At 44.0% G+C, this 60,948-nt stretch overlaps 3 protein-coding genes and 1 long non-coding RNA gene across 5 annotated transcripts in view; 2 read left to right on the top strand and 2 right to left on the bottom strand.

Moving 5' to 3' along the window:
- Positions 1–1,193: 1,193 nt before the first annotated feature.
- LOC109903007 (cancer-related regulator of actin dynamics homolog) lies at positions 1,194–42,804 on the top strand. Of its 2 annotated transcripts, none has more exons than XM_031785804.1 (9): positions 1,194–1,304; positions 35,671–35,839; positions 36,440–36,572; positions 36,873–37,028; positions 37,121–37,360; positions 37,495–40,192; positions 40,368–40,561; positions 40,699–40,858; positions 41,061–42,804. In XM_031785804.1, the coding sequence occupies exons 3-9, from the start codon at positions 36,531–36,533 to the stop codon at positions 41,219–41,221; spliced, it is 3,651 nt and encodes a 1,216-aa protein (XP_031641664.1). In that variant the 5' UTR covers positions 1,194–1,304; positions 35,671–35,839; positions 36,440–36,530; the 3' UTR covers positions 41,222–42,804. The 2 variants fall into 2 exon arrangements, with proteins under 2 accessions (XP_031641664.1, XP_031641665.1); XM_031785805.1 differs by lacking the exon at positions 1,194–1,304 and adding an exon at positions 28,538–28,641.
- A 662-nt stretch (positions 42,805–43,466) lies between these two features.
- On the bottom strand, positions 43,467–45,734 carry LOC109901618 (uncharacterized). The gene is made up of 4 exons (XR_004202353.1): positions 44,884–45,734; positions 44,350–44,473; positions 44,130–44,253; positions 43,467–44,044 (listed from the first exon to the last, which is right to left on the bottom strand). It is a non-coding gene; the product is annotated as an uncharacterized LOC109901618 (long non-coding RNA).
- Positions 45,735–45,914: 180 nt separating this feature from the next.
- LOC109901594 (serine/arginine repetitive matrix protein 2) lies at positions 45,915–51,739 on the top strand. The gene is made up of 9 exons (XM_020497594.2): positions 45,915–46,602; positions 46,846–46,904; positions 47,026–47,059; positions 47,286–47,313; positions 48,629–48,733; positions 49,370–49,686; positions 49,756–51,074; positions 51,303–51,348; positions 51,458–51,739. The coding sequence occupies exons 7-9, from the start codon at positions 49,776–49,778 to the stop codon at positions 51,550–51,552; spliced, it is 1,440 nt and encodes a 479-aa protein (XP_020353183.1). The 5' UTR covers positions 45,915–46,602; positions 46,846–46,904; positions 47,026–47,059; positions 47,286–47,313; positions 48,629–48,733; positions 49,370–49,686; positions 49,756–49,775; the 3' UTR covers positions 51,553–51,739.
- Positions 51,740–54,718: 2,979 nt separating this feature from the next.
- LOC109902725 (amidophosphoribosyltransferase-like) overlaps positions 54,719–60,948 on the bottom strand; it is an 11,044-nt gene continuing 4,814 nt past the window's right edge. The window contains exons 2-11 of the mRNA XM_020499325.2: positions 60,734–60,800; positions 60,167–60,373; positions 59,954–60,066; positions 59,707–59,852; positions 58,012–58,084; positions 57,767–57,918; positions 57,469–57,596; positions 57,134–57,355; positions 56,748–56,868; positions 54,719–56,661 (exon numbers count right to left, since the gene is read on the bottom strand). Of these exons, the coding sequence (XP_020354914.1) occupies positions 56,489–56,661; positions 56,748–56,868; positions 57,134–57,355; positions 57,469–57,596; positions 57,767–57,918; positions 58,012–58,084; positions 59,707–59,852; positions 59,954–60,066; positions 60,167–60,373; positions 60,734–60,800 (1,402 nt within the window). The 3' untranslated portion in view covers positions 54,719–56,488. The remainder of the gene's footprint in view (positions 56,662–56,747; positions 56,869–57,133; positions 57,356–57,468; positions 57,597–57,766; positions 57,919–58,011; positions 58,085–59,706; positions 59,853–59,953; positions 60,067–60,166; positions 60,374–60,733; positions 60,801–60,948) is intronic.

Raw genomic sequence — 60,948 nt, 5'->3', positions numbered from 1 at the left:
GGGAGTGAAGTGTGAAGTCAATGAGACAATAATGCAAATTATAATAATATACACATTTACAACTGTAACAATGTCCATTAGGGGGTGTGGGCAGGGTAAATGTTTGTTGGGTGGTAGGAAGTCACGGGGGCAGGAGGGAGAAAGGGGGAGCAGATAGCTGCCTAGTGGCTATTCAGCAGCTTGATGGCCTGGGGATAGAAGCTATTAGCCAGTCTGACAGTTTTTGCCATGATACTCCTGTACTGTACAGGTCTGAGTGATGGAAGCAGGGAGAACAGGCCGTGGCTACCTGCCACAGAGGGAGGGCCCTCTGACCTTCTCATCCAATGGTTTTTGAGAAGAAGGCAAGGAGAGAGGACATGAGGAATCAAGGGAATGTATTGATATTCTCCCTGAGTCTGGGAGCTGACAGAGGAAGTGAAGGACTTGTGTATATATAAATGATTGATCCTATACCGACTCCTACTGGAAGACCAGCCTACCTACAGCTGCAAGCAGCTGTTTTCAGTTTCTGACCGCATTAGTTTCCAGCAGCATTTTTGCACATTGATCTGATAAAAGGTTGCCTACATTTTTTTCATGACTTTAAGCCTAGAACTATCAGGGTGGTGTTAAATCACTGAAATGGTCCCAAACTCTTTAGGCCTTTATGCTTTAGGAATTATTAAAGCACCCACTCCCATTGCAAGTAAAAAAATAGTAATTCATCTGGTTCCTTTTGCCAGGGTTGGCTCAAGATGCACAGTACAAAGAAGTCAGTCATGCCAGTCTTGATCAGAGAACAATAACGATGTGAATATGTTATGCGCACATTCTTCACATATCATTTTTTTCATAATATTTTGAGATCCATTGCACAACGGCTGACGGAAGGGAAATTTTGATTAGTGCAATACTAATTATACAAGACAGAAATATGATAACATATTGTAACAGACTGAGACAAACAAGCACCTCCACTCCGAATAAAATATTAGGCCTATACAAGATCAATAGCCAAAGCTATTTGTGTGAATATATGCTATATACAGGCAACCATTTTCGACCAACAGATCGCAGCGGAGATCGGTTGTGGACGTTAGGTGATTTTTGTGCCAAGCACAGCCTCCGCCAGCCCCACCCTCCCGCCTCATGTGCTTGCAGGTTTCTGTTCGATTGTCTGTGCGCGTTGCCGTGCGTGCGCGTCGGTGCGAGCACCCGCAGCATCAGTAACACAAAGAGGGTCGAAGAGCTGTGGATGGGAGATACAAGGCGCGGTGGGCAACTTCAAGACCGATTTGCGGGCAAACAAGATCACTTATAAGGTGGTGGGAGCTTGTCCTTTATTCTTGCATATTTTCTTAGTCATAAATGGTGTCTTTATTTTCAATAAGATGCTGACCTTGTCACAGCCTTTCATTTTCATTGACCTGCTGACGATTGCTCCATCGTTCAGAGATGTGTGTGCACTGGAAAAGGACAGTGTCGTTTAATTTGATTATAAATGCGTAAATATATTTGGCATGGCTAGAATTGTGGAGATCGTTTATGTTGGCTACTGTCTCAATTTACAGAAAGCATATTTGTGATAAAATATGAAATAAACGATAGATGCTTTGTTCTCCATATGCTTAAGACAGCCTTTTTATATCAATGTATAACCAGGATTGCAGCTCCTACGTTATATTATAAACCCTTATGTTTTATCCCTGCATCTCTTTGTTGGCTACCTGTGCTGTGCCATACCCTATTGTGTCATGGACCAGAGAGATGGCATTATGCTTTTCACGCAATATTGTTTCTACTCGTATCCCCAGATATCAGATGGAATGTCTAAAAACAGAAATCATTGTCTCAAACCTTGTAACACGGAAGGCGCTTAAACGCGGGTTTGTTGAGTTTCAGCCAATGGGTTTGGCCTCGTTTTCTTCAATGCAGCATGTACCGTTATAAATTGCAATTTTTCCTTTGATCTTAATATAGAGAACATGAATAATTGAATTTAGCCAGAAATTGACATTCAGAGCTGTTATCTGCAGTAAATACACTGTATCTCGGTTGGGTGATGCTGAGTTGTGTTCCTATCAGTTATGGTTGGCTTCTTTTGAGTAACTCATTAGCTTACACATTGTAGAGTAAGCAATATGATGATCCAGTAAGGCCCCATACCTTTATGTGTGATGTAGCCTGTAGAAAAACATCATTTTAAATGGCCAGCCATGTTTATGTCTCCAAGCCAGGGAGGGGAGCATTGTTGACATTAGGCCTCTGAGAGAGTTTCATATCTCATAGCACATATACTACCTTTCAAAAGTTTGGGGTCACTTAGAAATGTCCTTGTTTTTTAAATAAAAGCAAAAAAAATTGTCCATTAAAATAACATACAATTGATCAGAAATGCAGTGTAGACATTGTTAATGTTAATGTTGTAAATTACTATTGTAGCTGGAAACAGCTGTTTTTTTAATGGAATGTCTACATACAGTTGAAGTCAGAAGTTTACATAAACTTAGGTTGGAGTCATTAAAACACGTTTCTCAACCACTCCACAAAGTTCTTGTTAACAAACTATCGTTTTGGCAAGTTGGTTAGGACATCTACTTTGTGCATGACACAAGTAATTTTTCGAACAATTGTTTACAGACAGATTATTTCATACACTAAGTTGACTGTGCGTTTAAACAGCTTGGAAAATTCCAGAAAATTATGTCATGGCTTTAGGAGCTTCTGATAGGCCAACTGACACCATTTGAGTCAATTGGAGGTGTATCTGTGGATCAATTTCAAGGCCAACCTTCAAACTCAGTGCCTCTTTGCTTGACATCATGGGAAAATCAAAATAAATCAACCAAGACCTCAGAAAAACAATTGTAGACCTCCACAAGTTTGGTTCATCCTTGGGAGCAATTTCCAAACGCCTGAAGGTACCACGTTCATCTGTACAAACAATAGTACGCAAGTAAAAAACACCATGGTACCACACAGCCATCATAACGCTCAGGAACGAGACGCGTTCTGTCTCCTAGAGATGAATGTACTTTGGTGCGAAAAGTGCAAATCAATTCCAGAACAACAGCAAAGGACCTTGTGAAGATGCTGGAGGAAACAGGTACAAAAGTATCTATATCCACAGTAAAACGAGTCCTATATCGACATAACCTGAAATGCCACTCAGCAAGGAAGAAGCCATTGCTCCAAAACCGCCATAAAAAGACAGACTATGGTTTGCAACTGCACATGGGGACAAAGATCGTACTTTTTGGATAAATGTCCTCTGATCTGATGAAACAAAAATAGAACTCTTTGGCCATAATGACCATTGTTATTTTTGGAGGAAAAAGGGGGAGGCTTGCAAGCTGAAAAACATTATCCAAACCGTGAAGCACGGGGGTGGCAGCATTATGTTGTGGTGGTGCTTTGGTGCAGGAGGGACTGGTGCACTTCACAAAATAAATGGCATCATGAGGATGGAAAATTATGTGGATATATTGAAGCAACATCTCAAGACATTAGTCAGGAAGTTAAAGCTTGGTCGCAAATGGGTCTTCCAAATGGATAATTCCAAAGTTGTGCCAAAATGGCTTAAGGACAACAAAGTCAAGGTATTGGAGTGGCCATCACAAAGCCCTGACCTAAATCCTATAGAAAATTTGTGGGCAGAACTGAAAAAGCATGTGTGAGCAAGGAGGCCTACAAACCTGACCCAGTTACACCAGCTCTGTCAGGAGGAATTGGCCAAAATTCACCAAACTTATTGTGGGAATGTTGTGGAAGGCTACCCGAAACGTTTGACCCAAGTTAAACAATTTAAAGGCAATGCTACCAAATACTAATTGAGTGTATGTAAACTTCTGACCCACTGGGAATGTGATGAAAGATATTAAATCTGAAATAAATCATTCTCTCTACTATTATTCTGACATTTCACATTCTTAAAATAAAGTGGTGATCCTAACTGACCTAAGACAGGGAATTTTTACTCGGATTAAATGTCAGGAATTGTGAAAAACTGAGTTTAAATGTATTTGACTAAGGTGTATGTAAACTTCCGACTTCAACATTAGGTCTACAGAGGTCCATTATCAGCAAACATCACTCCTACTCCAATGGCACGTTGTGTTAGCTAATCCAAGTTTATAATTATAAAAGGCTACGATCATTAGGAAACCCTTTTGCAATCATGTTAGCACAGCTGAAAACCGTTGTGCTGATTGAAGAAGCAATAAACCTGGCCTTCTTTATACTAGTTGAGTATCTGGAGCATCAGCACTTATGGGTTCGATTACAGGCTCAAAATGGCCAGAAACAAATAACTTTCTTCTGAAACTTGTTTGTCTATTCTTGCTAACACAATGTGCCATTGGAACACAGGAGTGATGGTTGCTGATAATGGGCCTCTGTACGCCTATGTAGATATTCCATTAAAAATCTGCCGTTTCCAGCTACAATAGTCATTTACAACATTAACATTGTTTACTCTATATTTTTGATCAATTTAATGTTATTTTAATGGACAAAAAAAGTAGCTTTTCTTTCAAAAACCAAGACATTTCTAAGTGACCCCAAACTTTTGAACGGTAGTGTACATCGAACCCTAAATGACCTTAGAATGCCTAGGTCCATGTCTTAAATAAGACCAAAGTGCTTTGGCGAGAATAATTATATCCCTGCTTGGATGGATGGTTGGGTAGGTAGTTGATAAATTGTATTTGTATTTATTATGGATCCCCAGCAGCTACTCTTCCTGGGGTCCAGCAAAATTAAGGCAGTTTATACCATTTTAAAACATTATAATACATTCACAGATTTCACAACAGACTATGTGCCATCAGGCCCCTACTCCACCACTACCACATATCTACAGTGCTAAATTCATGTGTATGTATAGTGCGTGTGTGTGTGTGTGTGTGTGTGTGTGTGTGTGTGTGTGTGTGTGTGTGTGTGTGTGTGTGTGTATGCATGTGTCTGTGCTAATGTTTGTGTTGCTTCACAGTCCCCGCTGTTCCATAAGGTGTTTTTTAAAATCTGTTTTTAAATCAAATTTTACTGCTTGCGTCAGATACTTAATGTGCAATAGAGTTCCATGTAGTCATGGCTCTATGTAGTACTGTGTGCCTCCCATAAGAGACCTCTTGTGACATGTCTTGTGGGGTATGCATGGGTGTCCGAGCTGTGTGCCAGTAGTTTAGACAGACAACTCTCATTAATAAAAGTAGTAATGAAGTCAATCTCTCCTCCACTTTGAGCCAGGAGAGATTGACATGCATATTATTAATATTAGCTCTTTGTGTACATCCATGCAATTTTCCTAAGTCCTTTTTTTGTGGCACCTGACCACATGACTGAACAGTAGTCAAGGTGCGACAAAACTAGGGCCTGTACGACCTGCCCTGTTGATAGTGTTGTTAAGAAGGCAGAGCATCGCTTTATTATAGACAGACTTCTCCCCATCTTAACTACTACTGCATCAATATGTTTTGACCATGACAGTTAACAATCTAGAGTTACTCCAAGCAGTTTAGTCATCTCATCTTGCTCAATTTCCACATTATTTATTACAAGATTTAGTTGAAGTTTAGGGTTTAGTGAGTGTTCCGTTCCAAATACAATGCGTTTAGTTTTAGAAATATTTAGGGCTAACTTATTCCTTGCCACCCACTCTGAAACTAACTGCAGCTCTTTGTTGAGTCTTGCAGTCATTTCAGTCGCTGTAGTAATTGACGTGTATAGTGTTGAGTCATCCCCATAGATAGACACTCTGGCTTTACTAAAAGTGAGTGGCATGAAAGTTAGTAAAAATTGAAAAGAGCAAGGAGCCTAAACAGCTACCCTGGGGAATTCCTGATTCTAAATTGATTATATTTGATAGGCTTCCATTAAAGAACACCCTATGTGTTCTGTTAGACAATTAACTCTTTATCCACATTGTAGCACAGGGTGTAAAGCTATAACACATACATTTTTCCAGCAGCAGACTATGATCAATAATGTCAAAAGCTGCACTGAAGTCTAACAAGACAGCCCCCACAAACATTTTATCATCAATTTATCTCAGCCAATCATCAGTAATTTGTGTAAGTCTGTGCTTGTTGAGTGTCCTTTCCTATAAGCATGTTGAAAATCTGTTTTCAATTTGTTTACTGTAAAATAGCATTGTATCTGGTCAAACACATTTTTTCCCCAGAAGTTTACTAAGGGTTGGTAACAGGCTGATTGGTCGGCTAGTTGAGCCAGTAAAGGGGGCTTTACTATTCTTGGGTAGCGGAATGACTTTAGCTTCCCTCCAGGCCTGAGAGCACACGCTCCCTAGTAGGCTTAAATTGAAGATGTGGCAAATAGGTTTGGCAATATCGTCTGCTATTATCCTCAGTCATTTTCCATCTAGATTGTCATTGTTGATAGACAACAATAATTATTTCACCTCTTCCACACTGACTTTACAGAATTCAAAAGTACAATTCTTGTCTTTCATAATTTGGTCCGATATACTTGGATGTGTAGTGTCAGCGTTTGTTGCTGGCATGTCATCCCTAAGTTTGCTTATCTTGCCAATGGAAAAAGTAATTAAAGTAGTTTGCAATATCAGTGGGCTTTGTGATGAATGAGCCATCTGATTCAATAAATGAAGGAGCTGAGTTGGCCCCAAAGCTTTTTACTATCATTCTTTGTATAATTTATCTTTGTTTCATAGTGTAGTTTATTTTTATTTAGTCACATGATTTCTTAATTTGCAGTACGTTTGCCAATCAGTTGGGCTGCCAGACTTATTTGCCATTCCTTTTGCCTCATCCCTCTCAACCATACCATTTTAAAATTCCTCATCAATCCAAGGGGATTTAACAGTTTTTACAGTCATTTTCTTAATGGGTGCGTGCTTATTAGTAACTGGAATAAGTAGTTTCATAAACTTCTTGTATGACCTCTTATACACTATATATTCCCAGTCTTTGGAACATAGTTTTTTTTGGTAATCACTACATCCTATGGATTTGGATACTGCTTTAAAGCAAATATCAAGAAAAACCAAAGTTTCAGTAACTACCTTGCGAAGGTGTAAGGTCCTCTGCCTTTGACCAAAGTGCTTGTTGTTTCTCAGATTGTACAGTCAAGTCGTCTCTTGCTAGACAGAAACGTAATTTGTCAAAGACATACAGTATTGCTATGTTGTTTGTTTATACATTTGGGTCTGTAACCCTTGGCATCTATGGTGAGGCAGGCTACATGTAGCAAATAGTGTTATTGATATACTGTAAGAAAATACAAATGGAAATGAGCTCGGTATATTTAAAATAGCATATCGAGGGTATGTCAGAAAACTATATCTCTGTGGCACACAGTGTAATTACATCACTTGATTCCTTCCCAGGTCTGTCCTAATTGTTATCTGGCCCTCTGTGCTGTAAGTTTTGGACTCCTTAGTGGAGTGGCCCTCTGTGCTGCGGTCTAAGGCACTGCATCTCAATGCAAGAGGTGTCACTACAGTCTCTGGTTCAAATCCAGGCTGTATCACATCTGGCCGTGATTGGGAGTCCCATAGGGCGGTACACAATTGGCCCAGCGTCACTGGGGTAGGCTTTCATTGTAATTAAGAATTTGTTCATAACTGACTTGCCTAGTTAAATAAAACTATAATATTACGTTTTGACCGATTTGGTGAATTGACATGCATCCTGTTTTCCCAGCATTGCCTACAAACTACTCTATGGAGTTTTTAAAATATATATACATTCAGTACTGGCTCCCTCTTCCATAAGTGGATCTAAGCCCTTCCTATGAAGTATGATCCATGAGCCTCTTGCAATGGCATCTGATCCAATCACACTATTCAAACACGACAAAATCCCTGTAGTACCACAGACTTAAATCCATCAGGACATTCCTGAATTGGACCAGCTTATCATAATGCATCATCGGACAGGCCAATCACACTGGAGGAATTCCAATAATTTGCGTTCAAATTAAAAGCCACACTTATGATCCCTGAATGAATGAATGCCTTACGATATAAGAAAAAAAGGCTGCAACTGTATGACTGAGAATCATCGCTGCAGGCTGTTGATCTTGGCCTGTAAACCTCCCAGCTCATGTAATGTTGAATGATTTAGACTTATTCTCCTCTCCATTCCCCTTCTGTGTTTTGTGGGAGTTTCTATGAATTAAGCCAGTCAGAGAGCAGTGAGTCTATGATGTGTTATACTTTTGTAATGTCAGACAGCCTCCAGGCTGGTAAAGCCCCATCATTACTACTGTACTTTATATCACTATGAGGCTGTAGTGTGATACTACTGCCAATTCCCTCCTGTAACACAACACCGTTCCAACCCCATTATGATGCTGGAGGAGACCGTTACAACTGTGAAATGATTATGGATGACTTGTAGCTAAATAAGATTATTTGTTATCTGTTGAGGTTACTGTAAATGATCTCAGATTACAATAAAACATATTACTCGATGGAACTCGTATAGCTTTACCCTATAATGGAATTTGGTGTTAAGTCCAATAAAGCATTGTCAGTCTATGATCATCCTGTGACATCTCTTTAGATCTAATGAGTTCTAACCCGCTCAGAATTGTATATTCCTATGAAATATCATGTTACTGTTAGAACCCTTTGACAACATAATGATTCCACCAGCATATTCTCAGTGAAGGTGTCCACAAAGGCTCTGAATTCCTCAAGACTGCAATGCAGGTCTCTTGACATTAGAGAAGTTCTATGGGAGACTGCAATAACATTATGAAGCATGAGGACTATAATGGGTACAGATACAGTTACACACACATTTACAGTTAATTCACAATGATTGGCTGTGTGTGCGTGCGTCAGCCAGTTGAAATGATGAATGCCACTTTGTTCTCACCCTGCACTGGCTGATCTGGCTAAGAAACAAAGTATCACTTTGTGCCTCTTCAGCAACAGACATAGCAGAACACACGGCATCTAGCCTATCACAGGCCAAAAGACGACCCCTCCCTCTCCTCAGAGACACTTTCTCCTGCCCACTCACACATTTACAGTGCCTTCAGAAAGTATTCATACCCCTTGACTTATTCCACATTTTGTTGTGTTACAACCTGAATTCAATCATTTTTTTCTCTCTCACATGTCTACACATAATGACAAAGTGAAAACATGTTTTTAGAAATGTTAGCAAATTTATTGAAAATGAAACTCAGAAATATCTAATTTACATAACTATTCAACCCCCTGAGTCAATACTTTGTATATACAGCTTTGGATCCGATTACAGCTTTGAGTCGTCTTAGGTATGACTGTATCAGATTTGCACATCTGGATTTGGGGATTTTCTCCCATTCTTCCTTGCAGATATTCTCAAGCAGCTGTTAAGTTAGATGGGACGCTGCAGTGAGCAGCAATCTTCAAGTCTTTCCACAGATTTGTAATGGGATTCAAGTCTGGGCTTTGGCTGTGCCACTCAAGGACTTTCACATTCTTGTTCTGAAGTCATTCCAGCATTGCTTTGGCTGTATGCTCTGGGGTCATTTTTACTGTTGGAATGTAAATCTTCACCCCAGTCTAAGTTTTTTTGCACTCTGAAGCTAGTTTTCATCAATGATTTGCCTGTATTTGGCCCCATTCATTGTTCCCTCTATCCTTACCTGTCTCCCAGTCCCTGTTGCTGAAAAGCATACCAATAGCATGGTGTGTATGTGTGGAACAGCCACACATACACACCACTCACATAGAGATATCTTTGCACACAGATACGACAGCAGCAAGGTAAGACTGCATTCTTATGCACAGAAACTGACATTATTGCTCTTTAAACATCATTCAAGATCATCTAACATTAATTAACATTAATGTATGAACAGTACACAATGATAGAAGCACTGTTAGTTTGCTCTTGACTCTAATCAACAAATAGCAGGATCGTATAATGCTCTCAACACAACACATTAAATCATATTTGAACAAAACTGCATTTTACATTTCTTCCTGGTAAATAGATAATGTAATACTGTATACTGTATCCTCCAAGTTCATAGGATGAAAATAATTTACCAGGTAAATTGACAGAGAACACATTCTCATTTACAGCAACGACCTGGGGAATAGTTACAGGGGATGAATGAGCCAATTAGAAGCTGGGGATGATTAGGTGGCCATGATGGTATGACGCCAGCTGGGGAATTTAGCCAGAACACCGGGGTTAACACTCCTACTCTTACTATAAGCGCCACGGGATCTTTAGTGACCACAGAGAATCAGAACACCCTTTTAATGTCCCATCCGATCGACAGCACCCGACACAGGGCAACATCCCCAATCACTGCCCTGGGGCATTGGGATATTTTTTAGACCAGAGCAAAGAGTGCCTACTACTGGTCCTCCAACACCATGTTCTGCATCATCTGGTGTCCCATCCAGGGACCAACTGGCCTTAACTTCAGAGGCAAGCCAGCAGTAGAATGCAGGGTGGTATGCTGCAGTAGGTAACATGAAAACCGGTTTGCACATGAAGTGTCAGCCTCACATCACTGTGCCATTGTGAGATGTCCAGTGAGAGAAAAAAAGCCTATTTGTTTGTTTTTGTTGTCATTGCATGGCACACGATGGAAGCCTATTACCTCACTAGTGGTCAGTAGGGTAATGATAACCCTGCTGGTCATGTGACTGCTACGTTGTGTGTCTCACGCTCTCTCCCACAATCCAACCATCTCTCTTCTGCTACTCTTCACATCTAGACTTCAACTTCATGTTGTTTTTTCATCCCTTCTATCTTTCTTTCTCTAGCCTATCCTTTTATCTTTTTCACTCCAACTGTTATATTAAAGCTGATGTTGTCGCTCTCGGTTTTATAGATCATATATACTTGCATATGGTAAGACTTGCTCAATATTAAGCTGATCCACCCCTTAACATTAAACATTTTAAATACTTGCAGTATGGTGACAGACCGCATCATTTGGCCATCATACTTCTGTGTATGTACACTACCGTTCAAACGTTTGGGGTCACTTAGAAATGTCCTTGTTTTTGAAAGAAAAGCACATTTTTTGTCCATTAAAATAACATAAATCGATCAGAAATACAGTGTAGACATTGTTAATGTTGTCAATGACTATTGCAGTTGGAAACGGCTGGCTTTTAATGGAATATCGACATAAGCCTACATAGGCCCATTATCAGAAACCATCACTCCTATGTTCCAATGGCACGTTGTGTTAGCTAATCGAAGTTTATAATTTTATCATCATTAGAAAACCCTTTTACAATTATGTTAGCACATCTGAAAACTGTTGTTCTGATTAAAGAAGCAATAAAGCTGGTCTTCTTTAGACTAGTTGAGTATCTGGAGCATCAGCATTTGTGGGTTCGATTACAGGCTCAAAATGGCCAGAAACAAAGAACTTTCTTCTGAAACTCGTCTGGACAAGCCTCTTGATCTCTTTGGTGTCTCCTTCATTACTGATTTGCCAAGAGGATTTTGCCATGGAAACCGGAGGTTGCTAAACTTCAGATATTTTTCATCAGTGTATGGAGAGAAGAGAGAGGGCAGCAAAGAGAGGGATAAATGTTACACTAACAACCCTGTTGTCATGTATTGTGAAGCATTGCAGACATTATTAGCACTTTAGTCAATAACAACTGATATTCTGTAACCAAGAAGAGGCCCTTACCTGAATCTATGGATTATATGTCCCTCTTGTTCCCCGCTCCCACCATGCTACAGTACATGTAGTACTACTGACTCAGACTTCTTCCTCATCCATAACTTCAATTACTTTAGTTGCCTTGATGTCATACCTTATCTCCATCCTATATCCCTAACTCTCGATAGAGTGCCTTAAGCAACCCTAATAACTTTAATAACAACCCCAAGGCTGCTGTTTACCTTTCTGTTTGTATTTCCCTTTGTTTCTCCCAAAGCCCCAGAGAGAGGAGGCAACAGCAGCAGCGCCGCTGGCCTGGTCTGGGTAAAAGAGACAGACATTGTGAAGAAGGGCAGATCGATGTTCCCTAAGATTTTACTGCAGTGGTGCGCAGCCCTGTCGAGTTGTGCCGTTGAAATAGGTAAAGGGTTACACTGCTGCATCGCATCCATGCGCTTCGACAATGACAACAAGCTGTTTACGCAGAAAAGCTATACGGCACTTTAGCCGACCCATTGCGCTATCATGGCACTGACTTATGCTATTGAGCTATGGCTGTTAGCTGTCCGACTATGCTTATGGCTATAACCAGTGCTATGAAGCCATGGTGTAGGGCTGTGTCACAGAGGAGGGATGTGGAGCTGTTGGGTGGCTACACAGCAGTGTGATGCTATACTACTGCCACTCTGTGTTGCAGCTGTACCCTTGTCAAAGGCATCTCTCTCTCTCTCTGCTTCTGCAGAGCACATAGCCGCTCCTCGTGCTTCTCTCATCCTATCTGCAGCTCTGCTCTCAAGTCTGTCTACTGCGTGCCAACGCACGCACACACGCACACAGACACCCACACGCATGTACACACTCACATACACGCACGCACGCACACACAGACACCCACGCGCATGTACACACTCACATACACGCACGCACTCACGCACACAGACACCCACGCGCATGTACACACTCACATACACGCACGCACACACACACAGACACACACATGCAGACAAATGCACGCACGCACACACACACAGACACACACACTGTCTCATTGCCACGCAGACACCTGCTCAACATACACTCTCATGTGGTCAGTTCAGCTAAAGCTATTATACTCACACACCGCATATATACGTCCATATCCACACACATACTGTACACACACATACTGTACACAAACATACTGAACACACACATACTGTACACAAACATACTGTACACACATACTGTACACGCTTTCACACCATTCACATAAATATACAGTACACTAACACACGTCATTACAATAAATAACACAATCTCTCTCTCACACATCAATACACACAGTATACTCCAACACATTCCCTCTCTTACATCTCCACATACATCTCCTTGTTCTGTGCTAACTAGAGTCAGTCAGTAGAAAGAGCCATTCTGAGTGAGGCATTTCTGAGAGGCTCTGTCACCCTCAGGAAGGAGAAGCATTGAGCAGAGGGAGTACAGCACGTTACTGATCCTTCTGGGGATGGGATCATTTTCTCTGTCTGTCTCTCTCTCTCTTTCTCCATGTCTCTATCCCTCTCTTTATCTCTCTCTATCCATCTTTCCCTCTACTCCCCTCTCTCTCTGTCTTTCCCTCTACCCCCCCTCTGTCTTTCCCTCTACCCCCTCTCTCTCGGTCTTTCCCTCTACCCCCCCCCTCTCTCTCTTTCCCTCTACCCCCTCTCTCTCTCTGTCTTTCCCTCTACCCTCTCTCTCTCTGTCTTTCCCTCTACCCCCCCTCTCTCTGTCTTTCCCTCTACCCCCTCTCTCTCTCTGTCTTTCCCTCTACCCCCCTCTCTCTGTCTTTCCCTCTACCCCCTCTCTCTCGGTCTTTCCCTCTACCCCCCTCTCTCTCTCTTTCCCTCTACCCCCTCTCTCTCTCTGTCTTCTCTCTACCCCCCCTCTCTCTGTCTTTCCCTCTACCCCTCTCTCTCTCTCTGTCTTTCCCTCTACCCCCTCTCTCTCTGTCTTTCCCTCTACCCCCCTCTGTCTTTCCCTCTACCCCCTCTCTCTCGGTCTTTCCCTCTACCCCCCTCTCTCTCTCTGTCTTTCCCTCTACCCCCCCTCTCTCTGTCTTTCCCTCTACCCCCTCTCTCTTTCTCTGTCTTTCCCTCTACCCCCCCTCTCTCTGTCTTTCTCTCTACCCCCTCTCTCTATCTCTGTCTTTCCCCCCTCTCTTTCTCAATACTGTCTCACACATGCCAGGCTTCTGGCCCAAGGGATTGGGATTTACACAACATGTGTTTCCACTGTACATGTGAAAGCCGGAGGCTCAACAAAGTGCAGAGACTGATGAGAGGTGTTGCAGCCAACAAAGTGCAGAGACTGATAAGAGGTGTTGCAGCCAACAAAGTGCAGAGACTGATGAGAGGTGTTGCAGCCTACAAAGTGCAGAGACTGATGAGAGGTGTTGCAGCCTACAAAGTGCAGAGACTGATGAGAGGTGTTGCATCCAACAAAGTGCAGAGACTGATGAGAGGTGTTGCAGCCAACAAAGTGCAGAGACTGATGAGAGGTGTTGCAGCCAACAAAGTGCAGAGACTGATGAGAGGTGTTGCAGCCAACAAAGTGCAGAGACTGATGAGAGGTGTTGCAGCCAACAAAGTGCAGAGACTGATGAGAGGTGTTGCAGCCTACAAAGTGCAGAGACTGATGAGAGGTGTTGCAGCCAACAAAGTGCAGAGACTGATGAGAGGTGTTGCAGCCAACAAAGTGCAGCGACTGATGAGAGGTGTTGCAGCCAACAAAGTGCAGCGACTGATGAGAGGTGTTGCAGCCAGAGGGCTGTGTGTGTGATTGAGGTGTTGAGACAATTGGTTGGTGAGATAAAAACAGCATCTTTCATTTGAATCTATTTTTTACAACATTATGTTTCTTAAATTGTCTCTGTTAGTGGTGAACATGGTGAACCATGTGGTTTTGTTCAGAAGTTGCACTGCTGTCATGTGTGATGGGTGTTATTCACATTGTGATTAGGTGGAGGATCTCTAATCGAATGCAGGTCTGGAGGAACAAAGGACTTCCCTGCTGGGCTAACACGTTATCCACAGCTTCAGTGAGAGAAGGAGATAGTTGAGAGAGGGAAGTAGAGAGAGAGTACTGTGAGTATTCTGTGATTTGCTCAGTTAGGATTATCTTGATTTGAAAGATGTGTAATTTTCATGAACACTTTAATTTAATTGCATCCCTTTTCTGAGCTATGTAAGGTGTTTGTTTGGCTATCTAAGCAATCGTTATATATATATATATATTCTTTTTTGTTACCTTTATTTAACTAGACAAGTCAGTTAAGAACAAATTTACAATGACAGCCCAACCCGGACAACGCTGGGCCAATTGTGCGCCACCCTATGGGACTCCCAATCACAACCGGATGTGATACAGCCTGTGATACAGCCAGGTAGAATTGTCATTGCCAGGTAGAGGATAAGAGGCCTAGGGAGAGAGAGGAGGGCAAGGGACAAGTGTGCTATTCAAACTGCACACTTTGCATGAACTCTCATGTTTCTCCCTTCACTCAGTGAGTGCTGCTCTGTCATCTCCTTTTCTCCTTCCTTACACGGGACAGGACTCACACTCTCACACTAAAGATGACAACAATATGTGTCGTTACCATTGCTAAGGACGCCAGGGAAACTAAGCGTGACACTCATTTATCCAAAAGCCCAGGTAAATATATATATATATTTTAAAGTGATTTTAGACAAGACCTTAAAGTGATTGGACTCAGACTAGAATTAATGATAACCTTGGGAGAATACAAGGAGGCCTTTGTTGGCTTATATTTATACCTCTTTTTAACTGTCTCTTTAAGAAATGCATGGTGTGGTGATGCAGTGATGGGTTGTACAGTAACTGATATCAAAAGCTTACAGGGCGTATCTTAGACTGATGGTTTAAGGCATCTGTGTGACCCTGTGTGTGATTTCTGCACTCTGTACCTACGTTTATCACCTATTGATATCTACTTTCCTATGGTGAATTAATACATTCTGAAAGGATGTAATTGAAAGGACAAAAACTAAAGGAAATAAAGCAACATATCAGGACAGCGAGCAACACTGTAGATTATTGATTATCCAAGCTAAAGTAAATAACTGAAATTGATCAGTGGAATAGTTTTAGTTAACAACTCTGAATATGGACCTACATAAATCAATACACAGCCTGAGCCCATATCTCTTCACTCTAGGCTTAGGCTTGAAAATGTCCTTTCTGCATTTACAGACAGCCCGATGTGATGTTAGGCTATAGTTCAAAATATAGGTCTGTGTTGATAGTAGAGAGTAATAATAGCTTTACTATGTAGTCGATTATGTTTCATGCTGACCATTCAGACTTAACCCTAGTAGACGTGTGGAATGCTACTGGTTGTTCTACTCTGCTGAAAATATGTCCTTTCTGGTTTCATTTTTAAAACTTTATTTAACAGTTAAGAACAAATTCTTAATTACAACAGCCTAGGAACAGTGGGTTAACTGCCTTGTTCAGGGGCAGAACAACGGATTTTATTTCGATCTAGCAACCTTTAGGTTACAGACCCAACAATCTAACCACTAGGCTATCTGCTGCCCCATGCATGAGTGTGTGAGCACGCCAGGGGCAGTGAGTGCAGTATGGGCCAGCCAGTGAAACAGAGCAGAAGCAGTGTAGTATGGGCCAGCCAGCGAAACAGAGCAGAGGCAGTGCAGGACAGGCCCTAATGCTGGGAAGAATAGGGCATCATCCACAGTAGAACACTCGGTACTTCCCCAGAGGGAGAAACAGTCAAATCAAAGTTTATTATTGTCACGTGCGCCAAATACACCTTAAGGTGAAATGCTTACTTACAGGCTCTAACCAATTGTGCGAAATAAAGGTGTGTGTGTGTGTGTGTGTGTGTCAGGGGGTAAGTAATGAAATTAAACAACAGTAAAAATACATTTGAAAATAAGAGTAGCAAGGCTACATACAGACACCGGTTAGTCAGGCTTATTGAGGTAGTATGTACATGTAGGTATGGTTAAAGTGACTATGCATATATGATGAACAGAGAGTAACAGTAGCGTAAAAAGAGGGGTTGGCGGGAGGTGGGTCACAATGAAGATAGCCGGTTAGCCAATGTGCGGGAGCACTGGTTGGTCGGGCCAATTGAGGTAGTATGTACATTAATGTATAGTTAAAGTGACTATACATATGATAAACAGAGAGGAGCAGCAGCGTAAAAGAGGGGTTGGGGGGGCACACTATGCAAATAGTCTGGGTAACCATCTGGTTACCTGTTTAGGAGTCTTATGGCTTGGGGGTAAAAACTGTTGAGATGCCTTTTTGTCCTAGACTTGGCACTCCGGTACCGCTTGCCATGCGGTAGTCGAGAGAACAGTCTATGACTGGGGTGGCTGGGGTCTTTGACCATTTTCAAATCAAATCCAATTTTATTTGTCACATACACATGGTTAGCAGATATTATAGCGAGTGTAGCGAAATGCTTGTGCTTCTAGTTCTGATAATGCAGTAATAACCAACGAGTAATCTAACCTAACAATTCCACAACTACTACCTAATACACACAAGTGTAACGGGATAAAGAATATGTACATAAAGATATATGAATGAGTGATGGTACAGAACGGCATAGGCAAGAAGCAGTAGATGGTATCGAGTACAGTATATACATATGAGATAAGTAATATAGGGTATGTAAACATTATATTAAGTGGCATTGTTTAAAGTGGCTAGTGATACATTTTTTCCATCAATTTCCATTATTAAAGTGGCTGGAGTTGAGTCAGTATGTTGGCAGCAGCAACTCAATGTTAGTGGTGGCTGTTTAATAGTCTGATGGCCTTGAGATAGTGTTGGAGGAAATTATAGTTGAAATGATTAATTATGTATACATTTAAATTAGAACCAGTTATTTTAATACTATTATGTTGTGGTATGAAATGTATGGGTTCTTGGTTAAGCTGTTACTGAAAATGTAAGTAAAACAAATTAATTGTCTGTACCTTTGCGGGAAAGGGAGAAGGATGACATATATATATTTTTAGACAGATTGGAATGTTTGTTTTATGAGGGGAGTAGAAGACAATTTCCAGACCTGAAGACACTGCGCTATTGTGTGGATCGGAGAGGGTGTGAGGAACTGATGACGTCATTTTATGTTCTCTCTTTAAAATGTAATGTTCTTTGTATATTGGGTCAGTACTCACTTGAATTAAACGCTGTTACCTGACTTTTAAGACTGGTCTCGATCTATTTCATGCATAATTAATGAATTTACAACTCATTAATGAAATAGAGAGAGTGCGAATTTGGTTTTGGCAACAAAACATATAGGAATTTAGAATTCCTCTAACAGATAGAAGCTGTTTTTCAGTCTCTCGGTCCCTGCTTCGATGCACCTGTACTGACCTCGCCTTCTGGATGATAGCGGGGTGAACAGGCAGTGGCTCGGGTGGTTGTTGTCCTTGATGATCTTTATGGCCTTCCTGTGATATCGGGTGGTGTAGGTGTCCTGGAGGGCAGGTAGTTTGCCTCCAGTGATGCGTTGTGCAGACCTCACTACCATCTGGAGAGCCTTACGGTTGTGGGCGGAGCAGTTGCCATACCAGGCGGTGATACAGCCCGACAGGATGCTCTCGATTGTGCATCTGTAGAAGTTTGTGAGTGCTTTTGGTGACAAGCCAAATTTCTTCAGCCTCCTGAGGTTGAAGAGGCGCTGCTGCGCCTTATTCACAACGCTGTCTGTGTGGGTGGACCAATTCAGTTTGTTCATGATGTGTACGCTGAGGAACTTAAAACTTACTACCCTCTCCACTACTGTCCCGTCGATGTGGATAGGGGGGTGCTCCCTCTGCTGTTTCCTGAAGTCCAGAATCATCTCCTTTGTTTTGTTGACGTTGAGTGTGAGGTTATTTTCCTGACACCACACTCCGAGGGCCCTCACCTCCTCCCTGTAGGCCGTCTCGTCGTTGTTGATAATCAAGCCTACCACTGTAGTGCCGTCCGAAAAACTTGATGATTGAGTTGGAGGCGTGCATGGCCACGCAGTTGTGGGTGAACAGGGAGTACAGGAGAGGGCTCAGAACGCACCCTTGTGGGGCCCCAGTGTTGAGGATGTTGTTACCTACCCTCACCACCTGGGGGCGGCCCGTCAGGAAGTCCAGTACCCAGTTGCACAGGGCGGGGTCGAGACCCAGGGTCTCGAGCTTGATGACGAGTTTGGAGGGTACTATGGTGTTAAATGCTGAGCTGTAGTCGATGAACAGGCATTCTCACATAGGTATTCCTCTTGTCCAGATGGGTTAGGGCAGTGTGCAGTGTGGTTGCGATTGCGTCGTCTGTGGACATTTTCGGGCGGTAAGCATATTGGAGTGGGTCTAGGGTGTCAGGTTGGGTGGAGGTGATCTGGTCCTTGACTAGTCTTTGAAAGCACTTCATGATGACGGTTGTCGTTTAGCTCAGTTACCTTAGCTTTCTTGGGAACAGGAACAATGGTGGCCCTCTTGAAGCATGTGGGAACAGCAGACTGGGATAAGGATTGATTGAATATGTCCATAAACACACCAGCCAGCTGGTCTGCGCATGCTCTGAGGACGCGGCTGGGGATGCCGTCTGGGCCTGCAGCCTTGCGAGGGTTAACACGTTTAAATGTTTTTCTCACGTCGTCTGCAGTGAAAGAGAGTCCGCAGGTTCTGGTAGCGGGCCGTGTCAGTGGCACTGTATTGTCCTCAAAGCGAGCAAAGAAGTTATTTAGTCTGTCTGGGAGCAAGACATCCTGGTCCGCGACGGGGCTGATTTTCTTTTTGTAATCTGTGATTGACTGTAGACCCTGCCACATACCTCTTGTGTCTGAGCCGTTGAATTGCGACTCTACTTTGTCTCTATACTGACGCTTAGCTTGTTTGATTGCCTTGCGGAGGGAATAGCTAGACTGTTTGTATTCGGTCATGTTTCCGGTCATCCTGCCCTGGTTAAAAGCAGTGGTTCGCACTTTCAGTTTCACATGAATGCTGCCATCAATCCACGGTTTCTGGTTTGGGAATGTTTTAATCGTTGCTGTGGGTATAACATCGCCGATGCACTTTCTAAAGAACTCGCTCACCGAATCAGCGTATTCGTCAATGCTGTTGTTGGACGCAATGCGGAACATGTCCCAATTCACATGATTGAAGCAGTCTTGAAGCGTGGAATCAGATTGGTCGGACCAGCATTGAACAGACCTGAGCATGGGAGCTTCTTGTTTTAGTCTCTGTCTGTAGGCTGGAAGCAACTAAATGGAGTCATGGTCAGCTTTTCCGAAAGGAGGGCGGAGGAGGGCCTTATATGCGTTGCGGAATTTAGAATAACAATGATCCAGGGTTTTACCAGCCCTGGTTGCGCAATCGATATGCTGATAGAATTTAGGGAGTCTTGTTTTCAGATTAGCCTTGTTAAAATCCCCAAGCTACAATGAATGCAGCCTCGGGATATGTGGTTTCCAGTTTACATAGAGTCAAATAAAGTTTGTTCAGGGCCATTGATGTGTCTGCTTGGGGGGGAATATATACGGCTGTGATTATAATCGAAGATAATTCCCTTGGTAGATAATGCGGTTGACATTTGATTGTGAGGAATTCTAAGTCAGGTGAACAGAAGGACTTGAGTTCCTTTATGTTGTTATGATCACACCACGTCTCGTTAATCATAAGGCATACCCCCCCGCCCCTCTTCTTACCAGAAACATGCCTGTTTCTGTCGGCGCGATGCATGAAGAAACCAGCTGGCTGCACCGATAGCGTCTCTCGAGTGAGCCATGTTTCCGTGAAGCAAAGAACGTTACAGTCTCTAATGTCTCTCTGGAATGCTACCATTGCTCAGATTTCATCAACCTTGTTGTCAAGAGACTGGACATTGGCGAGTAGTATGCTAGGGAGTGGTGCGCGATGTGCCCATCTCCGGAGCATGACCAGAAAACCGCTTCGTTTGCCCCTTTTACGGCGTCGTTGTTTTGGGTCGCCGGCTGGGATCCGATCCATTGTCCTGGGTGGAAGGTTAAACACAGGATCCGCTTCGGGAAAGTCATATTCCTGGTCATAATGATGGTGAGTTGACGTTGCTCTAATATTCAGTAGTTCCTCCCGACTGTATGTAAATGAACCCTAAGGGGTACCAATGTACCCCTTAGGGGTACCAATGTAAGAAATAACACGTAAAAAAACAAAATACTGCATAGTTTCCTAGGAACGCGAAGCGAGGCGGCCATCTCTGTCGGGCCTTCCTCTGACACCGCCTGGTGTAGAGGTCCTGAATGGCAGGCAGCTTTGCCCCAGTGATGTACTGGGCCATACGCACTACCCTCTGAAGTGCCTTGCGGTCGGAGGCCGAGCAATTGCCGTACTAGGCAGTGACGCAACCGGTCAGGATGCTCTCGATGTTGCAGCTGTAGAACCTTTTGAGGATCTCAGGACCCATGCCAAATCTTTTTAGTTTCCTGAGGGGGAATAGGCTTTGTTGTGCCCTCTTCATGACTGTCTTGGTGTGTTTGGACCATTCTAGTTTGTTGTTTATGTGGACACCAAGGAGCTTGAAGCTCTCAACCTGCTCCATTACAGCCCTGTCGATGAGAATGGGGGCGTGCTCGGTGCTCCTTTTCCTGTTGTCCACAATCCTCTCCTTAGTCTTGGTTATGTTGAGGGATACTGGGCTATGAAGGCGCACTGGAGGCATAGTGCGTAGAGCCTGCGCAGGATATGCTGGGCCGTGGAGGCGCACTGGAGGTCTGGAGCGCAGAGCTGGCACAACGCGTCCTGGCTGAATCCCCCCTGTAGCATGGCAAGTGCGGGGAGCTGGAACAGGCCGCACTGGTCTGTGCTGGCGAACTGGGGATATCATGCGTAGAGCTGGCGCAGGATATCCTGGACCAAAGAGACGCACCGGAGGCCAGGAGCGCTGAGCTGCACAATCCGTCCTGGCTGAATGCCCACTCTAGCACGGCAACTGCGGGGAGCTGGAACAGAGCGCACCAGGCTATGAATGTGTACTGGAGACACCGTGCGCATCACTGCATAACACGGTGCCTGACCAGTCACACGCTCCCCACGGTAAGCACTGGGAGTTGGCTCAGGTCTAAACCCTACCTCCGCCAATCTCCCCGTGTCCCCCCCCAAAAAATGTTTTGGGGCTGCCTCTCGTGCTTCCGTCATTGCCTTGACTCCTCATATCTTCGTCATTCCTATTTCACTGCCTCCGCCTGCTTCCTTGGCAGGGTCTTGTCCCCTGCCATTACCTCCTCCCAGGTCCAGGATGTCCTCCACTCCCTTTTCTCCCGCTGCTTGGTCCTTTTTTGGTGGGGTGTTCTGTAACGACTCTCGTGGGTTGAAGAAGGAGACCAAGGCGCAGCGTGGAAAGTGTTCATGATCTTTATTGTCAATAATCACTCAAACAAAAATAACAAATACAAATACGAAAGTGAACAGTTCCGTCAGGCACAGATACAAAACAGAAAACAACACCCACAAAACCCAAACGGAAAATGACAACTTAAAAATGATACCCAATCAGAGACAACGATAGACATCTGCCTCTGATTGGGAACCACACTAGGCAAAAACAACAAAGAAATAGAAAACATAGATCCTCCCACCCGAGTCACACCCTGACCTAAGCAAACATAGAGAATAAATAAAGATCTCTAAGGTCAGGGAGTGACACCAACGCTCTAACCACTAGGCTATCTGCCGCCCTATGCATGAGTGTGTGACCACGCCAGGAGCAGTGAGTGCAGTATTGGCCGGCCAGCGAAACAGAGCAGAAGCAGTGCAGGACAGGCCCTAATGCTGGGAAAAATAGGACCTCATCCACAGTACAACACTCAGTACTTCCCCAGAGGGAGAAACAGTCTGACAGACAGAGAGAGATAGGCTGGAGCAGCTCATCAGTTTGCTCAATAACACACTAAGACACAGAGGCTGAACCCAATAGTCTCTCAGGGTTGGCTCAGTCAGCAGTCTGGGTCAACAGACTGGCACACTGTTGACAACCTTTTGGTAAACTGCCGGTACACTGTTCTGTTGAAGCCTTTGTTTCTCTAAATTGCACCATTGTTAATAAATGATTAGGTAACACTGATTACATGATTGAATTCTACCACAGATGATATGGTAGTTTGGATGAGTACAGATTATGATTTAGCTGAGGTCTTGGTAGAGGGGATTGATGGCTATTGAACACTTAATATGATTTACATGGTCAGGAGTTAGTCGACCTACAGTATAGTATTTTAATCATGAAGGATAGATGGATTCAGATGCAACTTTTTAACACTACTGACTCAAACTCACACAGCTCAGAGAGATTGTGCTTGTGACCAGAGAGTAGAAATTAGTTTACTGTATAATTTTCCACAATGCCCCTGTGCAGCAACACACACAGAGTGAAATCACACACTGGTTGCTACTTATAGCCCTGAAAGGGATACCCAGAGAAACCAGAAAGCATTTGTCTTCACAGTGGTGCAGAGTAGCCTGGTAACCTCTCCCACTTCAGTTCATCCACAGGATCTCCCACTAACATTCAGACACACACAAACACTGACATAGATACATTACACACATCTGATCATACAGATACTCATATAAACATATAAAGTAATCCTGGAAAACACTGACCTAGAGCACATACAGTGCATTCGGAAAGTATTCAGACCCCTTGAATTTTTCCACATTATGTTACGTAACAGCCTTATTCTAAAATGAATTTTGAAAATTAAAAAATTCTCAATTTACACACAATACCCCATAATGACAAAGCAAAAACAGTTTTTTGACGTTTTTGCAAATGTATTAAAACATTTTAAAAATATACCTTATTTACATAACTATTCAGACCCTTTGCTGTGAGGCTCAAAATTGAGCTCAGGTGCATTTCCATTGATCATCCTTGAGATGTTTCTACAAATTAATTGGAGTCCACCTGTGGTAAATTCAATTGATTAGACATGATTTGGAAAGGCACACACCTGTCTATATAAGGTTCCACAGTTGACAGTGCATGTCAGAGCAAAAACCAAACCATGAGGTTGAAGGAATTGTCTGTAGAGCTCTGAGACAGGATTGTGGTGAGGCACAGATCTGGTGACAAAACATTTCTGCAGCATTGAAGGTCCCCAAGAACACAATGGCCTCCATCACTCTTAAATGGAAGAAGTCTGGAACTACCAAGTCCCTTCCTAGAGCTGGCTGCCCGGCCAAACTGAGCAATTGGGGGAAAGGCCTTGGTCAGGGAGGTGACCAAGATCCGATGGTCACTCTGAAAGAGCTCCAGAGTTCCTCTGTGGAAATGGGAGAACCATCTCTGTAGCACTCCACCAATCAGGCCTTTATGGTAGAGTGGCCAGACAGAAGCCACTCCTCAGTAAAAGGCACATGACAGCCCACTTGGAGTTTGCCAAAAGGAACCTAAAGACTCTCAGACCATGAGAAACAAGATGTTCTGGTCTGATGAAACCAAGATTGAACTCTTTGGCCTGAATGCCAAGATTCACATCTGGAGGAAACCTGGCACCATCCCTACGGTGAAGCATGGTGATGGCAGCATCATGCTGTGGGAATGTTTTCAGCCGCAGGGACTGGGAGACTAGTCAGGATCGAAGGAAAGATGAACAGAGCAAAGTACAGAGAGATCCTTGATGAAAACCTGCTCCAGAGCACTCAGGACTTCAGACTGGGGTGAACGTTCACCTTCCAACAGGACAACGACCCTAAGCACACAGCCAAGACAGTGCAGGATTGGCTTCGGGACAAGTCTCTAAATGTTCTTGAGTGGCTCAGCCAGAGCCCTGACTTGGACCCAATCGAACATCTCTGGAGAGACCTGAAAATAGCTGTGAAGTGACACTCCTTGTCCAACTTGACAGAGCTTGAGAGGATCCGCAGAGAAGAATGGGAAAAACTCCCCAAATACAGGTGTGCCAAGCTTTTAGCGTAATACTTTGTATTTATTATATTTATTATGGATCCCCATGACAGCAGCTACTCTTCCTGGGGTCCAGCAAAATTAAGGAAGTTTATACAATTTAAAAAACATTGCAATACATTCACAGATTTCACAGCACACTGTGTGCCCTCAGGCCCCTACTCCACCACTACCACATATCTACAGTATTAAATCCATGTGTGTGTATGTTACCGTGTGTGTGTGAATGATTTGTCTGTGTCTATGTATGTGTTGCTTCATAGTCCCCGCTGTTTGATAATGTGTTTTTTTAATATAACTTTACTGCTTGCATCAGTTACTTGATGTGGAATAGAGTTCCATGTTGTCATGGCTCTATGTAGTACTGTGTGCCTCCCATAGTCTGTTCTAGACTGTGAAGAGACCTCTGGTGTGATTTTTCAATGCCGATACCGATTATTGGAGGAACAAAAAAGCCGATACCGATTTAATCAGAAATGTTTTACATTTATTTATTTGTAATAATGACAATTACAACAATACTGGGTGAACACTTATTTTAAATTAAATATAATACATCAATAAAATCAATTTAGCCTCAAATAAATAATGAAACACGTTAAATTTGGTTTAAATAATGCAAAAACAAAAGTGTTGGAGAAGAAAGTAAAAGTGCAATATGTGCTATGTAAGAAAGCTAACGTTTCAGTTCCTTGCTCAGAACATGAGAACATATGAAAGCTGGTGGTTCCTTTTAACATGAGTCTTCAATATTCCCAGGTAAGAAGTTTTAGGTTGTAGTTATTATAGGAATTATAGGACTATTTCCCTCTATACCATTTGTATTTCATTAACCTTTGACTATTGGATGTTCTTATAGGCACTTTAGTATTGCCAGTGTAACAGTATAGCTTCCGTCCCTCTCCTCGCTCCTCCCTGGGCTCGAACCAGCAACACAACGACAACAGCCACCCTCGAAGCAGCGTTACCCATGCAGAGCAAGGGAAACAACCACCCCAAGGCTCAGAGCGAGTGAAGTTTGAAACGCTATTAGCGCGCGCTAACTAGCTACCCATTTCACTTCGGTTACACCACCCTCATCTCGGGAGTTGATAGGCTTGAAGTCATAAACAGCGCAATGATTGACGCACAACGAAGAGCTGCTGGCAAAATGCCCGAAAGTGCTGTTTGAATGAATGTTTACACGCCTGCTTCTGCCTACCACCGCTCAGTCAGATACTTAGATACTTGTAAACTTGTATGCTCAGTCAGATTATATGCAACGCAGGACACGCTAGATAATATCTAGTAATATCATCAACCATGTGTAGTAAACTAGTGATTATGATTGATTGTTTTTTATAAGATAAGTTTAATGCTAGCTAGCAATTTACCTTTGCTTACTGCATTCGCATAGCAGGCAGTCTCCTTGTGGAGTGCAACGAGAGAGAGGCAAGTCGTTATTGCATTGGACTAGTTAACTGTAAGGTTGCAAGATTGGGTCTCCCAAGCTGACAAGGTGAAAATCTGCCGTTCTGCCCTTGAACAAGGCAGTTAACCCACCGTTCCTAGGCCATCATTGAAAATAATAATGTGTTCTTAACCCACTTGCCTAGTTAAATAAAGGTAAAAAATCAATAATAATAAAATAAAATATTTTAAAAAATGGTTAAATCGGCGCCCAAAAATACCGATTTCCGATTGTTATGAAAACTTGAAATCGGCCCTAATTAATCGGCCATTCTGATTAATCAGTCGACCTCTACTCTGGTTGCATGTCTTGTGGTGTATGCATGGGTGTCCGAACTGTGTGCCAGTAGTTTAGACAGACAGCTCGGTGCATTCAACATGTCAATACCTCTCATAAATACAAGTAGTGTTGAAGTCAATCTCTCCTCCACTTTGAGCCAGGAGAGATTGACATGCATATTATTAACATTAGCTCTCTGTGTACATCTAAGCGCCAGCCGTGCTGCCCTGTTCTGAGCCAATTGCAATTTTCCTAAGTCCTTTTTTGTGGCACCTGACCACACGACCGAACAGTAGTCAAGGTGCGACAAAACTAGGGCCTGTGGGACCTGCCTTGTTGATAGCGTTGTTAAGAAGGCAGAGCATCACTTTATTATGGACACACTTCTCCCCATCTTAGCTACTACTGTATTAATATGTTTTGACCATGACAGTTAAAAATCTAGATTTACTCCAAGCAGTTTAGTCATCTCAACTTGATAAATTTCCACATTATTTATTACAAGTTTTGTTGAGATTAAGTGAATGTTTTGTCCCAAATACAATGCTTTTAGTTTTAGAAATATTTAGGGCTAACTTGTTCCCTGCCACCCACTCTGAAACTAACTGCAGATCTTTGTTGAGTGTTGCAGTCATTTCAGTCGCTGTAGTAGCTGACGAGTATAGTGTTGAGTCATCCACATAGATAGACACTGGCTTTACTCAAAGTCAGTGGTATGTCGTTAGTAAAAATTGAAAAAGGCAAGGGGCCTAAACAGCTACCCTGGGGAATTCCTTATTCTACCTGGATTATGTTTGAAAGGCTTCTATTAAAGAACACCCTATGTGTTCTGTTAGACAAGTAACTCTTTATCCACATTGTAGCAGAGGGTGTAAAGCTATAACACATACGTTTTTCCAGCAGCAGACTATGATCAATAATGTCAAAAGCTGCACTGAAGTCTAACAAGACAGACCCCACAATCATTTTATTATCAATTTCTCTCAGCCAATCATCAGTCATTTGTGTAAGTGCTGTTCTTGTTGAGTGTGCTTCCCAATAAGCATGCTGAAAGTCTGTTGTCAGTTTGTTTACTGTAAAATAGCATTGTATCTAGTAAAACACAATTTTTTCCAGAAGTTTACTAAGGGTCGGTAACAGGCTGATTGGTCGGCTATTTGAGCCGGTAAAGGAGGCTTTACTATTCTTGGGTAGCAGAATGAGGCCTGAGGGCACACACTTTCAAGTAGGCATAAATTGAAGATGTGGCAATATTGTCTGCTATTATCCTCAGTAATGTTCCATCTAGATTGTCAGACCCCGGTGGCTTGTCATTGCTGATAGACAACAATTATTTTTTCACCTCTTCCATACCGACTTTACAGAATTCAGAAGTACAATTCTTGTCTTTCATAATTTGGCCCGATATACTTGGATGTGTAAGACTCAAGGCTGTAATCGCTGCCAAAGGTGCTACAACAAAGTCCTGAGTAAAGTGTCTGAATACTTATGTAAATGTCATAAAAAATGTTTGTTATACATTTATTGTGTGTAGATTGATGGGGGGGTAGGAAACAATTTTAGAGTAAGGCTGTAACGTAACAAAATGTGGAAAAAGTCAAGGGGTCTGAATACTTTCCGAATGCACTGTACATGTATTGCACACGTTTCTAAACACACCTCTCGTACTGGCAGGCAAAGATATGTGATTACCGGTATGCACTAGTCTAGTGTAAAATAACATTTGATTAAATTTTCTTAATTTACCTTGGCATGTGAAATAGTTTTCAACTAGGACACTCAGTGAGGATAGAAAAGCATTTTAGTGGGAGAAGTGATAATCTCCTTCCCAGTTCTTGACTTGGATGGAAATAGGGGCCGGTACTCATTTTGGGTACCGGTACTGCTTATATTTAGGTGCAGGAGCGCGACAATACTTTTGAGCTACTATTCTATAAGAGGAACAGGAGGTCAAGCAGTAGAACATTTGAGGTGTACTCAGCGCCAGTGAGCTCCTGCCCAAGTCAAGCACTGCTCCTTCCACTCTTGAGATACAGTAACAATATAATATCTATGGATAGCATATCTACACTGATTTCCCCATTTCCAGAGCAGTCAGGAGATCCCTGAGAGACAACTGTCAGACATTTTATTTTAGACACGGAAATGTGTATCTTATATGACTGGGAGTGTATAACTGACTGGCAAGGAAAGATAATGAGGAAATAAAGATAGGAAGCAAAGGTCCTCTTATCTTCAGTTCAGCTCTGTGGCATGGAAACTGCTTGGTTGTTAAGACTCAATCACTACCAACTGAAATCATGCCCTGTCAGTGTCTGCTAGTGAAGGGGGTTGCATCGGCCAGGGTTGTGTAGCAGGTAGCTATGATTTATGTTTTTGACAGTAATTTACTGATACAATATTTCACACCTGGTTATTGGTCAATAAATCACATAGCCAATACTAACAAAATTATATTTTGCTCTTGTAATGTAATCATTATGCTATAGTAGCAGTAAGCAACCACCTTGTAGATAAACTAACAGCAAGCTTCCTTCATAAGAGCTGTAACTAAAATAGCAGTAATATTTGTGCAATATAAGGTTAATATCTCTGAGTGTGGTTTTCCAATTAATTTGTGGAGAATAGAAACTATATGGACACTGATGTGTCCTTGTGCACATTGTCATTGTCATTTCCAGAGATAAACTTCTTTACTCAGGGAACCGCATTTTATACTCAGATAAACAGGAAATTCATCTTAATATAATTTCCTGTGTGGTAGAGCTTCACTCTATATTATTACAGGGGATTCTGTAGATATATTGGTTTGTTTTGTTTGTGGGCTCCCTGGAGTGCTAGCATTCTATAACATGGCAGCTCTGAAATGCTCTGTGAACCAAGGTTATTATAGTAAACGAAAACAAATCATGAAAAGTAAACGAAAATAAACTAAAATTATACTGACAATATTATCTTTGACTCCAAAACAAACTAAAATAATAACCCTAACGAATTATGTTCAGTTTGAGTTTTTTTCTCAACTTTGGGCAAAAATCTAATGGGGTTTCAAGCTACTGAATCTGGAGTGTAAATGCTGCTAGTATATAGCCGTGTTTTAAATAGTCCTAGCGTGTGCATCACTATCATTAGCTATCACGGAAAAATGTCTAGTTAGTTAACTTGATTCTTCTTACATGTACTACTTAAGTTTTAAAAAATCCTTCCACCATATTGGCGCACTATTCCTTTTAAATCCAAGTCACAGATAATGACTTAAAGATTTGAACCTAACCTTAGCCCTTGAGAACCCAACTTAAGCTACACAGCCATATGGTTTTCATTTGAACTGACCACAGCAGGGCCAATGTGTACAACAGTCGTGACACTCTGATTAACCGTTAATCACTGTGTGCAATGCAGTTTTAGAAAACTCAGAATTTTTTTCATATCACCAAAATAATTTTACAAATACAAAGATACACTTACTGTGCACCGTTTTAACACAGATTCCCACAGAGGTGTTTTGTGTTGCACTTCCTGAGCTAATGGAAACTCGGAAGGGATCAAAAAAACCTGTCAATTCAAAACTGTGTTACACAAAAAAAAAAATCTGTGGTAAAACAGCAAGTGTAAAGTTATTTTGGATTATAATTAAGTTGAGCGTTCAGGGTTTCCAAAACCGTATAGCAATCCAGGATCAATTGTTTCTAGATAGAGCGTTTCACACTTGACAAAATCACCGAGCTAATCAAATGGGATGTGGAATTACTCCAATATAGCATTGGCGTCATGAGAAGGGCTAACCTAACCTATGACATGACCCATCACCTTATCAAAGATGGTGGATAAATAAGATAGTTTACTCAGGCCATTTACCATTTAAATGTTTTTTAAGGTTCCGTCTGTGTAAGTGGGCGTTCCCTCTCTCGCGTGAGCATGCTTTCCCGCATGAGCTCATGATATCATGACACAAGGCGAGACCCAGATGCAGACACAGGAGGCAGATGGTTGGGGTCTTACAATATTTATTAATCCAATAAGGTAAGGCAAGAGAATGGTCAGGGACAGGCAAAAGGGTCAAAACCAGTTCAGAGTCCAGAGTCAGGCAGAGGTCAAAACCAGGACGACTATCAAAAAGAGAACGGGAAAAACATGCTGGTTGACTTGACTAACATACAAGATGAACTGGCACAGAGAGACAGGAAACACAGTGATAAATACACGGGGGAGTATAAGCGACACCTGGAGGGGGTGGAGACAATCACAAAGATAGGAGAAACAGATCAGGGTGTGACAGTACCCCCCACCCCCCCTACCTCGGCGCATACCTGGCCGACGTCGGTGGAAATCGGCAATGAGCACCTCTCCTCCAGGCCATAACCCTCCTAGTCAACCAGGTACTGGAAACCCCTGCCCCATGGTCGAACCTTCAGGTAGTGTCTCATCGTATACGCCAGTTGGCCACCGATAACCCGGGGGGAAGGATGGGCCTAGAGACAGCAGACAAATGACAGTGAGACACCGGCTTAATCCTAGACACAAGACGGACAGCAGTGGAACTCAGGACTCTGGAGATGGAAAAAGGACCAATGAACTGTGGAGACCGCTTGCAGGACTCTACACGAAGGGGCAGATCCCGAGTGGAAAGCCATACCCTCTGCCCGTTGTGGTAGCGGGGAGCTGGGGTTCGGCGACGGTCCTCTTGACAACGATACCTGGAGTTGGTCTTGAGAATAGCCACCCTGGCTCTTCTCCAGGTACGTCGACAGAGGTGGACCGCAATCGGAGACCATGTCTACCGGGAGTCCATGGATCCAGAAGACATGCTGCACCATAAGCTGGGCAGAAACGTTGTCGAAGGAAGGCTAGTGTACGACGGGACCCTGGGTGACAGGTCAGCCTGGAGCAATGAGCCCATTCCAGGACCCGGGACCGGAATGGGTTAGGGACAAACAGCAGGTTAGCCGAGCCCCCTTCAGGTCCAGGTTGGGAGCGTTGCGCCTCGCAAACCAGTTTCTCAATACTCCAATCCACAGTGGCAGCAAGGCATGAGGTAGGGAGAATGGTTTTGGAAGTCGAGGGTCTGGCAGAGGAACTGTATAGGCGGGAGAGAGCATCAGCCTTCATATTTTTAGACCCAGGACGGTAGGAAATGGTCAAGTTGAATCTGGTTAACAGGAGGGCCCACCGGACCTGCCTTGAGTTAAGGCACTTGGCTGAACGGAGATATTCCAAGTTTTTATGGTTGGTACAGACCAGGAATGGCTGTTCTGCTCCTACCAGCCAGTGCCTCCACTCCTCCAACGCCATCTTCACAGCCAGGAGTTCTCGGTTGCCATCATCGTAGTTCCTCTCAACAAGATTGAGACGATGGGACAGGAAGGCACAGGGATGAAGCTTCTGGTCCTGGACAGATCGCTGGGACAGGATGGACCCCACTCCAACATCCGAAGCATCCACTTCCAACACAAATTGATGCGAGGGGTCCGGATGGATGAGGATGGGTGCTGTTGTGAACCGATGCTTCAGTTCCACAAAGGCTTTGTCGACAGCTGGAGACCATTTGAACGGTACCTTGGGGGAGGTGAGTGCCGATAGGGTGGCCCGCCAGGGTGCTGTAATCACGAATGAAATGGCGGTAGAAGTTTGCAAAACCAAGAAACCTTTGCAGCTGCACCCTGGACGTTGGTTGAGGCCAATCCACCACTGCTTTCACCTTTCCAGGATCCATCTGAACATTGCCCTCAGCAATGACATATCCCAGAAAGGGGATAGAAGAGAGGTGGAACTCACACTTCTCGGCTTTCACGAACAATTGGTTTTCCAGGATACGCTGAAGGACCTGACATGGAGTACATGTTCTTGGGCAGATCGGGAAAAAAACAGGATGTCGTCCAGGTAGACAAACACAAACCAGTTTAGCATGTCCAGAAGCACATCGTTGACCAAAGCCTGGAAGACAGTGGGGGCATTGGTGAGTCCAAATGGCATGATCTGGTACTCAGTGTCCACTGGCTGTGTTGAAGGCTGTCTTTCCACTCATCCCCCTCGCATATTCGAACCAGTTGGTAGGCATTCCGAAGGTCCAACTTGGAAAACATGGTAGCCCCCTGAAGATGTTCAAACGCTGACAAGAGGAGCGGTAGGGGGTAACGATTTTGACAGTGATATCATTAAGCCCCCGGTAGTCAATGCACGGGCGCAGGGTCTTGTCTTTCTTCTCTACAAAGAAAAACCCTGCGCCAGCAGGAGATGTAGAAGGACGGATGGCCCCAGTGGCCAGAGACTATGTACTCCTCCATAGCAATGGTCTCTGGTTCGGACAGAGAGTACAACCAACCCCGAGGTGGTGTAGTGCCTGGGAGAAGATCAATGGCACAATCATAAGGACGGTGCGGGGGAAGGGAAGTAGCACGTGCCTTGCTAAACACTTCCAGGAGGTCATGGTATTCCGTGGGGATAACAGAGACATCCACCGTCTTGTTAACCTCCTGAGGAAGACGACTAGGGGAAGGCTGTGCTGCTTGAAGGCAGTGACAATGGCAAAATGTCCTCCAACCCAGGATGGATCTTGTGGTCCAGTCAATCACAGGATTGTGCTTTTGGAGCCAGGATCATCCTAAAACAACCGGAACATGGGAGATGCAATGAGGAGGAACTGTATTGTCTCACTGTGGTTACCAGAAACCCGTAATTGAAAGGGCACACTATTATGGGTGACTTGCCCTATAGAGCGGACCGTCCAGTGCCCTAGCAACCATGGGCACAGAGAGAGGCTGAGTCGGAATACCAAGCTCCGAAGCTATCGTGGCATCCATAAGTCATTCATCAGCCCCAGAGTCAATGAGCACCCAGAGAGACTTAGATTGGTCTCCCCACAGCACAAGAGCAAAAAGGAGTGTGCAGGTGATGGGAATTAGGGAACTCCCAGTCAGGAGTATCGAACTCACCTGTCGTAGATTCACGAGAGAGCTCGGGTGACCTCGACTCCTCTCGGAAAAGCTGCCTTCGTAAACTTCCAGATTCAAAAGGTGAACACGTCATATCAGGTGCACGAGTGTGCCAGAGACCAGACCTCCTCTCACTCTTGAGTTCCCTTAGGCGTCCATCAATTTTAATGGTTAAGGTGATAAGAGAGGCGAGGTCCACCGGCAGTTCCCGAGCAGCTAACTCATCCCTTACCTCCTCAGATAATCTGTGCAGAAAAGTATTGAAAAGAGACTCCAGATTCCAGGCACTCTCGGTGGCCAACGTTCGAAAATCCACCGCTTGGTCTGCCACACTACGGGAGTTTTGACGTAAGTCAAGCAGTTTGCTGGCCTTTCACCCGGATACCGGAGACTCAAAAACTTCTCACCTCTGCCATGAATTCCTCCAAATGACAGATCCCGACATTAGCATAATTATATACGCTATCTTCGATTGGTCTGAAGAAAACGAAGATGGCTGTAGCTCAAAAAATAAGCGAGCACTGAGAACGAAAACCCCGGCAGGTACCAGGATTTCCCGAATATCGCTCTGGAGGTGGTAAGCAGGATTGACGGGGAGTCGGGATAGGCTGTACAAACTCACCACAGAAAGGGGAAAAAATGAATGGCAGACAGTCTCTGAGCTAACTCCCTGGTTTGCTCCATAATAGCCTTTAACCCATGGTCGTGGTGTTCCATCAAGGAACTGAGCCCTTCCAAAAGGCCCTATAGCAACTCCTGATGTCTCCCAATGGAGGCTCCCTGCAGGGAGACAGCTAGGCGGAGCTGGTCCAAGTCTGCTGGGTCTGTCATGGCCAGTTCGTACTATCATGACACAAAGCGAGACCCAGATGCAGACACAAGAGGCAGATGGTTGGAGTCTTAGAATATTAATTAATCCAATAGGGTAAGGCAAGAGAATGGTCATGGACAGGCAAAAGGGTCAAAACCAGTTCAGAGTCAGGCAGGGGTAAAAACCAGGACGACTATCAAAAAGAGAAGAGCAAAAGGAGTATGGGAAAAACATGCTGTTTGACTTGACTAACATACAAGATGAACTGGCACAGAGAGACAGGAAACACAGGCGACACCTGGAGGGGGTGGAGACAATCACAAGGACAGTTGAAACAGATCAGGGCATGACACACAGTTCCTCCATAATATCTGACATGCTCACAGGAGAGAGGGAACAGCTGGCTCTGGTCTACATTGTGTCCTCTCCCTAGTCGCCATACCTGCCCGACCAGATAAAAATGTGTCAGTGAGATGTCTGGCTTTCTCTTCTGTCTTTGACCTTATGTGCAGTTGCATAAAATAACAACCCAAAAACAAACAAAAAACAATATAACCCAAATGCCTCCTAGGCTCCCATGAGTCCTTTCTGTCCCTAACACTAAACCTAAAACTGAAACTAAATAATATAAAAATGAAGTTAAACTAAATAAAAACTAGAAAATTAGGTCTGAAAACTCACTGAAACTAAACTGATTTGGAAAAAAACGAATGGAAATAAAAACACAAAAATATAATAACCTTACTGTTGACATTAGGAGCTCCCTACACTTTAATAAGAGATCTGTTGGTCAGCTAAGTTGCTGCTCAGATGAAACACCATCTGACAAGGTCACAAGAGACAGGACAGTCATGATAAGCAGGCAGTCATGATGAGCTTCACCGCCATTGTTTCTGTGTTTGTAGTAAACCTCTGGTTATGCGATTACATAGCTGGGATTTTCAAGGTTGATTTGTAATGAGTAATTGTGGTGGTGAATACTCTACTCCAAACGACCCAGCTGTTGGTATAGTGAAGTTGGTATAATAACTCTCCTTGGGGACAATTTATGAATCAATTTGGCACAAGCCACGATAGAAGAGTATTTATGTGATGAAGGAGCATGTGCAAACGTCAGTGATAAATCACATCTATGTGGAATTAGACTACCCGGAGCCTCAAAGGTCCACAGCACACCATGGTGTGTAGATAACATGAACAGTATTGAACTGTCTAAAATTGCTTTGGATAAGAGTATCTGTGTAGCCTTGAGTATCTGTTCAAGTGAAACAAATGTATGTTTGCATATGAGAAAGAGAGACAGTCGTTCAATGAGTGAGTGATTTCCTGAATGACTTCCAATGGTCCAGTCAGGTCAGAATGATTCCGCCTTTTTATGATTCGAATGTTGGTTTTCCTCCTTGTCCTTATGACTATTCCTACTTTATTTAGCACATTCTGTTATTCAAGGTAAGTATTATCAACCGATCCAAGGTTTTCTCTTCACCTGATCTGCTGTGGAGTTATTTTGTGTAGATTCACACACACTCACACTACGGGCCACTCATTTAGATGTAATTATACAGTCCACCACAGATGTGATAATAAAGAGCGATAAGGTGATAGTGTGTAGCTTTGGTTATCATTTCTCTTTCTGCCTGCAGAGAGGCGACAACAGGGCAAATTCCAGTCGTTCAGACGCCTGTTTGGGAAGAGGAAGAAGAAGGCAGCAAAGCAGGACTTCAATACAGCAGAGCTGAAGGCTAGCTTCTCCACAGGGGAAGTGTCTAACGGAGTCATCTCAGATGATGAGGAGACCAATCAACATCTGAGGTAAACAGGACATCCGTGCATTCTGTTTGATATTATGAGCAATACTCCAGTAGTCCAGGTTGCATTTATACACTGTTCATAATGTTGTCATGAGGACATGCAATGCAGTTGAGTTGCTCTACATTGCCGTTTTCCCCCTATTGCTTGTACAGGTCCCCACCTCAAAATGAAACAAGCTCTGAACACAGGTCTTATCAATAACTTAGACTGCATGGACTTGAGCACATTGTCTTTAATCCCTTCCAGTAAGCCACACCCAGACCACAGAGAAAGCCTCTAATACTATTTCCGCTAAGACCCAACGTGGATCCCATATATATTATCATGTGGCTTCTTGTTTGGCATGCAATGTTATCTATTTTCGAGTCGGCAGATTCGACTAAATCTCAGTCTGGTGAGAAAGGGGTGCAGTTCAGTTGAAATGTGATCTATAAACTGCTTGACTGACTTTTAGATTTTAATTGGTGGAGTTTAGAGTGTGTGAAATGGTTTCTGTTTGTGCAAATGAATTTGCTCAGGGATACTACATCTTGTCAGGAATGAATGAGTGACTGACTGTAATAGCATGCTATAACTGTAGCTCCCGTTATGTCTTTGCAGGGAGCTGAACCCCATTGGGTCTCAAGCCCTCTCTCACGACAGTGTGTTTATCCCAGAAGAAGCATTACAGGAGCTCAGCCCAGAACAAACCATGTCCCAGGAAAACGTCTCCGATAAAGTCAGGAACTTGCAGGTGGGCCTTAAACACACATTCAGATGTATGTTCACAGTCTTGGTTGATGACTCTAATTACCATGTACTCGAAAGTCAACTGTTGCTCCCAGATAACAGACACTTTAACGTTACTGCTGTCTTCAATGTTAACTGTGTGTGTGTGTGTGTGTGTGTGTGTGTGTGTGTGTGTGTGTGTGTGTGTGTGTGTGTGTGTGTGTGTGTGTGTGTGTGTGTGTGTGTGTGTGTGTGTGTGTGTGTGTGTGTGTGTGTGTGTGTGTGTGTGTGTGTGTGTGTGTGTGTGTGTGTGTGGAAAATGCAGCGGCAGATAGCACAGAATATCAAGTTTGGCCAGAAGCACCCCTCTCTGAGGAAGAGCGAGGGAGACGAGGGCAGCTCGGATGAAGAGGAGGTGCTCAATAGCCCTCTGAGGGTCTTAGCCCAAGTGGAGGCTGAGCCAGTGGACACAGAGCCAAAGGTAATAGCAGATCATTAATTGCATAATGTTTGGTTCACTGTTAGCTTATAATGATACCGTATTAACTCAAATAATTTTTGTTGGAAATATAGGAAGAGAATGAAAATGAGGCCGGTGAGAGCCATGGAGCTCCCCAGGCTGAAGCCCCCAGCACTCCAGTGAAATCTTCCAGGTCCAAACAAGTTCTTCCAGCCATCGGCACCATTGAGTCCATCGACCTGGATGAAGTCTCACAGTCTGTCCCTCGGCTGGACAACACCGCTGCCAAGCATAAGCTGTCTGTCAAACCCAAAAACCAGAGGATCTCTCGCAAGCACCACCGGTATACACAGGTGAGAGGGGGTCATGGTCCTTACAGTTGGTGGTCTTTCTTTGGTTTGAATGTGCATACATAGAATTGTCATGTAGACTGAATATAGTGAGATAAAGCTCACCAATAGAAATCAAAATACATAATTTTTTCCAGGATCTGCAAGAGGTGGATATCCCTGGCATACAGCAGGAGGAGAAAGATGCAGCAGACAGCCAACACAGGAACGCTGAGGAGGAGACACCCCCAGAGAAAACCAAGAAGCAGAAACTGCAGGAGGAGGAGAGATGGGAGTCCAGGAGAAAGAGAGAACTGGCGGAACAGAGGCACAGAGAGGAAGAGGAAGATAGGAAGAAGAAAGCAGAGGAGTGGCGGCTGTGTGAGTTAGAGGAGGAGCGATGTTGCGAACAAGAGGAGGGACGTATACTTAAAAAGGAGGAGGAAAGGAGGCAGAGAGAGGATATGGAGAGGAGGATGAAAGAAGAAGAGGAGAGGAGGCAGAGAGAGGAGATGGAGAGGAGGATGAAAGAAGAAGAGGAGAGGAGGCAGAGAGAGGAGATGGAGAGGAGGATGAAAGAAGAAGAGGAGAGGAGGCAGAGAGAGGAGATGGAGAGGAGGATGAAAGAAGAAAAGGAGAGGAGGATGAAAGAAGAAGAGGAGAGGAGGCAGAGAGAGGAGATGGAGAGGAGGATGAAAGAAGAAGAGGAGAGGAGGCAGAGAGAGGAGATGGAGAGGAGGATGAAAGAAAAAGAGGAGAGGAGGCAGAGAGAGGAGATGGAGAGGAGGATGAAAGAAGAAGAGGAGAGGAGGCAGAGAGAGGAGATGGAGAGGAGGATGAAAGAAGAAGAGGAAAGGAGGCAGAGAGAGGAGATGGAGAGGAGGATGAAAGAAGAAGAGGAGAGGATAGAGAAAGAAGAAGAAAGAAGGATGAGAGAGGATTTGGAGCTTATGCAACGAGAGGAGAAGGAGAGGACACTGGAGGAAGAGGAGAAAGAGGAAGAGGAAAGGAGTAGGAAAGAAGAAGAGGAGAGGAAGCAGTGTGAACTGGAGGCAGAGCGTCTTCGTGTAGATGAGGAAAATAAACTAAAAGAGGCAGAAGAGGAGGAGAGAATGACAAAGCAGGTGAAGAAAAAGAGAAAACTGCTTGCAGAGGAGGAGAGGAAGAAAAATGAGGAGGAGGAGGAGGAGGAGGAGAAGAGGCTGTGTGCAGAAGTGGCTGTGAGCAGCTCTGACCCTGAGAGGAAGAGGAGGGCAGAGGAGGTGCGCTGGAGAGAGATGGAGAAGAGACAGAGGCCGTTCACCGTCAAAGGGTCCTCTGGGGAGAAGCAGATCCTGTTCCAGAAGGTCAACCTAACGCCTGTTATACCGGCCTCCAGTCAGCAGGGGAGCGCTGTGACTGAACACAGAGAGGGAGCCAAGGCCTCATCGCTTGGAGGAGCTGACTCCCCCACCCTCCTGTCCTCTCAGTATGTCCGCCACACAGCCATCCTGGTGACAGGTGCCCAGCTATGTGGGACTGCTGTCAACCTGGACCATATCAACGAAATCGCTTGTAAGTCTCTCCTGGGTCTGGCAGATGAAAAGAAAGCTGCCATGGGAACCCCACCACCAACCAAGAGCAAGACCCCACCAGTACATAAGTCTGGAAAAACCAAATCCCTCAGTGAGTCCACAGACCAGTCCAGTGCAGCCATTCTTGCAGAGTGGGCCAGTATACGCTGCAAGATATTTAAGGGGGCAGAGGAGGGGAAGTATGAGGAATACCCAGACCCCCATAGCCAAAGCCGACCCAGCAGTGAGGACCAGAGTCCGTTCCCCCATACCAACCTCAGGAAGACCATGTCCGCCAGCGCCAAGTTCTCCATCACTCCGGCCAGGAAGAAGTTTGCCGACTCCAGCAGGAACTCTGAGGTGTTAAATCCGGAAGAGAAGGAAGGAGGATGCCCAGCCTCTGCTCTCTCCAACAACTCCTCCAGCACCTCTGTTCCCTCTGCAGCCTCACCAGCCCCAGGCAGCAAAGCCCAGAGCAGGGGTGGTAAGACCGTCCGGATCGCAGACGGAAAAGGGGAGTGCATGTTTGCCAAAGACCTCCCATCGTTCATAGTCCCCAGGTCTTCCCAGTGGTCCCCCAGACCTGAGGGGTCAGTGACAGACGCTGTGAGCCTGGGAGGAGAATCAGAGGACTCTGACGGCCGGGAGGAAGGGAGGGAGCAGGGCCAGCCCTCTCCGTTTGGGATCAAGCTGAGGAGGACCAACTACTCCCTCCGCTTCCACAGTGATCAGTTGACTGACAAGAGGAAGAAGAGGTACAGCGCCGGTGACAGCTTCAACGGTGTTCCCTCACCTCTGACCCCCATTGACCCTGACTCTGACACCTCAGTTTTCTCTGATAGATCCAGCCCTGCGTCTCCATTCAGAGAGAGCATACCCGGGGTAAAGCCTGGACATATGGTTGTATCTCTTCCAAAGCCCCGGGCCAAAGCAGGCAAGTCTCCCACCCCTTCCATGCACAGCGAGGTGGAGAGGCCTTCCAAACCCTCACTCTACCAAAGACCGAGCACATCCCCTAAACCTGCTACCCCTCCCCCCTCTCCACTCCCCAAGGTGGGCAGAGGGGGTTCAAGCGATGCAGTGGTCCAGAGGACGAGGGTGGGGGCTGATTCAGCTGGCCATGAGGAGCGAGATGAGAGGATGGAAGAAACCTCAGCCGTGGCCCAGCTCCACAGGAACGGCCAGGGACAGGGCCAGGGGGGTCAGAGGGAGGAGGAGCCCAAGGAGAAGAGGTCCTTCTTCCCCTCCATCAGTATGCCCTGGAGGGAGAAGGCTGACAGGAAAACGGAGCTCATCAGGAAAGGTTAGTGTCATCTTGGGAAGCGCATGTACTGCTAGTGCTCCAATCTCCATGACAGAGATTTTATGGATTGCTTTTTTTTAAGCGAGTAGGGATGTCACACCTGCATTTTAATTACTTGAGTGATTTTGTGTGTATGATGTCAAGTATGATGGTTGTCTCAACTCACTACTTACAGAGGGGAAGCCATCGCTGCAGAGCAGGCACTCGTTAGACAGCGTACGGGTCCAGGACAAGGAGGCGGGGCCTCCGTGGATCACTCTGGCGCTGCAGAAACAAAAGGGCTTCAAAGAGCACCAGCAGAGCCGAGACGAGCGCCGCAGCAATAGAGAGGCCAAACTGCCTGAGAAACAGGCCAAGGACAAAGACAGCGTATGATACTGCACTTTAACACACATTACTGTCCTTACCTTCATACCATTATGATTATGCTTATGCAGAGAGAGAAATGCATTCAGGGCAGTAGGAGAGACTGGGACAGTCCGCTAAAAGGTACATGTGTTTCACAGTGTGTGTTGGTTAGTCCTTCAGAAGCTAAGGGGAGTGGAAACACCAGCCCTCCCAAATCACAGACACCGGAGGAGGCCAAGAGACCAGACACCCTCCTGGGCTGCTTTGAGCGCCGGGACCACCTGAAGAAAGCCAACACTCTGCCCAGCACAGTCACAGGTAAGAGCTTTCATATTCACAACTGTTTGTCATCACACTTTCCCAAGATCAGATCAGACAGTTAGGATATCTCACATATGAAACATGATTCTATTACATCTGGATCATCATAATCAAACAAATCTGTTATCAAACTGGGTTATACACTTTTATGGTGTCCTCAGCATGCATTATAACCCTCTCTCTGGGTCTTGTGTTACAGTTGAGATTGCAGACTCCACACCATCGCCCCCTGCAGTGAAGGAGGTGACCAAGCGCTTCCCGTCCACTGACTCTCCCCAGGTGTCCACTGAGCCGGCCTGGTTAGCTCTGGCCAAGCGCAAGGCCAAGGCCTGGAGTGACTGCCCTCAGATCATCAAATAACCTCCTCTCTAACCTCTACACTGCATCAGTACTGTACACACACTGCCCATGAACTATGACCCCTGTCCCAAACCCTCCCGACCTCTCCTCTCTGCCCCTGATCTGCCCCTGATCTGCCCCTGCACTCTAACCTCAACCCAAGCCTCCCCCTATTTCACCATAACCATGTACTTGTATGATTAAAAGTGTTTTCACATTCATAATATAAACACAGTCACACATTTACAAACACAAACACTCAGTACAAGCATGCACTTATACAAACACCTGCAAACACAAAGTTTAAGATTACCTGGCTGTATGTTATCAACTATATAATATCTTCCAACAAGTCAAAAGATCCTACTGTAGCCAATCATGGCCACTGCTGGCCTTTGCAATAGCCAATCCCAACCCTTACTTCCCAACAGTAGCCAATCAAAGCACCACGGCTGTAAATAGATCATGCACTTAACATAATACAAGAAAAAAAAGCTTATGTATTGAAAAGATCAATCCCACAGGTCTGAAAAGGGATATAGATTCTTCATTCAAGGGTACTTTGGGAACAGTGTTTTAAGGGCTACCAGTAAACAATAAACCAACATGACATATGATCACCCAGTTGTATCACCCTTAGAACCACAATATTTATGTTACCTTATCTCGTGGGTATTATTTCAAGCACTGATTTTAACAGTGATGAAACAATATATTTGTAATCTCTGAGCCTTGTCTGCGTTGTACAAAGGCTTCTTTTTTAAAACTTGTATTCAAAAGCAGTACTTAGTATAACTATTCTCACTGTGCCCGTGATGACTGTGACAGCTGTCTAAGATACTATATTGCAGATAAAAAAGAAAGAAAAAATCCCTAAACAAAGTTGTTTGAAATTCACTGCAGTTTGTAAAATAACACTAAAATCTGTCAGAATCAAATGTCGACTGCACTGAAACACAGCACTAAAGACCAAGGTTCAAGTGGTTGAATTGCACAGTATTCTCACCATTCTAATGTGTCATGGATTTTGCTTTGCTATGGAAAGAGACTACCTGCCTGCTGTAACATCCCATGTGCTCAAGTCACTGCTAATGTGATGATCCATACGGCCTTTACATGGTCCTCCAGCATTTGGAAAGTCACATTCTCTGAATCCCATCATTGGACAAGTTAAACTCTATCACATCCTCTTAATTTACCTCAATGTGATTTGAACCAATCAGCCCTGCTGTGAGAACCTCTGCTGGGCTGTCTGTTGGTGACTGACAGCGTATGGATATTTCTTCCATCATTATCTTCCTCTCACTACTCAATGTAATGATCTGTATGTATGGATGTAAGTATGGATGTATGTTAGAGGCGGTTTTACCAGGACATTGGTCAGAAAAAAGCCTGTAAGTCTCAGTCAGTCACTTTGTCATTTATTTGTATAATTTTTTTAAACATTTGGTCGTGTGCAATAGTGTAGTATACAAAGTGGTGAATGTAAAAATAATTGGGGTAATAATTGCACTTTTTTGTCCCACTTAAAAAAAGGTATTCATGAGAACATCTTTAAAGTGATGCAAATGTTATGAATTATAAATTAAATACTGATGTCTGAACTCAAAGCCTCAAGTCATATTTCTCCTCCAAATTAGTATCAATAGTTTGCATTTGTTTCCTATATTACTTTTAAATATTATAACATAGTACAAAAATACATGATGTCATACATGTCATCTCAGGAAACTATTTGAGCTCATCTGTCGGCTCCACACAGTACACAAAGTCATTGCGTCATTCTGGAAACTGGAAACACTTATCTCCCTCACTAGCTTTAAGCACCAACTGTCAGAGCAGCTCACAGATTACTGCACCTGTACATAGCCCACCTATAATTTAGCCCAAACAACTACCTCTTTCCCAACTGTATTTAATTTTAATTTATTTATTTATTTTGCTCCTTTGCACCCCATTATTTTTTATTTCTACTTTGCACATTCTTCCATTGCAAAACTACCATTCCAGTATTTTACTTGCTATATTGTATTTACTTTGCCATCATGGCCTTTTTTGCCTTTACCTCCCTTCTCACCTCACATTGTATATAGACTTGTTTATACTGCATTATTGACTGTATGTTTGTTTTTACTCCATGTGTAACTCTGTGTCGTTTTATCTGTCGAACTGCTTTGCTTTATCTTGGCCAGGTCGCAATTGTAAATGAGAACTTGTTCTCAACTTGCCTACCTGGTTAAATAAAGGTAAATAAAAATAATATTCGACCACCAGGAGCGCTTACACACCACAGGAGAGGAGCTCCCTGGGCAGAGAGAGGCTCTCAGAGTTCCATTCTCTCCATCCAGAACACACAGGGTCCCATCTGTGGAGGCCAGGCCCACCAATGTACCTTCCATACCTCAGGGTGACCCCTCAAACACACAGGGGCTGGAGTACACCCTCTGGTAGAGCCACATCAATGAGCCGTCAGCACAGTTCAGACAGTACACCCACCCACCATGTGACCCACACACAATGCTCTGCTTGTCTGGTGTGATGCAGGGGGATGAGAAGACTGCCCTTGGTCACATACTGCCACAGCAGCAGAAAACACAGTATTAAAGATTAAACACATAAGTGAGCAATATCAATAGTTACTTGGTGAAAATGAAGATGTTAAGGAGAAAGACTAAAAATGGACATTATCTTAGTGGCCGTTCTTCCTCTCACCATTTTCCCTGTGTGTCTGAGGCAGCAGATGTTTCCATCCACAGAGCTGATGATTAGGTTTCCAATGAAGCAGCTTGGGATGGAGAAAAATGTAGTCTTCCTGGAATACATCTACAGGACAAAACCAGTGTCCTGAAACAGAAAAAGAGTTTGAATCTTTTCTCATTCACACACAAGCATCTGTGATTTTTGCAGGCAAGAAGGCATGGACACTCACAGGATGGAGACAGAGGAAGTTTCCACCAAGGGTGGCGACACACTGCTGTCAGAGAGGGATGGAGACAGGGTGAGGAGAACACATCTCCACTCCCACAGTGGTGCGTCCACACACACTGCCGAACCTAGAATACACACAAAAACACAATTATACAGTACTGAGCATGTGATGCAAGATTTACACTTGACACACACACACACACACACATACACACACACACCTGTGGGTCAAGGGCATAGACGTGGCCATCCTGCGACCCCACCATCACCAAGCCTGCGAGGGGATCCACAGTAGGACAGCTCTTCACAGCATGTCCAGTCTCAAACACCCACTGTCTCCCCAGACTGCACACACAGTTAACACACACAACCATCAAAGCACCCTGAGATTAAACACAGTTAACACACACAACCATCATAGCACCCTGAGATTAAACACAGTTAACACACACAACCATCATAGCAACCTGAGATTAAACACAGTTAACACACACAACCATCATAGCACCCTGAGATTAAACACAGTTAACACACACAACCACCATAGCACCCTGAGATTAAACACAGTTAACACACACAGCCATCATAGCACCCTGAGATTAAACGCAGATAACACACACAACCATCATAGCACCCTGAGATTAAACACAGATAACACACAGCATAGATCCTCAATATACACTGTAGAATAGACATAGAATAGAAGACTAAATTAAACATAACCAAAAAAATAGATGCTTTATGTGGATGCTGACCAACTACGATGAGTCTTCCACATCGGGACACAGCAGCAGAGGACTCGATCCTGTCCTGAGACCCTCTATAACACAACAGCCCCCCAGTGACAGGTCCAGGGTCTGCATCATGTGGGAATGGGAACCAATGAACACTGTGGCCCTGGGGCCTCCTCTCTGGACCAGCAGGACTGGAGAGGCATCCACACACCTCTCTGTCTGACTGCAAGCTCACCCTCGTCTCCAGACCCACAGCCTCTCTAAGGAGAGGGATAACACTGCTAGCACTGGGCTCATTGGTTTCCACTGCCTAGGAATGGTTGTGTTATGTCCTCTTATTGGACCCAAATGTCTGGGAGTGGCTGGAACCTGTGCTCTCTTTTTTCCTATGTGAGTGTATTTTTTGTTCTTATGATTGGTCCCTCTGAGTCTGAGTTTTCATTGGTCCTCAAAGGGTCTGAATGACCCATCTCTACAACCTCCTCTGGTTCTCTTGATAGGTATATACATTTGAACATTTTCTGTCTTGCTAAGTATTCAAATTTAACAAGTACTTTTGGGTGTCAGGGAAAATGTATGGAGTAAAGAGTATGTAATTGTCTTTAGGAATGTAGTGAAGTAAAAGTAAAAGTATTCAAAAATATAAAGTACAGATACCCAAAAAAACAACTTAAGTAGTACTTTAAAGTATTTCGGGGCGTTCCTAAAAGACGTAGAATCGCAAGCTAACAAGAGGTCGCGCTGTTTGTAAGGAGGGAGTAGTGTAACGACCCTGGGTTTATAAGCGCGTATATCGACTATTTCGCTTGAGCATGCTCTTGGGGCAAAGTCGTTAGCGCGCTGGACTTCGGGCTAGAAGGTCGAGGGTTGAGACTTGCTCCCTGCCTGCTTCATTACAGTACTTTTTGTCGCATGAAGATGACAGCGTGTAGAAAATATTGCGTCACATCGTGAAATATCCAATCATAATTTAGTATTTTATTGCGGCAAATTTGAAAATGTTTCACGTCGAGGTCGACGTCCGTTAATCTCGAAAACCCGATCCTTGTAGCCAACGTCGGGTTTTCGAGACTAACGTAAGACGTCCGTCGGCTTTGGGCCCGAAGAGAACCAAAGGAATGAGGGGAATAAAGTGCTTGAATTGTAATGTTTAATTGATAAAACGTTGTCTGAAGACATGGATGACGTGGTCAAAAATAAGCTTAAGAGCAATGCCAAGATTTACAGTAACACTTTGGAGCGAATAACGTTAACCGTGCTAGCCAGATGCCTGCTAGCATTGTAACTAGCTAGCTAGCTAGTGTTCTTCTGACGATGTGGTTAGATAATCAAACATATTAGCAAAGACACCCTATTGATGTTCTCTAACCCAGCTAGCGTTAGCTAACAAGTAGTAGTAGTAGCACAGAGCAGAGGCAAATTTTTGAAATCGTATTATTGTAACTAGCTAGTAGTCTCTCTCGCCAACTAGCCTTCTTTTACTGTCCCTCTTGAGGCCACGGGGCGAAATGCACAAGCAAGCACCCCCCCATCAAATCAAATGTTATTTGTCACATACACGTATTTAGTAGATGTTATTGCGGGTGTAGCGAAATGCTTGTAAGCAATGTCACTCTACTACTAGGCCTGTAACAGATGAAACCTCAGATTGTGCCAGTATTTACAATTTTCTTTGACAACAGTATTCAAAGCTGCATGACAATGGGACTGAGGTGAACCTGGAGGACATAACACCCCAAGGTAAACAACAGTCCGTTTATGGTTACACTAGTTAGCTAAGAATTCTTAAACTCCAGTGTCCATGTTCCTTATCTATGGTTACACATATTATCTGCTTCTCAGTACTTTAATAATTGTTTAGCCTTGTCAACAACGACAGTAGCTAGTTTTATATTAATGGGTACAAATTCTGCACACAACCGAGTTGGCTCAATGTTCTGATGTTTATTGTATTTCCATGTGTCTTGTCATTGGATGGAGAAGAGGTGAGAGTATGCATGGTCAAGTCAGAGTTGGAACTATCAAAGCTGGGATTGTCAAAGGTTTGTAAGATATGACGTTATGTACTGTAGCTAATTATTTTAGGCCCACTTGGTACTTTTTCTGAGGAATCTCTTACGTTTCTGGATCACACTCACACCTCTAACTCCACCTCCTCTTTAGAGTGATGTTGACCTGGTAGAGCTGTCACTGGGAGGTAGGAACTACAACACATTGTTTCTCTGTGAGATTTGCACTGAAGCGTTACAGATTCTGCAATATAAATGTAAAGGTACTTTCTGCTAAAGTGGGAACATTGCCTTTACATTTCAATCACGCTGTAAAGCTGAACTTCCATGATGTGGATTGAATATAGCCCTTAATTGTTAAATTGATCTGAAGGTATATTTATGTCATATTTTTGTTGTTTCTGAAATACACAGGCCACAGAACATCATTAGAGACTTCAAGGTACATATGGCGACAACTGATTGTGGGCAGAACAGATCTGTCTTTTTGGAGACTTGTCTAACCAGATGTTAACAGCCCACATTACTATAGCCATGGTTGGGGAGTAACAGATTACATGTATTAAACATATTTTTCAATGGTAACTGTAATCTATTATAATACCAGCAAAACTGTTGTAATCAGATTACAGATACTTAAAAAAAACTTGATTACTTTTAAATTCAGAAAGTATGCTCGCGAAAAAACATATTTTTTGACACTTCTCTGTTTTCTCGATGACATTCAAATCAGCATTGAAAAAAAGGTGCAAGTTTTAAGTTTGTTCCACCTGAGCAAGTCTGACCACAAGTCAGAGACCACTATGATGACACACCAAATGTGTTTGATGGATCACGGGAAAAGAGCAGGAATAGGCTTTTGTAGGCTACAGTCCATGCTATGTCTTCCAATGGCGCGACTGCTGTCGGCACCCAAAAATTATCCAACTTGAATAAACGCTTGGAGGTAAGGATGCCAGCAGTGGTGTAGTCTACAGCGATATGGATATAACTTATTATTGATATCTACATAGCGCATTGATGTAAATAGCACTGATACTCTCTGATTTAGCTATTTGCACCTTACGGAGTGTGGTTGTTGTGGGTGGCTGTTCACATATAAATGTGTATTGTAACCCAATAATGGTTGAATTCAAGAAGTTTAAGCTGCCTATCAATCATTGTTTTTGAAACCAATGGAAAGCCAGTGAAAAATGCGCTCTTGCAACAGCTGCATATTGCGGATCCCAGCCTATGGAATAAAAATTGGGCTTTTATCACTCTAATTCAGTCTAATTCATGCTGATAAAAAAAAAGTAAATCCATAGGCGTAATGGACACACGCTCAAACTCGCACACTTTTTATAGACTTAAAGGGCCGATCTGTAGTTGCTACATCCATTTTTGGACTTGTAAATAATATATTAATATAAACATATAATTTCATGTTGTAGAAAGCGATTGGTTAGATTGAAGAAGCCTACATAACCAACCCATAAAGTAAAATTGAGCATCCATATATGGCCAGCTATGTAAACTTTAACATTGATTTATCCTGCAATAGATGTCATTCAATTAGAAACACATATTTTTGTCTTCTTCTAATGCCTCTTAAGGGGAAAGTAATCTAAAAGTAACTGAATGTATTCGGCTTGTTACTGAGTTTGTAATCCAAAAATGTCATTACTGATTACAATTTTGGACAGGTAACTTTACATTTAGAAAGTAACCTACCCAACCCTGACTGTAGCTTATGTACTTCTCATGTTTTTCAACAGATGGACATCTCATACCACCAGGATGATCCCAACGATGATTGTGTAGATGAGGGTGCTGGCCCTGTCAACAGTAATGATTCTGTTATGCTGCAGAGATCAGCCACTGTAAGTAAATTATTTGAACATTAACCCTAGTGACATATAGACACTACCGTTCAAAAGTTTGGGGTCACTTAAAAATGTCCTTGTTTTTGAAAGAAAAGCAAAAATGTTGTCCTTTAAAATAACATCAAATTGATCAGAAATAAAGTGTAGACCTTGTTAATGTTGCAAATTACTATTGTAGCTGGAAATGGCTCATTTTTTATGGAATGTCTACATAGGTGTACAGAGGCCCATTATCAGCAACCATCACCCCTGTGTCCCAATGGCATGTTGTGTTAGCTAATCCAAGTTTATCATTTTAAAAAGCTAATTGGTCATAAGAAAACCCCTTTGCAATTGTTAGCACATCTGAAAACTGTTGTTCTGATTTAAAGAATCAATTAAACTGGCCTTTTATACTAGTTGAGTATCTGGAGCATCAGCATTTGTGGGTTCAATTACAGGTTCAAAATGACCAGAAACCAATTACTTTCTTTCAAAAACAAGGACATTTCTAAGTGAACCCAAACTTTTGAACGGTAGTGTATATATTGAGCATGTCAAAGTAAACACATAAAATACAATTACAACAGCATTTTTTTATGTTCATTTACACATTTCTCATTTAATAAATTGTCTTTATATTGCCTCCATCAGTGGTGGATAATTCCAAACTGAATGGGACTAGGAGTAGCCTGTGGGGTGCGCCAGAGGAGCTGGAGCGCTCTCTGAGCAGTCAACGTAGCACTCTACTGGACCAGTATCCCAGCATGGTCAGCCAGGTAGGAGAGGCCTGGCGGCGCCAACATATGTCCGACGTGGCTGTAGGGGTTTTGAGGAGGTACCACAGGCTCAGGTGGTTCTCTAACAGAAACCTCAATAACCGCAGCTTCAACATCAGACCTGCTCACAGAAAGACTACCCTCAACAATGGCCAATCCTTTCTCCAAACACCTCAGAACACCATACTGAATGTGAGTAACCCCAAGAGTCCAAAGTTGAACCTCAAAATGACAACAACCCACACCCATCTTCCTCCACAGACCAAGGTCAACCTCCAGGAATGGCCAGCAGAGAGGCTGTCCCACAGGAAGGGTACAGATTCAGGGAACGGACAACCGTCCCACCCTGTTCTAGTGATGGACTTCTCCTCTGCAGGCTCCAGTCCTGCCTCCTCCCCTCCCTCTGCAGCCCCTCCCTTCTTTCTGCTCCCTCCTTTGCAGACTCCTCTCCTCCCTCCTCTGCAGCCTCCCTTCCCTCTTCTCTCTCCTCTGCAGACTCCTCTCTACAGGAGAGCCCTGAGCCGGAGGAGCCCCCCTTAAACCAAACCTTCATGGTGTCCATGCCGTCTTCCCCATCCCCCAGGGTTAGACATACTACCCTGGACTTCAGTCCTGCCAGATCTGAAGACACCTTCACAGCAGGAGGGTTGAGCAGTCCATCTCTTAGGAAGTGTGCCCTACCCACATTTCCCCATCAGAGGTTTTTCACAGCGGTATGCCCTGTGGTCTGTATGGAGATGTCTTCAGACTACCGCTCCCCAGTAGCACAGAGCCCCTACAGAGCCAGACTGCTGATCTGGGACGGCCAGCGTGCAGCATCTAACGCCCACCATAGAAGCCCCAAGTCAGACTTTGCTGGATATCATCAAAGAAACACTGTGGAGCCCAGATCTTCCCCTGAGTCTTCACCCTCCTCTATTCATAGGCCTCTGATGCCAGCCAGGAAGCCCCACCACCTGGACTCCTGTAGTCGCTCCCAGCTGAAACTCCAATCGTCTAGATCATCATCTGATCATGAGTCTGGGGCAGGCCAGCCAAGGCTCCGGCGACACTATTCCCTGGATTCCTTCTCCCCATCTGTCAGTCTCTTACAAAACTCTGATAAGCAGATTGACAAGGACTTCCAGAAGCTCTACCACAAGCTTGTCTGTCAGGGCAAATCCTCCTCCTCCTGCTGTACCTGTGAGAGGAGAGCAGAGACCACCAGAGGAACCTCCTCTTCTGCTCTGGCTGCCCTGGCCCTGTCTCCTCACCACTCTGTCATGAGGAAGCGTCGCAGGGAGCTGGTCCAAGAACAGTCCCCAGAGTCCAAACGTTACAGGGATAGCTCCTTTGCGTACTCCCCAGGATCCCTCCGCCAGAGGGTAGAAATGTTCAGGTGCCAGAACCGCTCAGGCAGCCATTTGTCCTCCAACCAGTGGGACATCTCCTGTGACTCCCACAACTGGAGCCCCCGCAGGGCCAGTCTGGCTCATACCCACCACAGCCCCCACCACCAACATCACTCATCAAATGTAGCAGTCAGGAAAGCTGAAGGCTCCTGGCCTGGCCTGCATGTTGATCAGCACTCTCCTGCTTGGGTAAGGGTCTTCCACAGAAACAATGTACATGCAGTCCAAGATAAATTATAATGTATGTCTTATTTTCTAACATTGCTTTCATCTGTCTGCTGTCTAGAGAGAGAAATACAGCCGATTTGTTGGAATTCATCAAGGATTGTCTAGTCTCAGGGAAAAAATCTACTTGTCTAATCTTTGACTGACCACTTTGGATTCAGTTCTGATGATAATTTATTCCTCCCCTCTCAGGAAAGTCAATTGTCAAGGCAGAGTGCCAATGTGGCTGTTTGCCAAGGTAACCATGACCTTATTCAGAAAGTAATATGTTCTGCATTGTTGTTTAAATATTTAATATATGCATTTCATTGTTTGTCACGTTAACCACCCTCCCTTCTTTCCCCCAGTTTCTCTAGGAGACAACTTCTGTATAAATGTCAACCCACAGAAAGGCTGTCCTGTCCTGCACCTCTACCTGAGTTTTTTTATATGCCAGAGTTGAAAACATCTGCTGTTTATCTGCATTTGAAAACATACTTAGGATGTCCCAATAACCATGAACTAATTTGTTATAATGAAATGTTTATGCAATGTCTTTTTATATACAGTACCGGTCAAAAGTTTGGACAAACCTACTCATGCAATGGTTTTTCTGTATTTTTACATTGTAGAATAATAGTGTCATTTTTTCAAATCTAAGAAATAACACATATGGACTCATGTAGTAACCAAAACAGTTAAATAAATCAAAATATATTTTAAATTCTTCATAGTAGCCACCCTTTGCCTTGATGACAGCTTTGTGCACTCTTGGCATTCTCTCAACCAGCTTCACCTGGAATGTTTTTCCAACCATTTTGAAGGAGTTCCCACATGTACTGAGAGCTTCTTGACTGCTTTTCCTTCACTCTGCGGTTCAACTCATCCCAAACCATCTCAATTGGGTTGAGGTTGGATGATTGTGAAGGCCAGGTCATCTGATACAGCACTCCATCACTCTCCTCCTTGGTCAAATAGCCTGTACACAGCCTGGAGGTGTGTTGGGTCATTGTCCTGTTGAAAAACAAATAATAGTCCCGCTAAGCGCAAACCAGATGGGATGGCATATCATTGCAGAATGCTTTGGTAGCCAAGCTGAATTCTAAAGAAATCACTGAAAGTCACCAGCAAAGCACCATCACACCTCCTCCTCCATGCTTCACGGTGGGGACCACACATGCGGAGAGCATCCGTCCACCTACTCCGTGTCTCGCAGACATAGCGGTTGGAACCAAAAATCTAAAATTTGGACTCATCAGACCAAAGGACAGGTTTCCACCAGTCTAATGTCCATTGCTCGTGTTTCTTGGCCCAAACAAGTCTCTTCTGCTTATTTGTGTCCGTTAGTAGTGGTTACTTTGCAGCAATTTGACCATGAAGGCTTGAGTCTGTTACTTTATTTGGGTTGAAATTTCTGAGGCTGAAAACTCATGAACTTATCCTCTGCAGCAGAGGTAACTCTGTTTCTTCCTTTCCTGTGGCGGTCCTCAGGAGAGACAGTTTCATCATAGCGCTGGATCGTTTTTGTGACTGCACTTGAAGAAACTTTCAAAGTTCTTAATTTTCCGTATTGACTGACCATGTCCTAAAGTAATGATGGAATGTTGTTTATCTGCTTATTTGAGCTGTTCTTGCCATAATATGGACTTTTACCAAATAGGGCTATTTTCTGTATACCACCCTTCTCACAACTGACTGGCTTAAAAGAAATTCCACAAATTAACAAGGCACACCTGTTAATTGAAATGCATTCCAGGTGACTACCTCATGAAGCTGGTTGAGAGAATGCCAAGCGTGTGCGACGCTGTCAGGGCAAAGTGTGGCTACTTTGATATAAAATATTTTTATTTAACACTTTTTGTTAATACATGATTCCATATGTGTTATTTCATAGTTTGGATGTTTTCACTACTATTCTCCAAATGTAGAAAATAGTAAAAAATAAAAACCCTGGAATGAGTAGTGTCCAAACGTTTCGTACTGTATATACACTGCTCAAAAACAAAGGGAACACTAAAATAACACATCCTAGATCTGAATGAATGAAATATTCTTATGAAATACTTTTTTCTTGACATAGTTGAATGTGCTGACAACAAAATCACACAAATGATCAATGGAAATCAAATTTATTAACCCATGGAGGTCTGGATTTGGAGTCACACTCAAAATTAAAGTGGAAAACCACACTACAGACTGATCCAACTTTGATGTAATGTCCTTTAAAACAGGTCAAAATGAGGCTCAGTAGTGTGTTTGGCCTCCACGTGCCTGTATGACCTCCCTACAACGCCTGGGCATGCTCCTGATGAGGTGGAGGATGGTCTCCTGAGGGATCTTCTCCCAGACCTGGACTAAAGCATCCGCCAACTCCTGGACAGTCTGTGGTGCAACGTGGCGTTGGTGGATGGAGCGAGACATGATGTCCCAGATGTGCTCAATTGGATTCAGGTCTGGGGAACGGGCGGGCCAGTCCATAGCGTCAATGCCTTCCTCTTGCAGGAACTGCTGACACACTCCAGCCACATGAGGTCTAGCATTGTCTTGCATTAGGAGGAACCCAGGTCCAACTGCACCAGCATATGGTCTCACAAGGGGTCTGAGGATCTCATCTCGGTACCTAATGGCAGTCAGGCTACCTCTGGCGAGCACATGAAGGGCTGTGCGGCCCCCCCAAAGAAATGCCACACCATGACTGACCCACCGCCAAACTGGTCATGCTGGAGGATGTTGCAGGCAGCAGAACTTTCTCCACGGTGTCTCCAGACTGTGATGTTTGTCACATGTGCTCAGTGTGAACCTGCTTTCATCTGTGAAGAGCACAGGGCGCCAGTGGCGAATTTGCCAATCTTGGTGTTCTCTGGCAAATGCCAAACGTCGGGCTGTAAGCACAACCCCCACCTGTGGACGTCGGGCCCTCATACCACCCTCATGGAGTCTGTTTCTGACTGTTTGAGCAGACACATGCACATTTGTGGCCTGCTGGAGGTCATTTTGCAGGGATCTGGCAGTGCTCCTCCTTGCACAAAGGCGGAGGTAGCGGTCCTGCTGCTGGGTTGTTGCCGTCCTACGTCCTCCACGTCTCCTGATGTACTGGCCTGTCTCCTGGTAGCTCCTCCATGCTCTGGACACTATGCTGACAGACACAGCAAACCTTCTTGCCACAGCTCGCATTGATGTTCCATCCTGGATGAGCTGCACTACCTGAGCCACTTGTGTGGGTTGTAGACTCCGTCTCATGCTACCACTAGAGTGAAAGCACCGCCAGCATTCAAAAGTGACCAAAACCAGCCAGGAAACAGGAACTGAGAAGTCGTCTGTGGTCACCACCTGCAGAACCACTCCTTTATTGGGGGTGTCTTGCTAATTGCCTATAATTTCCACCTGTTGTCTATTCCATTTGCACAACAGCATGTGAAATGTATTGTCAATCAGTGTTGCTTCCTAAGTGGACAGTTTGATTTCACAGAAGTGTGATTGACTTGGAGTTACATTGTGTTGTTTAAGTGTTCCCTTTCTTTTTTCGAGCAGTGTATATTGAATTTCCTATAGATGTTATAACTGTCATGGGTGTTTCATAACTGAGTGCATAATAAATACTCAATGACTTAAATTGTAATAAAAAAATACAAGGTTTTCAAAAGTATTTTATATTAATTGCTTTTGTTCTTACATATTCATGAATTATTTATTACAATGGGGAAAATGAAAGCACAATTAACAAATTAAATGTTCAGTCTTTCAATCTACATGGAACAAAAATATAAATGCAACATGTAAAGTGTTGTTCCCATCCTAGAAATGGAATGTTAATTTCTCTACCGTAAACTGCCTCCAGCGGTTTAGAGATTTTGGCAGTACATCCAATTGCAGACCACGTGTAACCATGCCAGCCCAAGACCTCCACATCCGGCTTCTTCACTTGTAGGATGGTCGGAGATGAGCCACCGGGACAGCTGATGTAACTGGGTTTGCACAACTGAAAAACGTCCTCACAAACTCAGAAACCATTTCAGGGAAGCTCATCTGCAAGCGTGTCCTCACCAGGGTCTTGACGTGAGTGCAGTTCGGCATCGTAACTGGCTTCCGTGGGAAAATCCTCACTTTCAATGGCCACTGGTATGCTGGAGAAGTGTGCTCTTCAGATGAATCCTGGTTTCAATTGTACCGGGCCGATGGCACAGTGTATGGTGTAGGCGAACGGTTTGCGGATGTCAACATTGTGAACGAAGTGTTTTATGGTCGGGGTTATAGTATGGGTAGGCATAAGCTACGGAAAACGAACTATGGGTAGGCATAAGCTACGGAAAACGAACATGATTGCATTTTATCGATGACAATTTGAATGAGATCCTGAGGCCCGTTCATCCGCTGCCAACAACTCGTTTCAGCATGATAATGCACAGTCCCATGTCGCAGGGATCTGTACACAATTCCTGGAAGCTGAAAATGGCCTATACATTATTCCATGGCCTGCATACTCACCAGACAAGTCACCCATTGAGCAGGTTTGGGATGCTCTGGGTCGATGTGTACGACGGCGTGTTCCTGTCAATACCCATCAACTTTACACAGTCATTGATGAGTGGGACAACATTCACCAGGCCTCAATCAACAGCCTGATCAACTCTATGCAAAGGATAGGTATCTGTGACCAACAGATGCATATCTGTATTCCCAGTCATGTGAAATCCATAGATTAGGGCCTAATGATTTTATTCCAATTGAAGATTTCCTTATGAACTCTAACTCAGTAAAATATTTAAAATTGTTGCATTTATATTTGTTCAGTGTAGTATGCACTTTACAGGAGGGACAGTGATTAGTCTGAAAGTAGGGAAACAGGATTCAACCACTTTGTATACAGGATATAAGCAAAATACATTTGCAGGTCAATTTAGTAGAGGTTTAAGGCTAAATTAAATGGAAGCAAGTTGTTTTCACATAACGTTTTTGGTTTGAAGTTGTGCGTCTTACAGCTGATACGGCCACTTGTAACTAATCTCTCCAATGAGAGAAAGGAGTCAGAATGCTAGTTTTTAATAACAATGGATATTATGAATATTATGTGGAATGAGAAGGCTGGGTTGAAATGTAACACATTGACGTGCATAAGGTTATTGTGTTGCCAGAGTGGAAGCATCAAGGCCCAACGGTTTCAGACCAAAGCAGGCCAGGCACCACTCAAACCGTAACAGCTTTCAGGAAAAATTTAGTAGCTACAGCAATTCTGTGTTTACTTGTCAAGGTGAGGCCATGCCCTAGGCACCCATACTGTGGCCAAGTAGGCTCCAAGAGGCACTTCCTTGGTTAGAGTATGGTTAAGGTTCACACTTTAGACATTAGGTTAAGTACAATAACAGCAGTAGTGTGGTCAAGATAGTGGTTGTGGTCAGCGGTCACCACTCCAGTTCTACAGGGTATTTGCCTGTGAGGCAGGCGGTGCAGTGGCCCACTCTCCTGCTGGCCTTGGTGTTGGTGCTGATCCGCTCATCCTTCTGGAGGGAGGGGATTCCCCCCTGCACCGCTGACACCAGGCCCTCCACTGACAGATACTGCACGCTGGTGGCACCTACATTACAGAACATAGTTTTAAGATCTGGACCACACACACGTCGAATAATAATTACATCGAATAATAAGTATTCAGAATCTCACCAATGTAGCCAGCAATGTCCTTAAACTCTGGCCTGTTAGCAATGAGCTCCTCTTTTGTGGGGATGTTGATGCCCATGTAGCAGGGGAACCTGATGGGTGGGGAGGCAACGCGGATGTGGACCTATGGGAGGGGAGGTCAGCAACCAAAATGAGTGGTCATTACAGACAGACAATGTGAGACCCGATGTCGTCTTTCATTGTCGAGAAGGAACCTGCAAGTAAGCATTTCATTGGACGATGTATACCATGCGTATCACATACATAAGACTAATAAAACTTACCTGAAACTTTAGTAATCAACCATTATAAACAGGAGAGAGAGACTAACATGCTGTATAATTGATATTAAGAGCAGGACTGATAATGATCAACTCTGGGCCACTCACCTCTGTGGCTCCTGCTTCCTTCAACAACTTGATTATGGGGGCGATGGTGTTGCCCCTGACGATGGAATCATCAACAAGCACCACCCGCTTGCCTGCAAAGTTGTCTGTCAGCGCACCAAACTTCTTGGCCACCCCCAACTGCCTGAGGCGTGTGTTTGGTTGAATAAATGTCCTCCCAACGTAGCGATTCTTACACAGAACCTCTACGTACGGCAGTCCCGACTGCAGAGATGGAACAGAAGAGTACAAACTGAAGCCTAGAATATTGTATGAATATGCACGAGTCAGAATATGCACCCTATTGCTATCAACATTCAATAGGTGCCACGACTCACCTGCTCTGCGTATCCCAGTGCAGCAGGAGTAGCAGACTCAGGCACAGTGCTGACCACGTCTGCCTCTGTAGGGGCCTCAATGGCTAGCTGCCGTCCACAGCGCTGCCTGACTGTGTACACCATCTGACCTGCAACACCAGGTGGAAACACTGAGGAAACTATAGCTAGTCTGGCATCAGCTAAAAAGCAAGTAATGTGCTGTAACCTCCCAGCCAAACTATTTACTACTCTCACCGACTCAGTACTACAACTTAAAACGTTTTTGTTATTAGCCAGGACAACTACTATCTATGCCTACCTTCAAATATGGAGTCTGGTCTGGCAAAGTAAACATATTCAAAGATGCAAAAGGCAGGGAGGTCTCCCTCGGGGCGAGGGACAATGCTTAGGGACTTCACACCGTGTTTGGAGATCTGGACTATCTCTCCAGGCATCACCTCTCTGTAGTACCTAAGGAACAGACAGAGAGAGAGAAGCTTGTGAGCCACAGGACCACATGTTGCCATGGCAATAAGAGGTTGGTCACTGGTGATGAGAGCTCACTTGGCACCGATTGACTGGAAGCTGCAGGACTCTGATGACACCACCCAACCCTCTGTGTCTCCCTCGCCAGCACCTGGCAGAGGACACAATATGGCCTTGTCAATCATCCAGCCTCTCAATTTTATATACAGTACCAGTCAAAAGTTTGGACACACCTACCCATTCAAGGGTTTTTTCTTTAAACTATTTTTAATTACACATATGGAATCATGTAGTAACCAACAACAACAAAAAGTTAAACAAATAAAAACATTTCACATGAGATTCTTCAAAGTAGCCACCCTTTGCCTTGATGGCAGCGTTGCACATTATTGGCATTCTATCAACCAGCTTCATGAGGTAGTCACCTGGAATACATTTCAATTAACATCGGTTTTCCCAGCAAGAAAATGCTTCCAGCAGGACAATGCTCCAAGCCACACAGCCAGGTTAATCAAGGTGTGGATGGAGGACTACCAGATCAAGACCCTGTCATGGCCAGCCCAATCTCCAGACCTGAACCCCATTGAAAACCTCTGGAATGTGATCAAGAGGAAGATGGATGGTCGCAATCCATCAAAGCCGAGCTGCTTGAATTTTTGCGCCGGGTGTGGCATAAAGTCACCCAACATCAATGTGAAAGACTGGTAGAGGGCATGCCAAGACACATGAAAGCTGTGATTGAAAGTCAGGGTTATGGGGTCTCCCGGGTGGCTGGGTTCGAGTCCAGGCTCTGTCGCAGCCAGCCGCAACGGGGAGGCCCATGGGGCGACGCACTATTGGCCTAGCATTGTCCGGGTTAGGGAGGGTTTGGCTGGCAGGGATATCCTTGTCTCATGGCGCACTAACGACTCCTGTGGCGGGCCGGGCGCAGTGCACGCTGACCACGTGTGCGGTGTTTCCTCCGACACATTGGTGCGGCTGGCTTCCGGGTTGGAAGCGCGCTGTGTTAAGAAGCAGTGCGGCTTGGGTTGTGTTTCGGAGGACGCATGGCTCACGACTTTCGCCTCTCCCGAGTCCGTGCTGGAGTTGGATACCACGGAAATTGGGGAGAAAAAGGGGGTACATTTATTTTGTTTAAAATCAGGGTTATTCCACCAAAGAAAGAGTTCAGAAATCAATATGTTAAAACATTAGTATTGTGTTGTTTAAAAATGAATATGAACTTATTTTCTTTGCATTATTCGAGGTCTGACAACACTGCATCTTTTTGGTTATTTTGACCAGTTGTTATTTTCTGAAAATTAAAGCTCTAAATTACAATATTTGTATTTGGGAGAAATGTTGTCAGTAGTTTATAGAATAAAACAAAAATGTTCATTTTACCCAAACACATACCTATAAATAATAAAAGCAGAGAAACTGAATTTTGCAGTGGTCTCTTTTTTCCAGAGCTGTATATAGTTGCGGTCAAATATATTGGCACACTTGCACGACTCACTATTTCTTCTAAAATAATATGACTTATTTATATATTTTTTTAAACTTTGTGTTCACACAAGTATTTTTTTGATTTACAAATTGCACAGGACCAAAAGAATACCATTTAGAATTTTCACTTTAGTCAAAAAAATGCCTGAATCATAATTTGGTGTGCCAATATATTTGACTAACTTTACATAGATTAGTAACTCTGCTCGTAGATGAGTTAAATCAAAAATACACACGACAAAGACACACAAATACCATGCAGCGCTAAGGAAGCACCAAAAACACCTGCAGTGTGGAGTTTAGAAATGGGGACGAGGCGTCCGATGCTGAGCGGTCTGTTTCCGTACGGGTCACGGATAGCATAGATCACATCTGTGTACATCACCAGCAGTGAGTAGGATGTAGGGGTCTCATGCATCAGGTTCTTTATCCTGCAATAGAAAGAATAACAATCAATCAAGATGATGATCTCTTACAGGGCATAAAAGAAATGGGGTATTATTGGAATGGATTAGAAGGCCATAGTATGGACCTGGCCACCCAGTCAGGGGCATCCAGCTCCTCCATGGGCGGAGTCAGAGCCAGCAGCTGGGTGATGAGCTCACTGTCTGAGCTGGTGGAGAGACCCACGCCGTGACGCATCACCTGCCATACACACACAGTTATGTATGCTTATACACAAATACATAATAATCAACTACAATATAAACAAATGCACACACAGTCATATGACAGCATGGCCCACCTTTTTACGCAGTGCAGCTGCATTGACCAGCTCCCCGTTGTGTGCCACAGCTATCTTGCCATGCAGTGTGTCCACTACAAAGGGCTGGCAGTTCTGCAGCTCAGAGATGCCCGTGGTGGAGTAGCGTGTGTGCCCGATGCCCAGGTTACCATAGCGCAGCTTCAGAAGGTCCTCAGGTGGAAAGGCATTGTTCACTAACCCCATCCCCTGTGAAGGGAAGCGACATACCAAATCAGAACAATAACACATGCAGACATCTTGGACACACATACTGAACTAAAAGCTTGTGCATTCATAAAAATAAATACAAATTGTAGCCAAAATGTGATTAGTAAAGCTTTAACGTGATGACATAACTGTTGTCTTATTTCTGTACAGCAGGTTCCCTCCCCGTCTGAGACTTTAGTTGACATGTTAATGTGTTTTGGGGTAAAAGTGGTGGTATTGTGCTTAGTTTGAGGACACTGAAAAGATGTTGAGTTATCATCATTATCTGGAATGAGTGATTATAGCCATGTTTCTCTTTCATGTTTTCGTACTGAATGGTTCTGTATCACACATTTTTACCTTCAGGGTATTGTACGTTGGTGGGTTGACTCCATTACTTGTGACGATTCCAGCACTTTCCTGACCCCTAAATAAACAAAGACAAATCAATTGCTTGAATAACATTTAGGTTCTAGTCTTAAAGACAATTTGCTTGATGCAACATGTTTGAGGCTAGCTTTTCTGTATGTATACTGTCTTAGGGCAGACTTAACCGGTTTGGTAAAGGAGAAGTG

The sequence above is a fragment of the Oncorhynchus kisutch genome, linkage group LG13, assembly GCF_002021735.2.
Source record: "Oncorhynchus kisutch isolate 150728-3 linkage group LG13, Okis_V2, whole genome shotgun sequence".
Taxonomy (NCBI): Eukaryota; Metazoa; Chordata; class Actinopteri; order Salmoniformes; family Salmonidae; genus Oncorhynchus; species Oncorhynchus kisutch.
Note: the sequence above shows the minus strand (reverse complement) of the source record. Positions and strands in the feature narration are given on the sequence as shown.

Coding starts and splice junctions, on each gene's coding strand:
- LOC109901594 (XM_020497594.2), top strand. CDS start 49,776: ATGGCCAGCAGAGAGGCTGTCCCACAGGAAGGGTACAGATTCAGGGAA. Junction 51,075..51,302: donor ATCAGCACTCTCCTGCTTGG/GTAAGGGTCTTC, acceptor CTCCCCTCTCAG/GAAAGTCAATTGTCAAGGCA. Junction 51,349..51,457: donor CAATGTGGCTGTTTGCCAAG/GTAACCATGACC, acceptor TCTTTCCCCCAG/TTTCTCTAGGAGACAACTTC.
- LOC109903007 (XM_031785804.1), top strand. CDS start 36,531: ATGTCCCAGGAAAACGTCTCCGATAAAGTCAGGAACTTGCAG. Junction 37,361..37,494: donor AGCACCACCGGTATACACAG/GTGAGAGGGGGT, acceptor AATTTTTTCCAG/GATCTGCAAGAGGTGGATAT. Junction 40,859..41,060: donor TCTGCCCAGCACAGTCACAG/GTAAGAGCTTTC, acceptor CTTGTGTTACAG/TTGAGATTGCAGACTCCACA.